Source organism: Polypterus senegalus, chromosome 15 (genome assembly GCF_016835505.1).
Source record: "Polypterus senegalus isolate Bchr_013 chromosome 15, ASM1683550v1, whole genome shotgun sequence".
Classification (NCBI taxonomy): Eukaryota; Metazoa; Chordata; class Cladistia; order Polypteriformes; family Polypteridae; genus Polypterus; species Polypterus senegalus.
This window is the reverse complement of record NC_053168.1, coordinates 124,115,069-124,176,214: the sequence shown is the minus strand read 5'-3', so window position 1 is coordinate 124,176,214 and position 61,146 is coordinate 124,115,069. Positions and strand designations below refer to the sequence as shown.

The window sequence follows — 61,146 nt, the reverse complement described above, 5'->3', positions numbered from 1 at the left end:
AGAGTAACAAAAAACTTTAAAAACAAGACATCATAGAGCAACTAATAGGGAGTTAATTAAAAAAGAATGACTAAGTCGGAAAAAGGAAGCGATTTTGTTAATAATCATTGGCTCACCCATCGGTATTACACGAATTGTGCTTTTACCTTCAGGTTTAGCAGAGGTAAGCAATACCACCCCAGGGAGAGAGGGGGCGCAGTCACTAACACCTTTATCTCTTCTGTCTTCCTCAGCAGCGAGAAGGCGCCCACCAATGGCAGCTGACCCCGCCCCTAAGGTCCGTCAGCTTTTAAAGAGAATGTCGTCTCGGATCAGAGCCACGTTAATGTGGAGCTCCCTTCAACCAATTGTCTGACTTCCATTACAAGAAAACTAAAAAGCTTGATTTCGATTCACATCAATTTCAGAGCATTTTAACACTGTCGAGCGATCTTTTTGGTTAAAGTTATTGTGTTGGGTTAAAAGGGGTGACCCAGCTGGCACCCCAACACTTTTTAGACAAGATAAGTGTTCTTCCAAATAATCCACAGAACGTAAATTAAAAAGTAAAGGCAAGTTGAAAATGACGCGGTAATTGTAACGGACAGAAGATGATGTCATACAACACGTTTGCAATGCCTTATGGGTAGTTTGAGCACACACAGTGCAGCACTCTGTCACTAGTGTAGTTGAAGCCCACGTCAAATGAACATGGATGCTCCGCCGTGGGATTGCACCATCGTTGAATAATTGGGCCGTGGGAGCGAAATCTGCTGAAATTCACCCAAGGATGTTGGCTTGAGGAGATCCGAAAACGTTTGGGGCGCCATCTTGCACAAACTTCACAGTACCCTCAAGTCGTCATGTGCTATGACTTGTGCAGATCCATAGCTGATATCTAAATGTGCAGCAACAGTGGATAACGTCATCTCTGATGAAGACATTCGCCGGGTCCATGTGGGCTTGCATGTGTGACGTTGATGGTCGACAAGATCGAACTTCAAAGGGCGTTGGCTCAATATGGAAATATGGAAAAGGTATGACTCATTAAAAAAACTTATGAATGGGTAGAAAAGTTTAAGGCGGGAAGAACACGGTGACAAGATGTCCGTGGCGAAATACGATTTTAATAAAATAATCGAGTCCCGGCGTATTAAGGGACTCCAAGTGGATGCAGGTACACATGGGAATGTGCAGTCGCTGCTCTATGGTTGATTGGGGTGCTCGGCTGAAGGCACATTCACGTACAAATGTGAGCGGGTCAGTCAGGTGCTTCATTCACACCTCCGAGCACCTGCACTCGACCAGGGCTTTAAAGGGCAGGGCAAGGCAGAGGAGGGAGAGCGCAAGAGAAGAACAAAAATGAGAGAATGAAATGAATGGAGGTTAACCAGAGAGAGAAAGAGGAAGGAACGAGGAGGAGCCCGTGTGATGGAATGGAAGTAGGCGTTTGGAAAGACAATGTCTATAGAAGAGCACGGCCGGCGCTTGAGGGGCGGGGGCCACTCCTGTTAAGCGATTTTGGGAAGCAGGGGTGAGAGGTCCAGCAGGGCTCACATGTAAGTCAGAGGAGTGGCATTGGGACTTGGAGGAGCAAAGAGTTTTTGAAGTGCCACCTGTTGGAATGACACATTCCAACAGATGGAATATGCCATTTATGCCATTTGGTATGGGATTTGTATTAATGTTCATGATGCACCATCTCTTGGAATGACATATGCAATGTAAATGTCTCTGTTGTATGCAATTTGGTATGGGAAACTGTTTGTGATGCACCATCTGTTGGAATGACAAATGCAATGCATATGTCTCTGTTATATGGCTTTTGGTATATGAGTTGTGAAAGCAGTGATAATTATTACAATATGCCATTTGTTGGACTGAAAAATGAAATATATGTTATTACTACAAAGGTCTGTGATGCACCATCTGTTGGAATGGCAGAGACATAGCAACCGGGCAGACACACAGGTACACAGACACAAAGATAACATCCTTTTTGCAAGGTGGATTTACAACAATGTAAAAAGGACTTTTGGTGTTTTCTCAGTTTTCTCCACCAGAGGTCTCCAGATGAATATTTAAAGTCATTGGGAAATGCTTTTCTGTCTGAATTTCTTTTTTATCATTAACAACTTGACATTTGATTGCAGTATTACAGCAAAAAAGTTTAACAGAGATCATTCTATTATTCATACTCTTTTGGACTGGTGTCATACCTCAGTCGACCTCAAATTATTATTATTTTTTTGTAATTATGTCAAGTATTTTTATAGATTTACATTAATTTATTTGGTTTAAACCTAAATCCAACGTCATTTGAGATACAACTGGTTTCAGTTCCTTTGCTTGTTACCAATTGGAGCCCAGGCAGGTGAAGTGGCTTGCTCAGGGTCACACAGTGTCAGTTGTAGGATTTGAACCCACAAAGTCTTAACCGCTTTGCCACACTGACTGCAAGTGGGGGCAACTCAACTGTTTGGAGAATTAAAGTATCATTCAACTTAATTTAGAACTTTCCTATCAATAAATATGGTAGCACTCCCCATGTCCACAGATTTGTTTTCCACTGTTTCACTTATCTGTGATTTGATAGATAGATAGATAGATAGATATTCATTTTAGTATAGTCAGCAGGATAGATAGATAGATAGATAGATAGATAGATAGATAGATAGATAGATGTGAAAGGCACTATATGATAAATAGATAGATAGATGTGAAAGGCACTATATGATAAATAGATAGATAGATAGATACTCTTCTCTCTTCTGAAGAGATACTCTCTTCTGTTTCCTTTTCCGGTGTCCTTTTGGTGGCAAGCCACCACCATCTACTCAAAGCACCGTGATGTTCCAGCAATGATGGATGGATTAAAAGCCAGAGGTCTGTATGACCATCAACATCAAGTGACTCCATGAGAACCCTAACTACAAAGGTACTATTTTCCGTACGTCGCTTAAATCATCCGAGATCAGATGCCTCATCTTGGACGAGTTAGTTCCGGTGAAGCTCATCCAGGATAAGTTGGTGTAGTAGATTAGTTTAGCTGGATCTAATCATCCGCCCGCGCTGATTGAAAAGCTCATATACTGTATGTTGAGTCTAGAAAACATGATCAGCAAGTCTTTGATAGGCTGCAACAAAATGACAAAAGAACAGGCGCATTTTTTCACACAAGTGGAGCAGGACCTGTTACTCGAAGGATTTCAAGATTTAATATGCACAAGGGGTACCACTGCAAAAGCAGCCCAAACCAGAAAAGACAGCTGACAAAAAATCGGCCAACAAATTAAACGGCAATTAGTGTGCATTGTGCTTACTGAATGCAGCGTTTCATTTCCTGTGTGTCAGATTAATTATTATTTAATATGTCATAATTCCAGATCAAATGTGAACACAAGGAGAACATGGGAGCAGGTTAAAGTGAAGTACAAGAATATACTTCAAACTGGTAAATATTGGTATATAACTATTTAAAGAATTGTTGACATAAAGAATCATATGTAATATAAAAAACATTAATTTTAAAGCAAATCAGAAGGCAGACAAGCAAAAAACAGGTGGATGTCCACGCGGTCCAGACCTAACCCCAGCAGAAGAGTTGGCTCTCCAGCAAAATGCCCATCGCCCGGTTTCTGAGGGCATTCCAGGGGGAAGCTCCTCCTCCGAACCAGTGGCAGGATGCAGTGGTCACTTCATTTCAGGTAAAGGATGGTCATTGCATATATTTGTCCTCAATGTGTGCCACACATCCAGCAAGAGTTTCGAAAAACCGACAGATTCAGGATCAGGCCAAATCATCAACAATTACATCCGGCTAAACATCCAGCAGTGGATCATTAAGAGTTGTTTGGAGTTATTGTATTGTTTTCTTTCGATTCTTTCTGGTTTCCAAATTTCTCATGTATGTTTTGGGGTTTCTCAATATGTAATGGCATTCTTTTCCATAGGATTGCCTCTTTTTATTTTGTATTACAGTGAACCCTCATTCCAGACTCTACCGTGATAAATGAATTTTCGCGAAGTAGGATTCTTTATTTATAAATTGAATATTTTCGCAGTTAGAGTATAGAAAACCTGTTTACGACCTTCTAAATAAGTTTTTTAACATTATTAGAGCCCTCTAGACATGAAATAACACCCTTTAGTCACCATTACACTCGTATTACGCCAATATATTAGACAAAATAAGAGAAAATAAGACATATTAGACGTTACAAATATCATATTATTACTAGGCTCACACGCCTTTTAAGGCGACCGACTTTTATCCCCAATTTTTGTGCGCTCCATGTGTACATCAGACATGTAAGTGTAGGGAATGAGAACATCAAAGTGCCCATTCATAACATCTCCCGAAAACCTAAGTTTTTTTTTTTATCCCCTCGAGTGCCTGTCCAAAGTCGTACAATGTCAGCCCGAATCTGTACTGCTAAAGATGGAGTTTCATAGTGATGCATAGTGACGTAAGCGTGTATGAGAAAAAATCGCGATAGAGTGAAGCCGCGAAAGTCGAAGCATGATATAGCGAGGGATCACTGTATTCCTATATCCTCTTAAAATGGACTACAATTCCCAGCAGCCCTGGAGGTATCATATCACTGGACAGCTTTGACAGTTGTCGCGGGTGAAACATGATGGAGTGCTACTTTTAAAAGGGAGCCACAAGAAGCTGGAAAGGATCGAGATCATCTGTCTGGCATCTTTCTGTTTCTACACTTCACTTCACATTTGAGTTACACCCATCAGAATTACAGCTTTCTCCAGACTTGTGTTCTTCTCTGCATGCCTGATTGTTTGTGTGGTTTCGTCTTGTTTGGAAAACGTTTCCCATCTTCTATAAGTTTTCACGTAATAAACGGGTCATGGTAGGACGAGACTTTTCATGACAGTCAGGAGGCCGGACATTTGGGATCTTGGGGTATTTATCAGTAGCATCTGTTTATCATTTAATTCATTCATTCTTTACATTGTGGCAGTAGGGGGCACTAGTGCTCCCTTGAACCCTCAGGTACAACTCCAGACACCAGGTAAAAGTCCAAGACTTTTTATTATGGTTCACAGTGCACCAAGCACCTTCCACACTACTCATAAATATTAAACCAATTTCAACACAATAATCACTCCTCCTCGCCCAGACACTTTGCTCCTCTACCTCCCAGCACAGCTCAGCGTCTGGACTGAGGCATCGTCCTTTAATAGCCCCTGACCCGGAGGTGTTCCTGTCCCAACAGTCCACAGTTCCTTATTCCTTCCGGGTCAGGGCAATCAGTTCTTTACTTCAACCCGGGAGCACGACATTTCTTACCGTCACGTGACCGTGACGTACTCCCGGGTCATACGGCATCACAGAGCCCATAAGCCCTACAGCGACTCCTGGTGGTCCCCAAGGTATCCAGCAGGGCTGTGTATAAACACTACAAAGTCCATAAGGCTCTGCTGGACCTCGGGGCACGATCCTGCTGTCGGGAGAGCTCCTCCTGGTGGCCTGGGGGTGAGGATCGGCATGGGAAGCCGGCAGTCTTCCACAACATTTATATAGTGCATTTCTAACTACTGGGACACAAACCCATGATCTCCTTACTTCGAGGCAGCAATGCCAACACTGCGCCACCTGTGTGGATATTTAGTGTTTTGTCAGGTTTCTGTTGTATGTGTGTGCAGTTGTGTATTCGCATTGTCATTCTGGGGTTCTGAGTGTTGCTTAATGAGAAGAAAAAACAAAATTAAACGATTTAACCGCAAGCCTGCAACATAACAATGGGTGGAGTGGTGGAATGGAGGCTTGGGATCTGCACCAGCAATCTGAAGTTTGCCTATTAGAATCCCATAAATGCCAGAAGTGACTCGGCTCCATTGGACCTTTGAGCAAGAACCTTAACCTGCTGTAGCTCCGTCCTGGGTATGACGTTAATCTACATCCAGCTCTGCAAGCAGGTCCTCTAACTTACAGGGGAAACTTGGGGGTTGGCGGTAGGATTGGTACTCCAGCCACCATATAAAAAACCTCAGACTTTTCCAATGTTGTGTCACCAGCTACATTTGGGTCCCAATCAAGGTGGCTCGTTGTGTGGCTATCAGCGCACACTCCCAACCTCTGTAACATAACAAAATGTAAAAAAAGTGAAGGGGTCTGAAGACTTTCTGACGGCACAGTACACAGAACAAAATCTAGAATGACACGCATTCAGATTCAATAAACAAAGGGTGGAAGTGTACGAATAGGTTCTGTGTGCCCCTGACACGGCTGCCGACATCTCGGCAGGTCCGTTGCATCATCACTATTAAGTGTATATTTTCCTTCAGAGCGTTTCTACTTGGCTCATCTGAGGTTTGTTGATTTTGCTTCCGCACTGAACCAAATCAGGTGAAATCTGCACCATCGACACATTTAGAAACGAGATTCTTATCTTCTCAAATTTGTTGACAGGAAGATGTGTGGAACCAAAAACCCAGACGCACCTTTCCTGTGGCAAACCGTTGTAGGGTTTAAAGTAGACGCTAGCAAATTAATCCCAATTTACAAAGAAATTTTCTAAAGGGAAGTTAAAGATGTTGTCAAACTGCTCTATAACATACTGTCACCACAGTTCGTCCTCAGGTGGGTTACAGTGCTTCAGTATTTACATTTGATGACCCTCTGCCTGGTTTTTGGATGACCCTATGTCTTTTTCTTTGAATGACCCCATATCTGCTTTGATTCTACATGACCCCATGCCTGCTTTGATTCTACATGACCCTCTACCTGGTTTTTAGATGACCCCATGTCTGCTTTCATTCTGGATGACCCTCTACCTGGTTTTTGGATGACCCCATGTCCGCTATCACACTACATGACCCCATGCCTGCTTTTTGGATGACCACAGGTCTTTATTTTTGGATGACCCTCTGCCTGATTTTTAAAACAGGCAGAGTGGTGGCTCTGAGGCTAAGGATCTGTGCCGATATCTGGAAGGTTGTCAATTCAAATCCCATTACTGCCTGAAGGGAGATATATTAACATATTTTTGTACTTATTTATTGTTTCTATCTTCTTCATCAACACACTGATTTCATGCATTACGTATTGAAGAGTTTTGCATTGCACGTTCTGGATTGCTTTTAATGAACTCACTATGTACTTTTGCACCAATCGTCCGAATTATGTGCTCATTGTCCTAGTCCACCTCGGTTATGACTATTGATATCCCGGGGGGAAGCAGGTATGATCTGTTTGGCTCCAGTAACAAAGATGGCTTCATCTGCTGTCAGATGAGAGAGGAGCTCCTGTGCTTTGGTCACTTCAGTAACAAGTGACGCCTCCTTCTGGGCATCTGTAATTTAATGGCCCAGGGACCGGAAGGGGCGGGGTTAGTTGCCCTTATTGGGCGGTTTCTCCACGTCTGTAGAGGAAGAAGACGACAGCGCCCCCTCTCGGTCCAGGGTGGTACTAAATGCCTGGGAGAAGCTCCATGGGTTTGGGTTAGGGACACAGACGAGCCACTCTTTTTTTTATTTTTTGGCTAGGTCCAAAATTCTGGTGTTCCTTTGTCCCCACAGCGGCATTGTACTTGTGAGTGTTGTCAACTCTCACAGGCACACAAGCGACACCTGAAGACAAAATCAAAGTGTTGACGTAACGCAAGTCACATACTGGCTAGGTGGAATTGAGGGGTCTCAGGTGTGTGCCACGACAGCCTCTAATACGTCAAGATTATGTAAATGAAGTCAGCAACTGAAACATAACTTTGAGACGGGATCCTTAAGTGGACGTGAAATGTCATCTTTCTGTTGGACTGTCACAATATGGAGATGCTGCATCACAAAACACAATCCCAGTGATCCCGGCTCACACTCTGTATTCCCATCTCTCTCTTGGCATTTTGCTAGCACACTTCGAAAGTTGGGAAGAAATGAAGAACAGCACAGAAGTCGGAAGGAATTGATATTGTAACTTCAAATCGTGTTAATCCTGTTCTCTTACACTCAGAGTCAATGGAGGCTCTGATCGAGGCTATCAAGAGACTGAGCCGAGGAGTCAGAGTGTCTGGACTTGTGAGTGTCCCGGCTATAAACCAACATCCAGGCCTTTAATGACCTCCTGGGCACGGCCATCAGCAGTGTGTCTGTCTGCAGGGAGAGTGACGACCACGTCAAGAGGTTTACTTACCTCGGCAGTGACATTCATGTCTCTGGTGACTCTTACAATGAAGTCAGTAGATGGATTGGGAGAGCATGGGGGTCATGAGGTCACTGGAAAGGGGTGTGTGGTGCTCCCGATATCTCTGCAAAACGACGAAGGTCCAAGTCTTTAGAGGCCTGGTGCTTCCTGTCCTGCTATATGGTTGTGAGACATGAACGCTATCCAGTGACCTGAGACAAAGACTGGACTCCTTCCTGTCTCTTTGGAGAATCCTTGGGTGCCGCTGGTTTGACTTTTTGTTGCTCACGGAGTCCCAAATGAGGCACATTGTCAAGGAGTGTCAGTTACAGCACTTTGGCCATGTGGCGCGACTCCCCGAGGGTGGTCTGGCTCACAGGACCCTCATTATTGAGGTCCCAAATGGCTGGACCAGGCCAAGGGGACAAGTACGTAACAGATAGAGGGTCATTTGCGGAGGGTGGGTCTGCCTTTACCAATGGGGATCCCGAGCTGCTTCGTGTGGTGGGTGCAGCGATGCTTTGTACCAGTGCATGCACCTCAACCTGCCCTGACCACCTGTGAGCCCATCCACCATGAAGGTCCAATCAAAACACAGACACTTTTCGACTTTGTCCCCCGACGGTTGCAGTTTTCAGCACGGCAGCGCCTACGTGACCTCGAATGTGACAGGAAGTGGTCACCTTTGCTCACTCACCAGGCTTTGCTGTAAAAGTGATGCGCTCAGAGATGAATATTTTTCTTTCAGGTCTAATTCTTCACCTACACACAGTCACGAGATTACGATCTCCTTGAAGATGAGAGTTCTGCAGATGCAGCAAACTTTTTCCTTTTGACAGTCCTGTTCCGTTTTTTTTTTGGTGGCGTTGTCACTTGTTCCCCTTTTTGTCTATACGGGATGACCGTCTGTGGAAGGCCATGACTAATAATCCTTTTACTTTTTTGACTGATGGCTCTTAAAACTCACTGTATTGCGTGTGCCCTTCCAGCAAGCCGCTGCTAAATTTGTGCAGCCGCAGTTCACTTTCCTTATTAAAAAACAATGGATTGGAACTCAAAAGCGAAGCGGACGTGGCTGTCTTACCCAGAATGGAGCTATAAACGACTCAAGGTATTAACCAAGATCTGTTGCACATTTCTTCCGTTTGTAAATGTGGAAGAAGTCAGAAGAAATGACATTTTGAGATTAAAATCAGGCTCTCTGGGTTTTCCCCCGTACGCTGCCAATGGTTTCCTGCCACCTAAATATCACAAGAGAGATAAACGGGCAAAAAGTCGCAGTGTGCATTCTCAGGTGCAGACACCCGACACTTTGGTTTCCAGACAAACAGATGGCAGGTGCGCGTTTAGGAGCGGAGCACATGTCGGCGGGCGCCACACTTGCCTTTCAAATGGTGTCATTTCTTGATTTTTTTACATTTAGTCCAATTATACAGTCAGGTCCATAAGTATTTGGACTGTGACACAATTTTCATACTGTTGGATCTGCGCACCACCACAATGGATTTGAAACAAAGCAATCGAGATGTGATTGAAGTGTAGACTTGCAGTTTTAATTTAACGGGTTTAACAAAAATATTGTATGAGCTGTTTAGGGAATGGCAGCCATTTTTACATATGGTCCCCACATTTAACATAATCATAAATATAATGACCATTATAATATTTGGTTGAAAGTCCTTTCCAGTCGATGACTGCCTGAAGTTTCCACCCTAGTGATGCTGTGCCAGGCGCCGCTTGTTAGTTGGACTTTCCACCTTCAGTTTTGTTTCAGCAAGTAAACTGCATGCCCAGTTGGGTTGAGGTCAGTTGATTGACTTGGCCATTGAAGAATAATCCACGTCTTTGCCTTGAAAAGCACTCGGTTTGCTGTCCCAGTATGTTTTGACTCATTGTTCATCTGTACCGTGAAGTGTCGTCCTGTCAGGTTTGCAGAATTTGTCTGAATCTGAGAAGACAGCACAGCTCTCTGGACACTTCAGAATTCATCCCGCTGCTTCTGCCAGCAGCCATATCTCTCTCTCTCACTCTATATTACACACACACATTTATATAGGGTTCACAAGCAGGTAATATTCCTTTACAACAAACTCCCAGGGACCTAAAAAATATTTAGTTGTAACGAAAATGTCTTTGTAATGAGATTCTGTATTTGTTACTGTATTAACTTGCACCCAGACGTTTGCAAACTTTTCAATAGCTTCTTTCGCGTTAATTTTAATCTCTTCCTGCCTACAAGTTATGCTGAGGAGAATTTTTCTCAGCGTTTCCTTACGATAATACACTTTCAGGGTGTGAATGATGCCCAAATCCAACGGCTGAAGCACTGCTGTGCAATTGGGTGGGAGGAATTCAACACAAACATTATCTAAATGTGGAAGCCTATTGTGTGCAGCACAGTTATCAATCAGGAGCCGGATCATCCTTTTCTTCTTCATATGGTGAGGTTTCTGAACTCTTTTGAGGCCTTCAGTTGTGACGTTGCGGCTCATTAACTTTGGTCAAGGCTCGTGGCTATACTAGCAGATGACAACAACAACAACAACATTTATTTATATAGCACATTTTCATATAAACAGTAGCTCAAAGTGCTTTACATAATGAAGAATAGGAAAATAAAAGACACAGTAAGAAAAATAAAATAAGTCAACATTAATTAACATAGAATAAGAGTAAGGTCCGATGGCCAGGGTGGACAGAAAAAACAGAAAAAAAACTCCAGACCGCTGGAGAAAAAAATAAAATCTGTAGGGATTCCAGGCCATGAGCCCGCCCAGTCCCCTCTGGGCATTCTACCTCACATCAATGAAACAGTCCTCTTTGGATTTAGGGTTTACACGGAAGGACTTGAAGATGATGGTCACGTAAACTTCTGGCTTTTAATCCATCCATCATTGTTGGAGCATCATGAAGCTTTGAGTAGGTGGTGGTGGCGCAGGCCACCACCACAAAGAAACAGGAAAAAGAAACAGAAGAGAGAGTTGGGGTCAGTACGGATTTTAGAGCCACCATGAGTAGTTATTATGATGAATTGAACATACAGAGTATCAGGATTAAATTACAGTGAAGTTACGATAAGGCCATGTTAAAGTAATGTGTTTCAGCAGTTTTTTAAAGTCCTTTACCGTATTAGCCTGGCGAATTCCTATTCCAGGCTATTCCAGATTTTAGGTGCATAGCAGCAGAAGGCCGCCTCACCACTTCTTTTAAGTTTTGTTCTAGGAATTCTAAGCAGACACTCATTTGAGGATCTAAGGTTACGATTTGGAATATAACGTGTCAGACATTCCGATATATAAGATGGGGTGAGATTATTTAAGGCTTTATAAACCATAAGCAGTATTTTAAAGTCAATCCTGAATGACACAGGTAACCAGTGTAGTGACATCAAAACTGGAGAAATGTGTTCAGATTTTCTTTTCCTAGTTAGGATTCTAGCAGCTGCATTCTGCACTCGTTGCAAACGATTTATGTCTTTTTGGGTAGTCCTGAAAGGAGTGCGTTACAGTAATCTAGTCGACTGAAAACAAACGCGTGAACTCATTTCTCAGCATCTTTCAGTGATATAAGAGGTCTAACTTTACTTATGTTTCTTAAGTGAAAAAATGCTATCCTAGTGATCCGATTAATATGCGATTTAAAATTCAGATTACAGTCAAGTTACCCCTAAGTTTTTTACCTCCGTCTTGACTTTTAATCCTAATGTATCCAGTTTATTTCTAATAGCCTCATTGTATCCATTTCTGCCAATCACTAAGATTTCATTTTTCTCTTTATTTAGCTTGAGAAAATTACTATTCATCCATTCAGAAATACCAGTAAGACATTGTGTTAGTGAAACAACAGAGTCAAGGTCATCAGGTGCTATTGTTAAGTACAGCTGTGTGTCATCAGCTTAGCTGTGGTAGCTCACGTTGTGCCCTGAGATAATCTGACCTAACGGAAGCATGTAAATCAAAAAGAGCAGCGGACCCAGGATAGAGCCTTGTGGAACACCATATCGGATAGCATGTGTCTTTGAGATGTGATTACCACAACTAACAAAGAATTTTCTCCCTGCCAGGTAGGATTCAAACCAATTTAAGACACTGCCAGAGAGGCCCACCCATTGACTAAGATGATTTCTAAGAATGTTGTGATCAATGGTGTCAAATGCAGCACTCAGATCTAAGAGGATGAGAACAGATAAATGGCCTCTGTCTGCATTTACCCTCAAGTCATTTACTACTTTAACGAGTGCAGTTTCTGTGCTGTGATTTGTTCTAAAACCCGACTGAAATTTATCAAGAATAGCATGTTTATTGAGGTGGTCATTTAACTGCATAATGGCTGCCTTCTCCAGAACTTTACTTAAGAAGGGCAGGTTAGAGATGGGTCTAAGGTTTTCAAGAGCCGAGGGGTCGAGATTATGTTTCTTAAGTAGGGGTTTAACTACAGCAGTCTTAAGACAGTCTGGGAAGACCCCAGTATCTAATGACGTTTCCGGTTCTGTAATGCCGCGGGAAAACGCGCTTTTGTCAGAAGGCAGAAGTAAGAAAAGTCAATAAGTAACGCCGAAGATGCAGAATGATTCAATCACAAAGGATAGTAATGATTTTGTACAAGTTCAGTGCTAACTAGGATCTGTCACGCGGGCCGTGTGTTTGACATGCCTGCTTTAGAGTCTGTAGTTCAACATGAGAACAAGAGTTGTACCAATGAAAGTCAAAGAAGCCTTTATGTGGCTTATAAACAAGAATACAACCAATGGGTAAAACTTCAGAATGAGTAAAATCAACTGTTTAGAATATCATCAAGATGAAAGAACACACTGGTGAGGAAGTCCTCAACTGCTGCTTACAGAAGAGACCCCACTATGGTGAAGAAAAAGCCCCCCTGACAGATGAGACAGTCTCCAGGAGGTCAAGGTGGACATATCAGAGGTGACTATCAGCAGAAGACTTAAAAGACTTCATGAACAGAAACAGAGGCCACACGGCAAGATGTTAGCCACAAAAACAGGACCACCTCAGCTGTTAAACATGGTGGACAGAGAGGACATGCAGGTGATGGGTGTGACAGAGCAAGATGAAGAGGAAAGGAAGGTATAGAAACAGATGATCCGCTGTGGCGACCCTAATGGGAGCAATCGAAAGACAAAGAAGTTTACTAACTTGTATACAGGGTGGTCCAGATCTAATCATGCAGATCCAGATCGTCTGGATGACTTTGATTTATGCGGGGACGATTCCGGTTTGGCGCGAAGACGATTCTTCATGTTGTCAGTCCGCACACTTCTCGATGGTCCGGGATTTTTCAGGTGATTTTCAATGTAATAAACTTAATAAGTTAAAGTGTAATGAAAATTTCATAATTAGATCTGGACCACCCTATACATTTTATAAAACAAAAACCATTAAAAACAAGGAATTGATGGCAACTCATCAACAGCCTTCTACAAAAAAACGGAATCCATGAATACCAGGACTCTACTGTCGTGTGTGGCGACATGTACGTTCATAGCAAGTGCTTTAAATGAACAAAGTGTACAAAGTGGATGAGCTGCCTTAAGGTTGATGGTGTGCCGTGACTTCTTAGGTAAACTTCTGGGGTCCTACTGACACAGGGAATCATTTACAAAGTGTTGGAGTTCATGTGAGAGCCTGCACTGATGGAAAAATGGCACATCATAATACAATAATAATTTACATAGCACTTTTCTCACTACTTAGTGATCTCCACGCAGGGAGGATCTGGGAAACGTGAAACCATGATCTCCTTACTGCGTGGTATAAGACTATGAAATGGCATCTGCTCCTGGTCAGTATATACTACTGACCAGAACGACAATGAGATAGACATTTTTCTTTTATTTCGTTTGACTAATAATATGAACTGAAAGTTTAAAACCACATCTAATGATGCACAGTGGGTATGAAAAGTATTCAGATCCCCTTTAATGTTTCACTCTTTGTTGTATTGCAGCCATTTGCTAAAATCATTTAATTTTTTTTCCCTCATTAATGTACACACAGCACCCCATATTGACAGACAAAAAAAAGAATTTTTGAAATTGTTGCAGATTTATTAAAAAAGAAAAACTGAAATATCACATGGTCCTAAGTATTCAGACCCTTTGCTGTGACACTCGTATATTTAACTCCGGTGCTTTCCATTTCTTCTGATCATCCTTGAGATCACCTTCATTTGAGTCCAGCTGTGTTTGATTCTACTGATTGGACTTGATTAGGAAAGCCACACACCTGTCTGTCTATATAAGAACCTTACAGCTCACAATGCATGTCAGAGCAAATCAGAATCATGAGGTCAAAGGAACTGCCTGAAGAGCTCAGAGACAGAATTGTGGCAAGGCACAGATCTGGCCAAGGTTACAAAACAATTTCTGCTGCACTTAAGGTTCCCAAGAGCACAGTGGCCTCCATAATCCATAAATGGAAGACGTTTGGGACGACCAGAACCATTCCTAGAGCTGGCCGTCCGGCCAAGCTGAGCTACCGGGGGAGAAGAGCCTTGGTGAGAGAGGTAAAGAAGAACCCAAAGATCACTTTGGCTGAGCTCCAGAGATGCAGTCAGGAGATGGGAGAAAGTTGTAGAAAGTCAACCATCACTGCAGCCCTCCACCAGTCAGGGCTTTATGGCAGAGTGGCCTGTCGGAAGCCTCTCCTCAGTGCAAGACACATGACAGCCCGCATGGAGTTTGCTAAAAGACACCTGAAGGACTCTGAGATGGTGAGAAATAAGATTCTCTGGTCTGATGAGACCAAGATAGAACTTTTTGGCCTTAATTCTAAGCGGTATGTGTGGAGACAACCAGGCACTGCTCATCACTTGTCCAATACAGTCCCCACAGTGGAGCATGGCGGTGGCAGCATCGTCATACTGTGGGGTGTTTTTCAGCTGCAGGGACAGGACGACTGGTTGCAATCGAGGGAAAGATGAATGCGGCCAAGTACAGGGATATCCTGGACAAAAACCTTCTCCAGAGTGCTAAGGACCTCAGACTGGGCCGAAGGTTTACCTTCCAACAAGACAATGACCCTAAGCACACAGCTAAAATAACGAAGGAGTGGCTTCACAACAACTCTGTGACTGTTCTTGAATGGCCCAGCCAGAGCCCTGACTTAAACCCAATTGAGCATCTCTGGAGAGACTTAAAAATGGCTGTCCACCAACGTTTACCATCCAACCTGACAGAACTGGAGAGGATCTGCAAGGAGGAATGGCAGAGGATCCCCAAATCCAGGTGTGAAAAACTTGTTGCATCTTTCCCAAGAAGACTCCTGGCTGTATGAGCTCAAAAGGGGGCTTCTACTAAACACTGAGCAAAGGGTCCGAATACTTAGGACCAGGTGATAGTTCAGTTTTTCTTTTTTAATAAATCTGCAACAATTTCAAAAATTCTTTTTTTTGTCTGTCAATATGGGGGTGCTGTGTGTACATTAATGAGGAAAAAAAATTATTTAAATGATTTTAGCAAATGGCTGCAATATAACAAAGAGTGAAAAATTGAAGGGGGTCTGAATACTTTCCATATCCACTGTATCTTTGTGTGTTTCATAGCAGCAACTTAACAAAACACAACCAACATGAAAATATTGTTGAAACATAATATTGTTGTTAGCTATATCTGATCTAAGAGATTACAGCTAATTTAACTTATTTATTCTAAATCGTAATATGCTTTTGAAACAGAATGATGTTTAAAAAAAAAAAAGATTATCTGAAACTCATCACACTAGCATAAGACAGTAAAGGAATAATTTACACACACACACAAATCGAGAGTGGTCACCCCACGAGTTTCTCGTATACTCAGATATAGGGATGGATATTTGAGGAGTAAACCACACGACAATGATTATAATTTTTTATATTATGTACAGTAAGCTGGCGCCCTGCCCGGGGTTTGTTCCTGCCTTGCTCCCTGTGCTGGATGGGATTGGCTCCAGCAGACACCCCGTGACCCTGTGTTAGGATATAGCGGGATGGAAGATGACTGACAGACATTAAAGAACCATCAACAATAAAATCAAATTTAATTAATACCATATTGAACAATTATTATAAAAGTAATGTTGAATAAATCGGACTCTGCAGCTGCTTAAATAAAAAAAAAGGTAAAGTAGCACTTCTGGTTAACGTAAATAGCCCAAATGTTGACAGAAATCTACGTTTTGTACCTAATAATTGTATGGAAAACTTGGTTGACCCACGCGAATGCGCACTCAAGTTACTGTGTTTACACACACAGACAGACAGACAGAGACAGACACACACACAGACAGACAGACAGACAGACAGACAGACAGACACACACACAGACAGACACAGACAGACACACGCACACGCAGACAGACACAGACACACACACACACACACACAGACAGACACACACAGACAGACAGACACACACACACACACACAGACACACAGACAGACACACACAGACAGACACACACAGAGAGACAGACAGACACACACAGACAGACAATTTCAAAAATGGTATTTTCGGACTTGGGAGGTCTAAAACGTTGAGATTCATCACAATCTCAAATATACATCATAAACGAGAAAGTCAAAATGTACGGCCTTTGCTAACTTTTGAATCTTTCGTTGTTCTTTCAACAATACTTTTATCATCGCAAAATTTGATTCATGGAAGTGAAAGGAGAGATGTGAAATAAAAGTAATCCACCGCTGGCCAAGTAACAGAAGTACTGTAGGTTTATCAGTCCATACATCACTTCTGAATTTTATGGAAAGGTCCAATTAAAGGAACACATTTTTCTTTAATATATATTACTTGCCCTATGTGGTTTGTAGTGATGGCAAAACTGAAAATAATTCAATCTTATAAATTTTTTATTCTGCTGGAATGGAAGTAAACAGTAACTAATGCTGGACAAGAGAAGACAATATCAAAAACGCCCAAGAGAAAAAGTCTCAAGTTAACTGGTGTCACATAATCCACACGTCAAGTCTTCACATCATAGGTGAATGTGTAAAACCATTGCATTTTTGGCTAAAACATCGTTACATTAATACCTCCTGAAAAAGCGCTCCACAGCTTGGAAATCCTTTTGCCACTTCCTCGATTCACTGTTCAAGAGCACAGGGGGGTATTTTCCGTACGTTGCTTAAATCATCCGAGATCATATGCCTCATCTTAGATGAGTTAATGCTGGTGAAGCTCATCCGGGATAAGTCAGTGATTCAAACGTAGGTTAGGTGCCTTGCGCCCTGTGTTGGCTCAGATTGGCTCCAGCAGACCCCCGTGACCCTGTGCTCGGATTCAACAGGTTGGAAAATGGATGGTTGCGCGCGCCCGCACTAATTGAAAAGCCCATATACAGGGTGGGCCATTTATATGGATACACCTTAATAAAATGGGAATGGTTGGTGATATTAACTTCCTGTTTGTGGCACATTAGTATATGTGAGGGGAAAAACTTTTCAAGATGGGTGGTGACCATGGTGGCCATTTTGCAGTCGGCCATTTTGGATCCAACTTTTGTTTTTTCAATATTACTTTTTACTTTTTCACACAGGGCCATGTAGGTTTGGATTTTTTTACTCCCTAAATAATAAAAACCATCATTTAAAAACTGCACTTTGTGTTTACTTGTGTTATATTTGACTAATGGTTAAATGTGTTTGATGATCAGAAACATTTTGTGTGACAAACATGCAAAAGAATAAGAAATCAGGAAGGGGGCAAATAGTTTTTCACACCACTGTATAAATATAAAATTCTTTTCGCGTTTGAAACGGAAATTACGTACGACCACAGAACATAATACAGGAACTAATCACTTCGTTTGTGGACGCCATTTTTATGTCATCTTTACGAATTGTTATTATTTGTGTGAGTTATTTTACTGATATTGAAAAGAAATAGATACAAACACGTCCATCTATCCAATATAGGGGGGCGCCCCGTGTCGCCCTCTCCCAGCCCTCCTGTCTGGACTGCAGCACTGAGCCGTCCGCCGCCAGGCGCGTTCCGACAGACAAGTTTTATTTATTCGTCCATGTGACTGTCGCGGAAACTGCCACACTAACTTTTTTTTAATTGGCAGTACTTGATAGTAGAAGAGATGAGGAAACCCGCTTTGCATCTTTTTATTTTTTAACTGCGCTGAGTTGTAAACAATGTGAAGACAAGACCACCTTCAGCAGCGACGGGTCGTGAGAACAAAGTGGATACTGGGAGGTGCAGAATGTCGGGCTGCTCACGTCGGGTCGAGAGCTTCGCAGTTTCGGGCAGCGTCCTCTCTTCTCGCACTGTTTGTGACACTTCGAATGCTCCGTCTGCTCCTGGGAGAGTGGAAATCTTTGCAAATGAGTGTAATCGGCGCCACTGAGGCAAAAGTCTCTTTGTAAATTGTGCTGCACGACTACTTAGTGCCCTTAAGGCGAGTTCAGGTCACTAAAACCCCGCAACATTCAAGGTTGCATTTGTGATGAATTCTTTTTAAACATGTAGGGTTTACATCTAAGAAGATGTACCGACCTCTTCATGTGAAGTACAGTAATCCCTCCTCGATCGCTGGGGTTGCGTTCCAGAACCCCCCACGATAGATGAAAATCCGCGAAGTAGAAACCATATGTTTGTATGGTTATTTTTATATATTTTAAGCCCTTATAAACTCTCCCACACTGTTTATAAATATTCCCTGCAGAGTTATACAGCATAATCCCTTTGTATTCTCTTAGATATTAGGTAAGATTCATTGAAATTATGTATATAAACACACTGTTTATATACAGTAAAACCTAAATATTATTTTAAAGATATCAAGTGTCTCGGATATCACATATGTTACAGCCATTACGATAAGACAGGCCACCAGCAATAAATACGTACAATGCAACAAAAATAGTATACAGTAAATGTGTGTATAGTGACACTAAACGTACGTATATGTACTAAGTACTGTAAGTAGAAAATTAATTATGGTTACTCACCAACAATGACACGATGACTTGTCCGATAACAATGAGTTTAATTTTACTGCACAACAAAGGAGAGCGTTACAGCTCTTCTAAAGTAGCCACTTCATGTGATTGTGTAGCACTGCCGTTGTTCTTCTTCTGGCAGTCTTCAATCCAAATCCCTAAAGCAGATTCCATCCAGACTACTGCCTTATTACATCCACTTACAACTCGTTTTGCACCCTGGTTAAAAGGACACTGCGGCCGTAGATCTTATATTCCTTTCCTACTTTTTAAATAAAAAGAATCGTAGCCTTCAACAAATCCAAAACGTTTACCTTTTCGGCAATCGTTAACACCTTCCGTTGGCGCTTGGGCACGGCCCCTGAAGCAGTAGCAGATCGTTTTGGAGCCATAATGAAGGGTTTGACTACGCACAAAGATAAACACAAAAGAGCACAACTCTTTACACAGCGAAACACGTTGATGCTGAATGAGCGACACGAGACTTCCTGGTTAACACTGCATTCAGCACGCAGGAACTTAACTGCGTGCTCTGATTGGTTAGCTTCTCAGTCATCCGCCAATAGCGTCCCTTGTATGAAATCAACTGGGCAAACCAACTGAGGAAGCATGTACAGGAAGTAAAAAGATACACTGTCAGCAGAACCCGCGAAGCAGCGAAAAATCCGCGTTATATATTTAGTTATGCTTTCATATAAAATCCGCGATAGAGCGAAACCGCGAAAGTCAAAGCTCGATATAGCGAGGGATTACTGTATTGGACTTGGGAATTGTTTGGACCTTCTGCCTATTACGCACAGAACAGCAGCGTCCACATTTCTCAGAATAATTTTTCTCTTAAATCACAGGCACGTAGTGCAACGTTGTCAGGCAGAAATTTGGAGGATCGCATAGAAAATGTCATTTCTATACCACAGCGGTCGTGGGGAACCTTTCACAAGGGATCTCCTACCAAGAGATGAGCCAACTACATTTAAGCTGCTGTTAGGGCTGCTTACCTGTTGAGTTATAGCGCCTTTAAAATGTACTTTACCCGAAAGCACTCCAGTACTGCTCAATGTATCTTTACTTCTTAAATGTTAATGTTTTACTGTTTAATAATTTATATACTACATTTTATTTTTTCCTCTTGCACTCAGTCAGAGAAGTCACTGGGTAATCAACCCTGTATAATATAAAAAAACATTAATTTTAAAGCTAAGAAGGCGGCAGACAAGCATAAAACAGGTGGAGGTCCACGCGGTCCAGACCTAACCCCTGCGGAAGAGTTGGTAATCCAGCAAAATGCCCATCGCCCGGTTTCTGAGGGCATCTTTATTTTGTTGGGTCAGTTGCAGTGAATGTCATATCCCTAGAACTTGTCTGACCAACGAGATATTGACGGAGGTCAAATACTTGATGAAGACACTGTGTCTGATTATTCATCAGGAGGAGAGGTACATTTCCAAATAATGTTTGATCAAACTCCACTCAGATCAGTCCCATGTGCCCCAATCACATTTGGAAATCCTGGGTAATGAGAATGTTAGGCAGATTGCGAGATTCTTTACGGAACTGTGGGTGTTTTTGCCTGTGTACCTGCAATGGCATAAAACGCCTCTTTTATTGTCTGCACACGCTGGTTGTCCAGGAAACACTATGAAAAACCGAAGGAAATATTTCAGAGCCAGACAGACTTTACGAATTGCCTGGCAAACTGCACTCTTAGATAGATTTGCCGCATCGCCTACAGTGTATAAAAAAGTGCCGCTTGCAAAAAAAACCTCAAAGCAATGCATACTGTCTGTGTAGTTGTGAGAGTCCAACTTTGCCGAGTTTGACTTCCAATATAAGGTGCTAATAAACTTTTGAGGTACAATATTCCCACCTGGCTAAAGCGGTATCTTTCGAAAAGAATTTCCTCCGTGAGCAATAAAGGGTCTTGCCGATGGTGCAAAACCCTCTCTATATGAAATTCTCTTCTTATAATTTGCGCACCGATATCAATTAGTAGCTCATTCATGAACGGCAAAGCCATGACTGAATGAATGCCACACACGGACACCGATTAAGTGTGTGAGCTAATCCTTGTTTACATAAAACAGAGCTGCTCTGAGCAGGTCTGAGGATTTGGATGTCTTGCTATGACAACACATCCAGCAAGAGTTTAGAAAAACCGACAGATCCAGGATCAGGCCAAATCATCAACAATTACATCCGGCTAAACGAGTAATCCACCTACGAAAAATACCCCCCAGATCCCTAATTCTAAAGTGCAACCCCATGTGAACATAAAATGAAAGCATGAAGGGCCTCTTCCCCTCATTTGCTGATCAACAGTCCTTTCTAAAATTTAAAAAGTCAATCACAAAATCTTCAGTTTCTCATTTCTGATTTGTGCCGTTTATTTCAGAACTAACAATATTTCAGCAAAACGCATGCATTGTGAGCATACGACTGGGTAACCGACATATGGATTATGCAACACGATATGTTAATTTTCTTTGGACACTTCTCTTATCGTTTGCCCGTTCTATCAGAAGCTTTACTCACTATCTTTTCTTCACGCCACCACTACAAACTGCATAGGACAAGTAATATGGGGTGAGGCTGGGGAAACAAAATTGGCCGGAGTGTTCCTATAAATCATAGCAGGTTTTTTTTCATAACATGTAATGTCAGGCTGAAATGAAAACAATCAAATTGTACACCACTTACTGCATAGCTAGGAAAGCTGGAGATTGCAAATACTAGCATGTTCTGTACACTTGAATGCTGAAAGAATCCAAAGCTCAGCAAAGACCTTTTTGAAAAATTATACAACAGACAGGAAGTATTTTTTTTTTTTTTTTATAAGCACTGCATTATATTTTTTTCAGAATTAGTAAAATTACAACAATATGCAGGATTACAATCAGATCTCAGCCCTTTTGAAGTGTTTTAAACATAAAAGCACAAAAATGATGACATCTACAAGCAACAACTTAAAACAATGCTATTTTAAACAGTGGAAAACAAGAAAATTCTAGTTTTTAATGAAGTGGGATGTAAGTTACATTCCCCACGATACTCGTCCACCTTTTGCACAAATGTGCAGCAATCCGATTGCTTCTATTGAACGCGGCCCTGTTGTAAGCAAGAAAACGATGGGTGGACCTTGAAAACAGAAAAATCTGTAACAAAGGCAAATGCATGCAATCCAAACAGGTATGTCAGGACACAAGGACACACATAATAAAGAAATTCTCTTCATAACAGTTCAACAATAAAATCAACCATAACTTATACATATCGTGCTTCAAAATAAATTAAGACCTTAAAGTAAAACCCAATGTCTAGAAAGTCTGCATATGTTAGAACTGTTACGCAGTAAGAGCAATGAAACGTAAAAAGCTGCTGATATTATGTGATATTGATCTGACATTACTGCTCCATTTACTTTAACATCTTCAAAAATGTTACCATGGAGAACAGCTCGGGTGTTTAAATCACCTTAAATAAGAACTCTGTAGTCATTGTAAAGTGCAGAGTAAATCCAAGTCAAAATGACAGAAGATGCACACAAAACTGAAAGCCAAATCTGAATACATTTACAGAACATTTTACAATCATGAGCAAACACTTCCTGAATTTACAACTCATGATAGAATTGTTCAAGAAAAAAAAAAAACACGAAGGACAAAACACACACAGAACTGTCAGTTGACAAAAGGATACCATCTTTAATAAAATCTATTCTGTAATCGATGGTATCTGAAAATGACCTTTTTGTCAATTGCCACCCCGATTTGATTTTTAAGAGCATAGCCAGCTGGAAGCAGGTCACCCTACGTCTGCAAACTGAGTAAAATGATCAGATTTAGAATCTTGAGTAATGTGCCCGATACATCTCTCAAAACAATGTATTCCAAGAAAAGGGTCTACAGCGGCCTCTGCTGTGAAAAGAGAGCCTGCATTTATGACACATTGTACAGGACCCCAGTAAATAATGATCTCGAAAAAGGCTCTAGATTTATAGAAAATAAGTAGCAAAGTTTTATCAAATGAGCAATTCTGTTGTAATAAAGAGACCAACAAGACAACAGGATATCATGAAATAGAAAAGTGTGTGTTTATTTTCCATGCAAGAAGAAAAATTTTCATTAACATTACTCTGACATCTCAAATCTGATTACAAAAATTTGAATCTGTAATGATCAATTCTATTACTCTTTCTCGATACCAAAAAATAAATTATTTTGCTGCATCTACTATTCTCTCTCTCTCACTCATTGATGAGCGGGCAGAAATGAATGTGTTCTCATCTCATGAAGTGCGAATGTGCTCTCCAAATTAGGGGCAAGAAAGGCTGCAGGGTCTAGTGTTTTTAACGTTTATTAATCCTATTCTATATCCATGAAAATGAGATAAATTCTGAATAATGTAAATAGTCCTTAGCAGGCACTGGGGACTTAACTTCTAAATGTAATAAAAGATCTAACAAACTAAAAACTTTTAGAGGTGGTACTCTATTGTGGAGCAAATGTATACCACCCACTGTGTCATACAAATAACAAAGAATTCATGACAGAATCAAATATGGTGAATATTGCAATTTATTTTTTGAACAAAGCATCTACTAGCATGAGTTCATGCGGTTAAAAATGATAATCTATAGTGTCTGATATTTTGAATTAAATTTTGATGCCTGTCACATGATTTATTATTTTTTTTAAACAATTTATGATTGACTGTAAGAAATAAAAATCCTTTTGGGGTTATAAAACAGTATCCTGCTGAATACTGCACACGTGAACTCAGCCATTTCCTAATGTAGTGTTAGAAGCTTTGTAAAGATTAAGGGTGACTTAAAAGTGCTATTCTGATTAACGCCTTGCTAGAAGAGTAGGAGAATAAACTTATCAGTTCACATACGGCCAATGTATTAAAGTTAAAAGTGACACTGTTACCATTTTAACTGATATTTATAACTGAAAATGTTTACATGATGGAACACTAAGCTGAGGAACAAAACCACGTCCATTTCGGACACCACAAATATGGTAAAATGGTTATTTTAGGTTGAAGTCAGAGATGGGCAAGAAAATAAAATAAAAGACAAAGCAGAAAGTTCCTAAATATTTGAAAACCCTTAATATGAACATTACTGTCTGCTAAAACATAATTTATGAAACTTAAACATTAGCAACCTATTTATATAAATATTATTTAATTTACACTAGTGGATGGGGCATACAATAGATAGCATAAAAAAAAGCAAGAAAGAAATAAAAAGCTCTCTCTGTCAAACTGGATTTTCTGGTTGTTTAAAAATTTTAAGCATGGCCAAACCATGATGGTTTTATGTATTTTCTGACTTCAGAATTCATCTTCCTCATTTCTGCATGCAATGATCTTTACAGAAATATGACATAAGCTGAGCTCTTTGGTTGCTTTACTTCAGTTGTGAACAATCTGAAAGCTGTGGCACAGGCCTGCACTGTTCATTGTTCTCTTGTCAGTTCCTTTGGTATAATATGTCTATCTAGTTTGCTTTATTTTTTCCTAGTTTAAAAAAAAAAAAAGTCTCTGGTAAATAAAAAAAAAAAGACTGTCATTCACAACCATTCATGCAATCAGAATAAGCAGAAGAGGGTTTGGAAGGAGGATAAAAAGAAGAAAATCGCAACAGAAGACAATGCAAAGCTGTCATTCCCTACTTGCAAGGTGATGATTAGAGGGAAATAAAGTTCAGATTTACTGCGTGTATATGTCTTTATTTAATACCAAACTTTTTCATGCAATACCACCTTTTGTGTGTGTCATGTAGACGCATGTGCAATTCCTGCTTTAGAGTTGTCTCATTAAGGCACTTTCTAGTTGATAAGGCCTTATATAAAAAGGAAGAAACTTTCCAAAGTTATAGTAAAAAGTAGATTTTCTTACTGTATATAAAATAGTTTTTAAGTTTACAAATAGAAAATATTTGACCTGATTTGTCATCAGCAACACTAGAAAACATAAGATTTCACTTTCAAAAGCAAAAGACCTCATATTCAGCAATGGTAACATGGAAATAGACTAGAAATGGCCTTTATTTTGCATAATCTGTGAAGAGAGCTTCAAATACTGCTCTGGAAACAACCGGCGGAACTGTACCCAAAACCGCCAATTTTAATTCACCTGATACATCGCAATGTGCCTCTGGAAGAAGAGTTCACATATCCCTGCAGAAAAGTCAAGTTTTAAAAAGGTCAGCTTTGAGGCACATGCCTTTCTTTGAGAATCATGGATTGACATACATAGATATAAAATATTCTCAGAAAATACCTTTAATCTTTCTATTGTCAATAAGCAGCTTGATATAAACCAGAGGACGAAATCAGCATGTAGCTCTGAAAAAGTTACTTATAGGCTTGTATACACCTTGCATGTAGTGACAACCTTCATGGAACTCGGAGATAAAGCAGCAAGATTCCTATTCCCTCCAAAATTAAAAAAAAGGAGAATATGGAGAATTAACTTTTAGCATCTTATGTGGGATAAAATACAAACATTGCAAAAATCTGTAAAATATGGGCTGAAGTCATTCATTTTTGGAACAACTATCATTAAATTACAGAATTAAGCAAAACACGATTTTTCAAAGCACCATCCTCCTTATTCTGACACTTCAACCTCTTAACACCCAGACGTTAATATTCTAAATATTAGAATAAGGCAACTTTCTTCAGTCACTGCTGTCATCATCGTCGTCATCATCAGACATATTATTTGTTGAAAATTTTGAAGCTCTGCTGTAAGAGTCTGATCTTGTCGGTAGGCTTGCACTCAACTGCCCACTGGAGAGCTGATGATAGCAAAAGTCGCAAACACGTACTGGCTTGGACGACTGGCTAGGAAGGAGGAATTTCTTCTCAGAGCAAGGCCCACATACAACAAAGCCACATTTACGGCAATGATGGCGCCGGTTCACTGGAGTAAACTTTATTTTCTGACAGCGCATGCACACCGAAGCTTCTGAGTCAGGTACCCACACGGCAGCATGTTCATTATTGGGTGCTTTTCCACTTTTTTCAAGTAGATCAGTCACACACTTGCTAATATGATTCATCCATTCAGATTTCTCTGTGGCAGTAGCAGCGTATACAGCAAAAGATTTTGTTGGTGTTTTTATAAGCCATCCATTACGCAGATCTCCTTCGTCCTTAATTGAATCAATTGTTACATTTTCAAGTGGTATTATGTGCTGCTTGTTGTACTTCTTTTTCTGAATGACTATATTGCCATAGACAAGGATATCATTAAAGAGAAAAAACTGCCTGGCTTTTGGTTTCTTTCGACAGAGTTTTGTAAGAACGCCTTCTCCAATGAGAACTCGACCAGGAATAGCCAGTGGCTGACCTGCTGCTCCAAAGCAGCCCTCCACAACCGCAATACGTTTTGAATTTGCTTCACTGTTAGCAAGTCGATCAACCATCTTCTGTTCCCTGAAAAAGATGGTAAACTATTAAAAACCAAAGCCATGCCAAAATATGCAACAGAATCAACATTTCCATTCAGAAGTGACTTTATGTAATTGTTATATTGGAATTTAGCTCAATCATAAAACAAAAAATAAATGATTAACAGTAAAGAGCTATAAGATAACAGAGCTGAGGTCAACATCACTACTTTTTAAGGTGATTTATTTTAAAAGATTTATCTTCTGCACGGTTAATATTGTGTTCAAGCTAGAGAGATATGTAAAATAAAGAAATATATTACAACATTATATTGTATAAAATGGATTGCCTGTGTAAACTACATACACATCCTAACTTTTGGTAAAAGACCACCACTGTAATGGGATTTTATGCATAAGGTGAAGCAAACAACTTCATTTATAGCAGATCCTTGAAAATATGTTATTTCCATGCACTGAAACTGTTCTTCTTACCTACTTTATAATAAGTGGAAGCAGCATAGGACCCTGGGAAATTTGTGCAGGTTGTCATTATTGCCTACTGCAACTTAAGCCAAAGCTGATAAACTGTATTAAAACTGGCGCTAGAAACAACAATTCAAAACTTGACAGATCTATATAAAACAAGGCTGACTTAGTTGGGAACTTAAAAAGAAATATTTTTAGTAAATGGAACTCAATAAGCAACCAAGACCACTTACATCTTGATTCAAGTGTTAAAGTAAACATTTTCTCAACAAGCATTCTGCCCTACAATAAAAAAAAAGGCTTCTTGTTTTTGCAGTACTTTGGCACAAAAACACACCATTGTATTTTAAGTGACAATGAGCAGACCACTGCTGCCGACTGGACTCTATGTACAACTAAACATTTCACCTACTAGTCAGCATTGCCAACTAAAAGCATTTTTCCTTGCAAAACACAGGCCAATCTATCATTTACTTGCATAAGTGAATAAATAATAAAAAACGCTTTGGATAAAAATATGAAGTTAACATTAGTTCACAGCACAAAATAATGTAATACTTTTAAGTTGAAGCAGACATTTTGCCTTACCTATAGAGACAGACTTCAAACTCTGCTTTGCTGATCAGGAAAATGAACTGTTGTAAAGGCGGCCTACAAGAAGACAAAGTGGGGTAAATAGTCAAACAAAACACAGGAAACAATACTGTTTATAATATTTATTCTAATTACTGCCGAGAGAACCTCACAACGTAAGCACCAAGTGAATTTTAAAGATGTGCTTTATTTACCGTAGGAAAAGCTATCAAGCATGAAATATGCAATGGATTTTTTATTCTTTACACAATACTAGGTAATCTAGTACCTTAATAGTTAAGTTTTTGGTAGGACTTTTTATACAATACCTTTCAATATTTATATAATGTGCGTTAACGACTTGGCAGATTATTATTTTAGGTTTATAACCATGTGATTACCATGTACATTACCTAAAACGTTTCATACTGGAAACACTTTATAATTTTCTTTAATAAGTCACCAATAAATATTACATAATGCTTCTACAAATTATTTGTTCATCAGTTATAGATCTTTCTGTATTACTTAATAAAACAAACTATACATCTGGTGAAAATGTTTATTAATAAAAGGTACCGTTACAAAATATTTCAAGGGATTGTTTACTATTTAGGGTGGCATGGTGGCACAGTGGGTAGCGCTGCCACCTTGCAGTTGGAAGACCCAGGTTCGCTTCCCGGGTCCTTCCTGCGTGGAGTTTGCATGTTCTCCCCGTGTCTGCGTGGGTTTCCTCCCACAGTCCAAAGACATGCAGGTTAGGTGCACAGGTGATCCTAAAATGTCCCTAGTGTGTGTGCCCTGAAGTGGGCTGGCACCCTGACCAGGGTTTGTTTCCTGCCTTGCGCCCTGTGTTGGCTGGGATTGGCTCCAGCAGACTCCCTGTGACCCTGTAGTTGTAGGATGTAGCGGGTTGGGTAATGAATGGCTGTTCACTATTTAGGCTTAACAAGCAATACATTCTTTAACATACAGTCATGGCCGAAATTATCGGCACCCCTGGAATTTTCCCAGAAAATGCACCATTTCTCCCAGAAAATTGTTGTAATTACAAATGTTTTGGTATACACATTTATTTCCTTTATGTGCATTGGAACACCACAAAAAAACAGAGAAAAAAAGCCAAATCTGACATCATTTCACACAAAACTCAAAAACCGGGCTGGACAAAATTGGAACCCTCAACTTAATATCTGGTTGCACAGTCTTTGGAAAAAAATAACTGAAATCAAGCACTTCCTTTAACCATCAACAAGCTTGTTACACCTCTCAACTGGAATTTCTGACCACTCTTCTTTTGCAGACTGCTCAAGGTCTCTCAGATTTGAAGGGCGCCTTCTCCCAACAGCAATTTTGAGATCTCTCCGTAAGTGTTCAATTGGATTTAGATTTAGACTCATTATTGGCCACTTCAGAACTCTCCAGCGCTTTGTCTTCAACCATTTCTGGGTGCTTTTAGAGGTATGCTTGGGGTCATTGTCCTGCTGGAACACCCATGACCCCGACCCCTGACGCAGACCCAGCTTTCTGACACTGGGCCCTACATTGTGCCCCAATATCTTTTGGTAGTCTTCAGATTTCATGATGCCTTGCACACAGTCAAGGCATCCAGTGCCAGAGGCAGCAAAACATCCCCAAAACATCTTAGAACCTCCACCATGTTTGACTGTAGGTACTGTGTTGTTCTTTTCTTCGTAGGCCTAATTCCATTTTCTATAAACAGTAGAATGATGAGCGTTGCCAAAAAGCTCTACCTTGGTCTCATCTGTCCACAAGACATTCACCCAGAAGGATTTTGGCTTCCTCAAGTACATTTTGGCAAACTCCAGTCTGGCTTTTTTATTTTTCTGTGTCAGCAATTGGGTCCTCCTGGCTCTCCTACCATAGCGTTTCATTTCGTTCAGATGTCGACGGATAGTTCAAGCTGACACTGTTGCACCCTGAATCTGCAGAACAGCTCGAATATGTTTTGAAGTTGATTGGGGCTGTTTCCTTCTTTGCAGTCTTTTATCAATTTTTCTCTTCCATCCACGTCCAGGGGGATTAGCTACAGTGCCATGTGTTGTGAACTTCTTGATTATGTTGCGCACAGTGGACAAAGGAACATGAAGATCTCTGGAGATGGACTTGTAGCCTTAAGATTGTTGATATTTTTCCACAATTTTTGTTCTCAAGTCTTCAGACAATTCTCAGCTCTTCTTTCTGTTCTCCATGCTTAGCGTGGCACACTCAGACACACAACAGAAAGGTTGAGTCAACTTTTCTCCATTTTAACTGGCTTTAGGTGTGATTGCTATATTGCCAGCACCTGTTTCTTGCCACAGGTGAGTTCAAACGAGCATCATATGCTTGAAATAAAACGATTTACCCACAATTTTGAAAAGGTGCCAATAATTTTGTCCAGCCCATTTTTGGAGTTCTGTGTGACATGATGTCAGATTTGGCTTTTTTTCTCTGTTTTTTTTTTGTGTTGTTCCAATGCACAAAGGAAATAAACGTGTATACCAAAACATTTGTAATTACAACAATTTTCTGGGAGAAATTGTGCATTTTCTGGGAAAATTCCAGGGGTGCTGATAATTTCGGCCATGACTGTATACGTAAAACAAAACACAAGTCAATGAAATAATCTTAAGCTACTTTACAGAAGAGACGAGTCATCTATTTGACAAGTATAAATATGCAAATCTGTCAGTCATACTGGCAAGGAAGAATTTCACATGTGTACTCAGCTCCAAACATAAAAAATAATAAAGTCTCATCATGATTTACAGTATGCAGCATAAATTATTATTATTAATTTTTTATGAAGTTCTTATTTCTTGTTATACAGTATGAGAATTTTCTTTAAAAAAAAAACAAAAAACAAGAATCCTTAGTACTAATTAATCCACAAAAAATAGCGTACAGTTAAAACAATGCATTAATAAAAATTTTGCAATTGTTTTTTACCTCTGTGTTTTTTGTTGCATTATAATCATATAAGTAATTGAAAGTCCATTGTAAGGAAGTTCTACTTTATATGTGAGAGTAAGACAAACAGATTGTGCAGAAAACCAAAAACCATTTCTCTGACCCTTCATGGAATGTTTAAACCAGCTAGGGACAGAATAGTTATTATTTTTGAGAAAATAATTCCATGAAACTGTCTATAGGAAGCAAGTTGAAAGCTGATAAATCATGTCATTATCTCGCTTAAACTTGTACATGGTCAATAGACCCAAATTGTCAGAAAATGTAGACAATAGCTAACTGTGCTATTGATCATAAAAATCACTGAGGCAGCATTTTGAGGAAAGGAGAAGTGCGGTGAATGGTGATTGCAAGGCCTCTGAAATAACACTGAGCATGCCTGCTGTGACAGTAAATGTAAAACATTTCAAGAGAAACTATGTGCAGTCCATTTACAAATCTTAAGAATTCATACTGGATGCCACCAATCTACACTTTTATCAATGATTTGAATCCATCCCCACAACTTCCCTCCTAAATTATACAAATGAATAACTAGACAGAAACAAATTGCCTTCAGCTGCAGAAAATGTGCAAGATCAACTGCTGAGACGATTTCCACTTACAAAGAAGGACCTCTGCAACTCTATACACTGCCTCTGAATGAAGATCTTTAGCACTAGAGGTCTTGTTATAAAGCTGCACTGAAACCAAAGTCAGTTGATAAACTTGTATTTCTGGTGTACAGCCTGCAATTGAGAACTATCAAATTAAGTTGTTCAGCCTAATTTGAAGAGGTGTTGTGCAAGTTTTCCTGTATTGTTTTCTTAATTGCATGCTGTACACACTTCAGACAATTTTATTTATTATTTGACAGATGTCCTGTCCGCTGCTTGTGCCTTCTGTTAACTCAAAACTTTTTTTTTCTTTTTAACAACATTAGTAAAAACTTACAGCAAAAAAAAAAAAACAAAAAAAAAAAACACACACACTGCAAATGCTGAACAGCACCTTTAAGGCTCTTTAGAAAGGTGAAGTGATACTAGAAAATTCAGAAATATAGCTGTTACTTTCTTTCGTGTTCCATGAGAAAAAGAAGTCAGCTTTTGCTTGCTGGAATATAGGCTTAAACATTCTAGCATAAAAGAGTAGCAAGCTTGAGATGTTACTGTCAACAGTGACAGAGAACTGTTCTAAATAATATTAGTTATTGCTAGAACTGGTGATCTAAGAGTCGTGCAGTAGAGTAGGGAAAAAAAAAAGTCTCAAAATTAATTGTCAAGTTTTGTATTTGAAAAGTCAAAGGCTGCCCATTTTACTAACAACGTTAAAAGCAAACTTTATTAATAGGCTGGTCCAGGAAGTGGTGTATAAAAGCAGGTGCAAGTTTCCCAAAAACAATGAACCTAGGAGATTAACAAGAAACTTTACGAAGTATGTACATGCAACTTTTGTGTGTGTTGGACAAAATCCTTCTTTATTGGGGCGAGTATATATATATTTTTTTTAAACCCTGTCCCCGAGGTCACATAGCAAAAGGCAGCACAAGCTGACGGAAAAACAAATATTTTTATTACACTAGCTGTGTAAATCCATGCTGTAAAAAGCCCAGGCTCCTAGAAACTATTGAAATTGGCAGAAAAAAAAAAAAAAACTGAAATGCAGAGTCGGTGGTTTCATTTTGCAGACGTGCTCGCCCCCTTTGTCTATCAGCGACTAAGCGATTTTGTCTCGGACTCATTATGATGGGGCCGCCTTACCGGCTCTTTGAGCTTTAATTGCTGTAGCCTCGCACTTTTGGGTTGGACAGACAGACACACACACTTTCACGCATATACATTTATATACAAGATGGTGTACTCTGGAGGATGAAATTTGTGAATAGTAAAATGAACTAAACATTATTTAATAACTATCAAGCAAGGCCCTTAATCTGTAATTGCTCTGTCCTGGGTATAACGTTAATCTGCATCCAGCTCTGCAAGCAGGTCCTCCATCTTATAGGGAAAAACATGGGGGTTAGTGGCAGGATTGGCACTCCAGCCACTGTAAAAAAAAAAAAACCTCACACTTTTCAGGTGTGGTGTTGGTGTCACTCACTGCACTTGGGTTCCAATCCAGGTGGCTCAGCAACATGCTATTAGCAAATGATACCAGATCCCTGCTTCTAACATGAATGCAAAAGAAACAAAGGACACAGAAGAAGAAAATGCTTTCCTAAAGAAGAAGTTGTTCTTGATGACAACAGAGTGTTGTTGTTAACTTTGGCAGGCAGAGTTCAACAAGAAATGAAAGTGGGATGAGATAAGGAGGACAGCAAGAACCTGCACATCTAAAACCTACATTCACTTTTTTCAGATACCCAGACACCACACTAACAGCATAGACACAAGGTGCTTATTTAGGAAAACACTCACTCACGATGAAATTGGTTCAAAATATTTTATTTACACACCAATGAACAAAGCAATAATGTAGAAACACTAGTAATGATGGCCCCACTCCTGCCTGATACCTTATATACCCTTTGCTCGAAGATCAGGAATTTTGACATTTCCAACCTCAACCTCTTCTTCCTCGTCCTCACTGGCTAGGGATACACTTCTCATCATAACGGTGTACAGCATTGCATAAACATCTACGATGCAGCACGGCTGAGGTGAAAAAAATTGGATGCCACCTGATGATTTATGAAGGTAAGTTTTTCAAATACTTAAAATTGTGTTCCACCTTTAGACACTCAACAAAACTGGCCCAGATGAAGACATCACCCATATTCCCAGGACACTTTTGGCACAATATATAAATAGGTTTTTGACAATTGGAATATTCAACAGAGAACTTTTATGGCAAGTGTGACTAGGCTTCAAGGGGCTGCAAGTGTGAATGGACCTCAACTACAACCCAATAACCTCACTGGACTAATGTGCACTGGATTTGTGAGGTGCTGCTCGAATACACAGTCACAGATTCTCATGGATATTCTTCCAGGTAGGTTTTCTTTATTGCAGCTGTACTCTCCCCCAAATTTGCTTCCTCCACTTTTCCATCCCTAACCAGTAGCAATACAGAAAAATCTCTCGGTTACTAGCTAGCATTAACCTTAGGACACAGATTTTTAAACACTTTTAAAAGAACATGGAGATATTATCAAATTACAAACTTGTTAAAAAAAATAGCAATTTATCTATAAAATCCTACAAACACATTACTGTATTTCATCATGAAAAGTATATCAACTATTCAAATATAAATATTAGAATTCCGATTTTTCAGATGGTTTCTTGTGCTAATTCACAAATGTATGTTTCGTGTACTCATTTGATATTAGCGTCTAATTTCAGTTTGTATTCAGTGTCATTTACATCTTTGTGTGCTTCAGTTTCTCGTTATTGTTTTAAATTTTGTGAAGGGTGTTTGCACATGGGAAAAGTTAGATATTAATAAAACAATGCAGTATTTTTAATTGGCTGTCAGATGCAGTCTATCAATATGGTTGGGGCATGATATATCCAGAGTAAGTAGCACTTGGCAATTTAACAACCTGGTCAGAGACCACTTATCTTATAATAGATTTAAAGTGCTACTTTACTTACAGAGGGTTTTAGAAACACTCGTAGGGTAGCTTTACAATGTCTTTGGCGAAACTCACTCCAGATTGGTAAAATACTACTACACTGGTGGTACCTCAGCCAAGATGGTACAACACATGGTGCACAAATATTACTTTAGATAAGTTGAACAGCTTTCAGAGATATTTAATGAACTACTGTCACATATTTAACTTTCCAAGGGAGCTCTCCACTGTTTTTCTGGTTTCTGTTTACATTCTTCTGCAAACCAACAGCAACAATGCTTTGCAATCTTTATGATGTTATTGTGGAAAACCCTGAGGGATTATTTTTTTGCTGGGCACAAAATATAAGTAACATTTGTCATAAATATCATTAGCATGCCACCACTGAGCCCCACTTTAATACTCCTAGTTCATCTAGGACTGTATGGCCAGACACTGCTTCAACTTATCCATTAAATCTAACTGGGTGATATCTTCATCAAAACGCTGATCACCAACAATGACAAGACAGCTTACAGAAAAGATGCTTACTTGCCGACACAATGGTGCTAGGACAACATCCAGTCACACCCTTACTAACAGAAAACCAAGGGGCTGTTCACAGGCTTCACAAAGCAAAAGCAGGCCATACACCCATCTGAACTGATTGGGATGCGGTCAACAACAACATTTATTTATATAGCATATTTTCATACAAATGATGTGGCTCAAAGTGCTTTACAAGAGGAAGAAAGAAAGAAGAAAAAAAATATAAAAATTATGCAATACTAATTAACAAAGAATAAAATATGGTTCAATGGCAGGTAGGAGGTCAAGGTGGTACGCTACCTTAAACTTTCTTGGAATGTACGCAGAACATATCCCAGGTGTTAAAGGCAACTCGCTAATGCCTCTAGTTCCTTAAAACTTCTAAGCAAAGTTTGGAACCCTCTACCTGTCCCAATTAACCTGCACAGGTGTGCACTGGAGTACATCATCATTACCGGCTGGCCAACATCCTGGTATGACACCTGCTTAGCTCAAGAAGATAAGGCACTGCAGAAGGTAGTGAAGGCAGCAGAGAATATTATTGGCAACCGGCTGTCTTCTTTTCAAGACGTACATAACTACATGCTGTCAATGTATTACTAAACATGTATTAGTAATTTGTGCTAGTAGACTGAGATGTATGAGCTATTCTCTGGTTGCAATGTCACTGAAGAGCCAATCAAATAATGGTGTGTGTCCTTGCAACACATGCATACAAGAGCATTGCAACGCTGTCAAATGGAAGGACAGACGATCTGTGATATACACACATACAAGTCCAACCAGACACACATTTAACCGGGAAACGGTGCAAGTAAAATTCAGGGCTAATAACAAAAGTGCCAGAGAGCTGGCTAAATCATGCCTATCAAATGAAAACGCTATTAACGGACATTTGGACATGAAACCCAGCATATGCAGGCTTAAAAAGAAGAACACCTAAATAATAATAAAAGACTATGACCAACACCGCCTAAACCCCACCTTATTGATTCACCTTCACCACCTCATTTGATATATTTTCTTCTTTCAGCTGCTCCCGTTCGGGGTCGCCACAGCGGATCATCTTCTTCCATATCTTTCTGTCCTCTGCATCTTGTTCTGTTACACCCATCACCTGCATGTCCTCTCTCACTACGTCCATAAACCTTTGCTTAGGCCTTCCTCTTTACCTCTTCCCTGGCAGCTCTATCCTTAGCATCCTTCACCCAATATACCCAGCATCTCTCCTCTGCACATGTCCAAACCAACACAATCTCACCTCTCTGATTTTGCCTCCCAGCCATCCAATTAATCCTTTCTAATCCTATCCATCTTCATCACACCCAATGCAAATCTTAGCATCTTTAACTCTTGTCTCCTGCTTTTTGGTCAGTGCCACTATCTCCAACCCATATAACATAGCTGGTCTCACTACCATCCTGTAGGCCTGCACTCTCTTCATTACCGCTCTTCCACAATCCCGATTACTCTGTACTGTTGATCCCAAGTATTTAAACTCATCCACCTTCGCCAGCTCTACTCCCTCATCCTCACCATTCCACTGACCTCCCTCTCATTCACACACATGTATTCTGTCTTAATCCTACTGACCTTCATTCCTCTCCTCTCTAGAGCATATCTCAACCTCTCCAGGGTCTCCTCAACCTGCTCCCTACTATCGCTACAGATCAGAATGTCATCATCAAACATCATAGTCCACGGTGACTCCTGTCTAATCTCGTCTGTCAACTTGTCCATCACCTTTGTAAATAAGAAAGGGCTCAGAGCCGATCCCTGATGTAATCCCACCTCCACCTTGAATGTATCCGTCACTCCTACCACAGACCTCACCACAGTCACTCTTCCCTCGTACATATCCTGTACAACTCTTCCGTACTTCTCTGCCACTCCCGACTTCCTCATGCAATACCACAGCTCCTCTCGAGGCACCCTGTCATATGCTTTCTCCAGGTCCACAAAGACGCAAATCAACTCCTTCTGGCCTTCTCTAAACTTCCCCATCAACATCCTCAGAGCAAACATCGCATCTGTTGTGCTGTTTCTTGGCATGAAACCATACTGCTGCTCACTAATCATCACGTCACTTCTTAACGTAGCTTCCACTACTCTTTCCCATTACTTCATGCTGTGTCTCATCAATTTTATTCCCCTGTAGTTACTGCAGTCCTGCACGTGCCCCTTATTTTTAAATATCAGCACCAGTACACTTCTTCCTTTAATTCCTGTGTGTCTAATCATTTTCCTCTGATGATGACACCTGGTAGGTTGTCGAAAGTCAAGAATAAAAAAAATACTTTAAGATATGGGATTCATTTTCTCCCTTTGTGGATTACTAGTTACCGATTATATACACACACACACATACATAAACACACACACGTATGTTCGTGGAATTTTCCATATACAGTACTGATGAACGTAGTTTTGTTTGTGTGTCTACTCTTTGCTGGTATTGTACTAATGTAACTAATCTGTGGAGACACAAAAGGAAGATTTGTGTTATACTATGCATAAATGACTAACTTGAATAAGCTTGGAACTCTCCATGTGTACACACACTTAAACTATTTTCTTGTCAAGAACTCCTAAATCATTATGTGCCAATTACTCTAGTACGTAAAGATGCACTTTCACCGAGATTCTGGATTGCTAATGCACACTAAATTCAAAGCAAAACTGGAAAGGGCACACTGTTAAATTATTCAGTGCATCTGAGAAATCTAGGCAAAAAGTTTTTAAATGAAAGCAATAAATATTTGTTTTTCCCAGTGATATTTCTCCATGCAGCCAGAGGCCAGACAATAACGTCATTGTTAGTCTCTCTTTTACTTAAACTCAGGCACTGTGACATTTTACTTGCTTCACAAATTAAACAATGGAAATGTACTGTGTATGTACTGTAGTGATCGGCAATTGCTGGCTTTATATTCAAAACAACCGACCAAAAAATAAGTTTGAGCAATTATTAAGAAGTGCAAACATATGCTACAAAACAAAATGTTAAAGTGGAGCACATGAAGATTAGCTACAATGTGAGCGGTGGTTTGACAAAAGCAGCAGATGGACACTTGATAAATTTAGACTTAATTCTTTACAGACCAAGGTACTTAGTGGAAGTTGGTCAAGAAACAATTTAGGACTAAACTAATCCAGGTGTTTAACAACCACCAACCACCCCTTTCAAGTTGTTGCCTAAAACATGATAGAACTCATCTAAACCATTACTTTTAATTACAAATTTACTGTTGAAGACAATGTGCCAACACAGCTGCAGGTTAGGATGAGGCAGCCGGGAATGCTTCCAACACAGAAAAAACTCTACTAAGATCTGTGTAAAACTGCCTTCTAGCTTAAGTATCTATGAGTAAGCATCATTAAGTTTGAAAACCTGGATTTTAAACCATTATAAAGATGTAAGTTAATCATATATCATTTTTGATGGGATTTAAACCAGCTTCTGTTTTGCTTGCTGTGTTGGATGCTTCTAAAATGTCCCAATATATATCAGAACCATACTTTCAGGATGCGGAAGCAAAATATTTGACTGTCGATTCGGTTTGGTGACAGGAAACATTCCAAGAATTCTTTGGGAAGGAAGGAGTTTTCACTAATGACAAACAAGCTCACAAATCAAAAACAAAAGGGTGACACTATATAGCATGTCTGAAGGAATACAATGTCCAAATTAGCACAAGATGAAGCAAAACACCATTCTTAGGCATGTGATTATTGGCTGTTGCTTTTTCTTTAATAAATTAAATTACAATCAGACAACACTGAACTGTAATAATATTTGCAGAGTTCTAAAACCTGAACTTAATTTTTACTTCACAAATATTCAACTCGCAATATAACACAAAACAAACCAACATTGAGTTAGGGTCTGTATTTAAACTGTAAATAAATCAAAATCCCAGAAGAATCACAGCTCCAGGAATCTGTGTTCAACTACAAACCCTGGCCTCCAAAAGTTCTGAGTGCACACATTATATTTGCACACTCCAAGTTTTGTCCAAGCAATTAGTTTGTATCCACTGCCCAAATATGGGCACTTTAGGAAAGCTGACAACTCTAAATAGTCCAAAAATAAACAAGTGTGCAGAACTAACTGTGCCCCGTTTCCTACGTTATGTCTGACACAGCTATGATAGGCACTGTGATCCAGTGACCAACAATAGAATAAACAGTTCAGAAAATTCATGGACTGATGGAAAATATCTAACCTTAATGCATTAAGGAAAGAGAACATGTTGCGTGGCATGTAATTCTACAATAAATGGGTCTAAATAGTCTTCAAAGATGCATGTTACTATGGGTTGTCAGGGATGCCAGGGGCCATGACCCGGCCGGGACGCCAGGAGGGACCGGAAGAGGGTCAGAGCCCTGCCTGGATCACGTGGGGTTTGCCTTCCGGGTTGCTTTGGGGGCCACGGGTCAAGGGCATGGAAGCCCTTCTCTGTAGGGGCCCGTGGTCACCGCCAGGAGGCGCCCAATGCCTTGGGGACTTGTTTCCCCAGCACTCCCGCCACACCAGGAAGTGCTGGGGGGAAGACTTTGGAGGATACCCGGAGAGCTGCCGGGAGAACAGCCGGCACTTCCGCCACGCTGGGGCGTGGCTAGAGGAGGAATGCCGGGAACACCTGGGGCTCATCCGGGTCCTGTATAAAAGGGGCCGTCTCCCTTCATTCGAGGCTGGAGTCGGGTGGAAGTAGGACGAAGCAAGAGGAGTGTGGAGGCGCCCGAAGAAAGGCATTGTGGCCAGGAGTTTGAGGACTATTTGGGGTTTGTGCACGTGACTGGGTCTTTGTGACCATTATTATTGTGTAAATATTGTAAATAAACGTGTGGTGGTGTTTTAAACAAGATGTCCGCCTGTCTGTGCCCGGGTGGCGTTCACAGGGTATGCAAATTAACATAGTTACATTAGCTTCAGTTTGTTAGGTGTAAAGGGTACAGAGTGCAGTGAAGTGTTTACTTGCAGGTCTGATCACCAGGAAGATGCCACACTGATGAAGCAGCTGATGTTCACCTTGCTTGTGATGCCTCAGCTTATAGAAGGGTCTCACCTTTATTTAAATTTAGCCAACAAAGCACAATACAAAATGAATTGTTATTTTTAGTCTAAACTATACCAGGCTCTTCTAGTAACCCACACTTACAAAAGAAATGCCTCATGTACACTGGCCATAAAAATGCAATGCCTGTCATATCGTAACTATTTTGTAAGGACCAAAAAAGCACATTAACAAATTATTACAATTTACTAAGCCGCTGCAATGATGCACTTCTCCATTAAGTTCATAATGCTGAATTATGTCTTTAACAACATTGCGATGGATTTTGGAAATTTGTGACTGCTATTTCAAAAGAGGATCAATCATGTTTTTCCTTTAATAGTGAAAAAAAGTACACTTTCATCTGGGGGGCCTTGGGATTTTAACTTCTTTTGCTAGATTAATACATCGGCAATTCAGTTTCTGGTGAAAACAACTGCACCTTTTCACATTGCAATGTTTTACAAAGTGCTAACATGATGGGGAAAAAAAACAGAAAAATGTGACTGTTCCCATTTAATAGCCTGGGAAGCCATTAGAAAAAAAAAATAAACACATTTTAGCGACGATACCTTTTCTTTCAGTGTCAAGAGTCCTTTTCAAACCATAATATTGTCTCTCTTAAGCTGAAGGTCTTAATTTAATAACTGAATAAAAATAACTTTCTGTATAGAAAGGATCAGGTACACTGTTGTGCTGCTTCACAACCTGCCAGGAGACCCTGCTCACATAATCTCCGTTAGGCATTCTCATCTCTTGCCTTCACCCAGGAGGGGCAGTGCCCATGAGGGCTATCCATTTAAAATGTAAAATGTAGCCCCCTGCTTCAAAGTAGATACAGTCATCTAAACACTAGAGTTCCTGTCCTCAGCTTTGGACAGAATATGTGAACATAATACAAACCAGTCATTAACATACAAATTCATATGCCTATTTACACAAGAGAAAAGCAAAGTACAACACTTTCCTAATCATGTTCAATTTTGCTATAAAATGTTTTGAAAGAATGCACTCTAGCCATTATGCCTCATTATAAAACTTGCCTTTTGTTTAAATCTTTTTTTAAAGTGTGTTTTGCTTTTGGTAGTTCACTCAATAAGCATCAAGTTAAGTATAATTTCCGACACTTATTTTTAGTAGTCAAAGGGAGCTATAGTGGATCTATGTTTTAAGAGAAACATCCAATTAACACAAAAGCCAACTTCCTGCTGCTTACTCAACATGTGCGCAGACTGACACCATATCCTGCACTGAGTGTTTTATTCTATGAACTGCAGTAAATATTGCATTTAAAACTCAACAAAAAAGGAATGAGCATTCAATCTGTTAGTAAAGGCAATGTGTCAAACACAGCAGTAAATAATTCATCCTGCAGAAGTGCTGATAATTTATTAATAACTTGTATTGGAAAAAGGCAAAAACAGGCTGATTAAAAGTTGACATTAGGGTTTGATTAGGGGTTTTTCTTTGGTAGAGTACGAGAAATGACTAAATTGGCAAAAAAAAAAAAATCAAATTTTTGGGACCGAGTTATTTTCCAACATAATGCTTAATTATTGAATTATTTGTGTGTGCACATGTATAAAATGGAAACTAATCAACATTAATGGACTCCTGTAACTACAAACCAATTAAAATGTATTAGTGATGTTAAACCATTAAGCAGTTTATTATGTTAAGGAATTTAAACTGACTAACCTCATCAATTACATGATAATTTTAAATGTGTACTGGAAAATTCTCCTTGTAAAGATTACTTTAAGATGTATTGTTCATTTAATAAACAAAACAGTTGGCGCCTAATAGTGATGGATGAAATAATTGGCAATCGCCAACTGATTAACAATGCCGAGAGACATACTTTGCTGATGATTTGAACCACATGTGACTATAACTTCTTCTGATTTGGGAGTTAATGTGGTGGGTGCACCAGAATTTTGAGACCTTTATGTGTTTCTATGGATAATGAGAATCCACAGAAGATCCCAAATGCTGCACATCACTGAGACAAGACAAAGAGATGCAGAGGATGTTCTGTACTGGTTTGTCTGTTACAGCTTTTGTCAAAGCCACTAGCTTACTGCTGTCATTCTGGGTGCATGAAAGGAGACAAGAAGGGTAGAATAAAATCGTGCTTTGATTGTTCAATGACTGTTACTGCCTGCCCAATGTCTATATGTATCCTCTCACACTTTTACCCATTTTCTGCTAAGAAGGAAAGACCATGTGATTCTCACTCTACACCTGTCCTAAACCCATGTTGCAGTCTTGCTATGCTATCTTGCCCTTAGTGCTCGCTTTAACAACTTTGACATGTTCTCAGTTTGAGCAACTGTTCCTTTTAACATCGCTGATTGACAATGTTATTACCAGCAGTACAGCTTCACCATTTTAACAGAGTAACCCAACATTGCTGCTATGTTACTCCTTTTACCTTGCAATTTAGCAATGACAATACCCCATCGTTAATTGCCATTCACTATAACAACGTACAATACTACCTCACCTAATACAGAAAAGCACAGATGGCCGAATTGGTCGCCATGAAGAACATTACAGTGGAATTCAATAGATTCAAACTTATTATAACATACCAGATACACGCATTTACTTTTAATCAATTATAATATGAGCAAAGCAAAAAATAAGAACACAAGGAAAAAACAGCAACAGGAAAAAAGACAAAAACAAAAAAAGATTCAACCTCCACCCATTAAAGAGACACTCTGGCAAAATGAAACAAGAAAAAAACAAAATTCTTCTTTATTTTCTTAAGAAATAATAAAACAGTTAAATGACAGACAGTCAATCACAAGCCCAGCATGATTATTCTCAAAATATTAATGAATTCTTGCTATATTTTACAAAAGTGAGAATTTCATTTTTGCTTACTAAATTGAGATAATATAGAACATTGCTTACTCACTGAGTTATAGAAGTTGGGTTGGGATTCTTCCAGTTGAGTCTGCTCTAGCATCACTAGTTGACATGCACTATATTAACATAATTTCTGACCAAAATCTTTACATGCTCCTTAAACTGATTTAGTGTTACAATCAATTCAAATCCATTAACAGCGATATTTAGTGTTCTCCCAAATGGTTTTAAAGTACATAAATCAACTGTAATAGTCTACACACCACACTATTAGCATGCAGTTCCAGAGATTCTAAAAAGTCTCTGGTTCCTGAGAAAAGTTCCTATAGTGGGAAAGAGCCTAATCAGATTAGATTAGATAAACTTTCTTAATCTCAAGGGGAACGTGTGTTACAAACTATAAACTACTAGCGCTTTGCATCTGGAAAGAGCACAAAATATAAGCAAGACAGGCACAATGCACCACATCTGTTAAACCTTATTTATGTTAATAAATGACGCTTGCTTTAGACACTCTCACCAAAGCTCCGTTTTACAGCATTTAAAATATTTTTCTTCCTAAGCTGCATATGTCCGCCTTGAACTCCTACCAAATAGCAAATTTATCAATACAGAAAATGATGAGCTGTCGCTTGGAATACAATTAAGCAATATCCCTTTTGGTTATAATGATCCATGTCAAACCCTTTTAGGGCAGTGATGGGGAAATGTAACCCACCAATTCCACCTCTACACTGATAAAATCCTTATTTCCTTTCACTGCCATCCACAATTTCAAAAATTCACTTCCTCGTGCAAGAGTGATGATACAGTGGCATGCAAAGGTCTGGGCACCCTGGTGAAAATTTCCGTTATTGTGAATAGTTAAGTAAGTAGAAGATGTACTGATTTCCAAAAGACCCATTGTTGAAGATGATACAATCTTTTCAGCATTTCAAGCAAAAAGTGTATTTTTGTTTTAAACAATTGCATAGTAAAAAAAATAAAAGGGAAGGAGCACCATGCAAATGAGCTGGCACTGCAACAAATGTGAGGTCTCAAGATAGCTTTTTGTCAATGTCAATGTGCCAGACCTTAAATTAGCTAGTTAGGTCCTCAAACTTTGTACCAACAATCAGCAACTATTGTCTTTATAAAAAAGAAAAGAATAACTGATTCCCACAAGCAGGAGAAGGCTACAAAAAGAAAGCAAAGCATTTTTGGGTAGCCGTTTACTCAAGTTAGTAATGTAATTAAGAAATGGCAGTCAACAGGAATGATGGAGATGAAGTTGAGGTCTGGAGGACCAAGAAAACTTTCCTGAGAGAGGTGCTCGTAGGATTGCTGGAAAGTTTTAGCTAAGTCTGGATTGGTGGTGCAACACTGGCACAAATATGACCTTTGTCCTTCATAGAAGAGTCATCAGAAGAAAACATTTATTGCATCCTCACCACAAAATTCAGTATCAGAAGTCTGCAAATATGCATTTAAGTCTAATGCATTTTGGAACAAGTCCTGTGGACTAATGGAAGTCAAAATATAACTTTTTTTTGCAGAAATGTGCAAGGGTATGTTTGGAGAAAGACAGACCAGAATTCACCTCTCCAACTGTTAAGCATGACCATACTTTGAGCTTGTTTTGCAGCCGGTGGCACAGGGAACATTTCACTGGTATAGGAAAGAACATATTTAATTATATACCAGAAAACTCTGGAAGGAAGCATCACACCGTCTGTAAAAAAGCTGAAGGTAAAGATGTCTTCTACAACAAGATAATGATCCGAAATACACCTCAAAAATCCACAATGGACCACCTCAAGAGGTGCAATCTGACGGTTATAGAATGGCCCTCACAGCACCCTGACATAAACATCATCGAATATCTGTGGATTGAGCTCAAAAGAGCAGTGCATGCGAAACAGCCCAAGAATCTCACAAAACTAGAAGCCAAAAAAGACTGAAAGTCTCCTAGCTGGAAACAAAAAGCATTTACAAGCTGTAATACTTGGCAAGGGGGGTGTTACCAAATATTAACAATGCAGGTGCCCAAACCTTTGCTTCAGGGCTTTTTCTTTATTATTATTTTAAAAGCGGCTAATGACGGAAATAATATATTTGTGCTTAACAAATAAAAGAAATGTGTCATTTTTAACATTCTGCTGTTTGGAAATCAGGTGATCTTTACTTGCTTAGCAATCCACAAACAGAAACAGGAATTTTGACCTTCGTGCAATATTATAATTGATAATGATTGCTTTTGATATTCTTTCAATTAATAGCACTACAGTGAAATGTGCATTTTGTCTTACCAATTGCATGTACTGTACTCTATAAACATACTGTACAGTAGAACATTTTGCAGGCAACCACTTCAAATGTACTAATGTCAAACTGTTAAATTTAGTATTTAATACACTTTATTTTTTACAATAAAGATAAAGCATGTTTTAAAAATCTGTCACTGTTTTGCAAATCAAATATACTTTTTTTATTTCATAATTATTTCTAACATCAACATTCCTTTTTCTCCCCCCAAAACAAATGCTACTTTAAAAAAAAAAAAAGAAAAAAAAAAAGTCATCACCATCACATACCACTTAAAATGTAAAAATGCGGAAAAACATTAAACATAAGAATGTTAAATTTTTATTATATTATATCTGTCTATTAAGAAAATAAAAGATGCAGGCGCATGTAAAAATGTATGTACATCTTAAAATAGCAGTAATGGAAGATTAACAAATGAATATAAACACAAACTGATAGTTCTATTATACAGGTATGTAAACACATTAAATGTATTAATATGCAACAAGCAGAAGAAATACTTAGGTGGTAGCACCTTGGTCAATGCTGCTGCTAAAGCACTGGTGACCGGCCCAGACTCAGTCCTTGAGCAGTTAGTGGTGTCCCAGTTCTCCTCATTTTAAAACAGCAGCATAGTAAGCTTCTGCTTTTCAGTATAAATTCCTTGTCAATACAAAGAAATGTTACAGTCACGCATGTTTAACCACAAAGTTTTGTTGTATAAAGCAGAACTTGTTTCAGAGACATTTCTATCTGAAATTTAGTAAAGGCAACAACTTTGAAAAATTAGTCGCGGGAGGGGAAGATGTTTTCTGTTGCCTCGAGTGTTTATCTCTTTTTTATTTTTTAAACCTTTTGCATGCAGTTATAATCAGAGCCTTGTCTTTTGATAAATTACACACAATGGCTTATTTTATTTGAATTTACTTTTGCTGGACGTGTAAATATTATCAGTTTTGCTGTCCTAACGTTACTGGGACTTGGTACTGGTGGCTTATTTTTCATGCACTCACCATTATGAATTAAGAGGTTAAATTTTAGAGAGTTACATAAATGTTTGTTTGCTGTGCATGTATTTTAGATGAGCATCATTTGTTATGAAAACAAACACATCATTTTCTTCACTTGGGCACTAAACTTAAGGTGTCAGGTGAACATTACTTTTTTTTCCTGGAGATAGCTGCTGTAAAATTTAGAAAAAAAAACATTTTTAAAAGTATTGTTAAGGGATCAGACTCCAAAAAATGCATTCAGAACAGTAGATAGTAATTATTCAAATGATATCAATGCTTCCAATCCGCAAACACACTTTTGCTTATTGAATGTTTGTAGAGATGTTTGTAACTGCCCGACAGAACTAAATGGAATGCAGTAATTGACACTTATCGTGATTAGTGTACTGCGAAAGCTGTAATCATCATCATAATTAATATATACAATTAATTGTGCAGCCCTACTAGGGGGCTGATCAGGGGGCACAACACACTTCATAAAACACATTGGCTTACTGATGGGCTTTCTTACTCCAAAAATACTGATTAAGTAATCAAAGCCAACACCAGTGGGAAGAAATCACACCAATACTGCAACAGGCTTTTCAATGGATGCACTTGTTTGAAATCTAATTTCATCTTCTCAGAAGAGACTCCAATCTTTCACAAATACTTAAAAATGTGAGGCCACATACAAGGGGGTACCCACAAAATAACAGGAATCTGTACCTGGCGCTCACTCTAGACTTGGAAGCGAATTTTGCTGCTAGGTGTAGCATGCTTACAGTATTCCGTAGCAGTCTGCCAAGGGACATTCCATGTCGGTTTCTCTTGGTTAAATTTAATTTAATTAATTAAACGTGTTCTGCGATTTTTGTAATGGGTGATCATAAAGAACACGTTTGCGTTAAAATTGTTTTTTCTTAGGGAAACTGTAGTGATGCTTGAAACTGCTTTTAAAGATGAAGCTTTAAGTAAAATGCAGGTCTACGAGTGGTTTTCGCATTTCAAGCGAGGTGAAATGTCACTTGAAGGCCAACCGAGATCTGGCCGTCCTTCCACAATTAGGAATGATGAAAATCTCGAAGAAGTTCACAATGCAATTTACGAAGTTCACTGTCAGACTATTGAAGAGATTTCTGAATCTGAATCTTTAAAACAGATTCCAACACATTTATAGTGCGAGTCTACAGACCATCAGGGCCATATTCATTGTTCATGACTGAATTTAGCAAACGTTTATCTGATTTGGCTATAAATTATGATCACATAGCAATGATAGGAGATTTTAATGTACACATTGATGTGGAAACTGACACTTTTAGCAAATGTTTTACTTATTTGGTAAATTCAGTAGGATTTTGTCAGAATGTCAAAGGTCCAACTTATAATCATAACCACACATTAGATTTAATTATAACTTTAAATTTAAATTTCATATTACTCCATTAAATTAGTTATTTCCGATCACTACTTAATTACATTTGATTTAGTCCTGCCCTTGCCAACGCACTCACAGATTAAAACAAAGACAGTGTGACATCTAGATTGTAATTCTGCTTCAAAATTTATAGATACTTTGAGTAAGTCGAGTGTAATTGTGGAAAACCATTTAGATCAGTTAACATCAAATGTAAACATGGAAAACAATTTAGATCAGCTAACATCACATTATAATGTGACCTTGAGAGATGCTCTGGACACAGTGGCTCCACTTAAAACAAAAGTCATCAAAACACATAGAAACTCTCCCTGGTTTAATGAAAACACTCGTGCTCTTAAATTAGAGTGTTGAAAACTGGAGCACAGAAGGAGAACAACAAAGCTACATGTCTTTCAAATTGCATGGACAGAGAGTGTTAATAAATATAAAAAAGCTCTCTTTAAAGCTCGCTCAGAATACTATTCTACAATAATAGATAGCAATAATAAAAATCCTCGGTACTGTTTAGAACAGTGGCTAAATTAACAAATGGGAATTCAGATCAACAGTGCAAAATACCAACAGATATTAGCAGTACAGACTTTATGAACTTCTTCAATGAGAAAATTAAAAATATAAGATCCCAGATTTCAGCATCACAATACAAACCACATACTAGCTTAGCAGACCCTGCCTCACATTGCATTCAGCACTTTAGTAATTTTAATCCTGTAACTGAGCAGGAAGTCTTAACTTTAATTTCTAAAATGAAGCCCACTACTTGTTCCCTAGATCCAGTGCCAACAAAACTAGTAAAAAGTTCAATGGATGTTCTTGCAGCGCCTTTTCTAACCATTATCAATAGTTCATTATTGAAGCACTAAAAGTGCCGGGCATTAAACCATTACTTAAAAAGTCAGACCTAGACCCACACATACTAAATAATTATAGGCCTATTTCAAATTTACCTTTCTCTAAAATACTAGAAAAGTAGTCGCCATCAGCTTCAGTCACACCTTACGCATTACAATTTATTTGAGAAATTCCAGTCTGGTTTCGACTGGTCATAGTACAGAAACGCACTAACACGGGTTGTAAATGACATTCTGATATCCTCTGATGAAGGAAACTCCACTGTAATTATGTTGTTAGACTTAAGTGCAGCATTTGACACCATTGACCATTCTATACTACTGCACAGTCTAAAAAAATATATTGGGCTTACAGGCACTGTGCTCGCTTGGTTTAGTTCTTATTTATCAAATCGATTCCAGTATGTACAGAAATGTGCTGACAGTACTCCATCATTATACACAGAAGTTCAATATGGTGTACCGCAGGGCTCAGTATTTGGACCTTTACTATTCTCACTTTATATGCTTCCACTGGGATCTCTCATTAGGAAACATAATGTTAATTTTCACTGTATGCAGATGACACCCAGTTATACCTTTCATTTAAATCAAATGAAGTTTCTCCGATGTTGTCTTTAATTAGTTGTGTTAGTGAATTAAAGGAGTGGATGAATGAGAACTACTTGTCTTTAAATACAGATAAAACAGAGATGTTAATTGTTGGAGGGAATGACGCTGATCACAATATTTTGTCATCATTTAACTCAGTTGGAATCCCAATTAATTTTACTGAATCAGCCCGCAATCTAGGAGTTATCTTTGACTCTAGCATGTCATTTAAAGCATATTACAAAGTGTCCAAATCATGTTTCTTCCATCTTAAAAATGTTAGGAAATTAAGGCACTTTCTAAATAAACAGGATTCTGAGAAATTAATTCATGCATTTATTTCTAGTAGGATTGACTACTGCAATGTGGTGTTCACTGGCTGTTCAAACTGTTCTTTATACAGCCTCCAGTTAATCCAAAATGCTGCTGCAAGAATTATTACAAGAACAAGAAAATATGAACACATAACTCCAGTTCTTAAATCCTTACACTGGCTCCCGGTTAAGTTTAGGGCAGATTTCAAAATCCTCCTTTTAACATATAAAGCCTTAAATGGCCAAGGTCCGCTTACTTGTCTGAACTTATCATGACTTACAAACCAGAGCACATTAAGATCTCAAGATGCCGGTCTGCTTATGATTCCAAGGATTAATAAAATAACAGTGGGAGGTTGAGCTTTTAGTTACAGGGCCCCTAAACTGTGGGATGGTCTGCCTGCTAAAATAAGAGATGCCCCTTCAGTCTCAGCTTTTAAATCCCGGCTGAAGACTCACTACTTCAGTTTAGCATATCCTGACTAGAGCTGCTGATTAACTGTACAGACTGCATCTCTGTTGTCAGTCAATAGCACTAAAACATAAGTAACATGATAGTTAGAATTTGTATACTAACCCTCACCTATTCTGTTTCTCTTCTCGGTACTCAAATGTGGCACTTGATGCCACGCCCACCTGCCAAGTTGTTTGCCTGCCTAAGGTAAAGTCATCCCTGATGGAGGATCGCAGGAATCGTGGGAAAGAGGGGTCCTTTCATCGGATTAGTGCTATTTCAGCTGTGGAATGGCCAAATGGGGGAGTCAGCTTGATGGATGAGGTCTCCAGGACTCTAAACAAATCTAAATCATATTATGTGATATCATCTACTGTTAAATTCGTCTCTGTATTTCTAAATTTTTTATTTTATACTGTACTGAAGATTTGTTCTGTTCTGTGTATTGTATTGACCCCCTTCTTTTTGACACCCACTGCACGCCCAACCTACCTGGAAAGGGGTCTCTTTGAACTGCTTTTCCCAAGGTTTCTTCCATTTTTTTCCCTACAAGGGTTTTTTTTTGGAGTTTTCTTGTCTTTTTAGAGAGTCAAGGCTGGGGGGGCTGTCAAGAGGCAGGGCCTGTTAAAGCCCATTGAGGTACTTCTTGTGTGATTTTGGGCTATACAAAAATAAATTGTATTGTAATGTATTGTATTGAATTGACTTGTGTGTCTTGGAGTTCTTGCCACCTCGCCTGATCTTTGCTCCGTGTGACTTTTTCTTGTTCCCGCCTACGAAAAAAGAACTCAAAAGTAAAGCATTTTTGTACCATGGAGAAGTCAAAGAAAAATCGCTGCAGGCCTTGGACAACGGCCCTCTTCAGCAATTCCAAAAATGTTTTCACCAGTTTGGAAAACCGTTGGGACAAGTGCATTCATTAACATGGAGAGTGCTTTGAAGGAGACTTAAGTTTCAGCAAATAAAAATTATTAAAATATTTTTTTTAAATCTGTTCATTTTTGGGTACCGTCTCGTATATGAAAACTGGACAGGCAAGCAGGATAAGACAGACACACAGAAAACATATTAACCAAAGAAAAGAAGTGAAAAGTATGGTCCCCAGGTGCAAAGTCACTTTTAAAATAACTTACACTTGCTTGTCATTCAGCGATCAATGTCTTAGTTTATTTTCAGTCACTAGAATGACATTGGGGTGACATGTACATATTGAGGATAACCTTTTAATCGAAATTTTAAGAGACAAATTATACTATAAACTGATATGCAGTTAGCTTATTAAAGGAAAACACATTTGTGTGTGATCTGTACACATCTGGCTTATAGCAATCTTATACTGCAATATGACTATATACAGTATGTACTTTTACTTGATAATCGTCATAAAAACTAAACTTTTTGCTCTGTACATTAGAAAGCATGATGGAGTAGTAATGATATAAGAATATCAGGTCAAACCTAGTCTTTCATTGCATAAAAATAACCAAAAAACTGTTTATGATTAACAAACAGCAATACAAAAAAAAAAAAAATACAGTATGGCATTTTGACAGTGTTAGCACTGCTGCTTTACAGACCTAGGACTGAAGCTCAGGCCAAACAATATCTGGGTGGACTTCAGGGTATTTAATTTCACATCCCACAGACGTGTTAATTTTCAACCCTACAGTGCTGGAGGCATGAGCATGTCCTGCCAAGAGGAACAGTCTTTGGCTCCTGTGGCCCTTCCCTAGATTGAGTCTGATAATGAATGAATGGATTTTACTAAATGTTTTTGATCAACTGTTACAGCATCGTGCAAAAATATTCAGACCTATGTTACTGAGCAAATCCTAAACTGAAATTTTACTCCGTAAAACGTTTTTAATTTACAGAACTAAACATCAATTTAGTTTTGTTCAATGTGACTTTGTTGGGAAAAAAAAAATCTAAAAAACAGGAAATGGGATTTTTCATAAGTATTCAATCCACACACTTAACACTCTGTAGAGCAAATTTTGCTGCAACCTCAAGTCTTTTGGGGGCAAGTATGTACCAGTTTTGCTCATTGTTTCACAGGCAGATTTTCCCCAAATTAATTTCTTTTTGTTTATGCATTGCAGTTTTCAAATAGTGCTACAGGTTCTTATTTGGTTTGAGGTAAGGGTCTTGATTGGGTAATTGTAAAATATCCACCCCTTTTTTCCTCTGAACGACTCCAAGGTAACTTCTGCTTAGGAGGACTGTTCTGCTGAAAGATGAACCTTTATACTCACTTATCTCTTTGAACTCTGGCCAAAAAGTTCCATCTTGGTCTCCTCTGGCCATGAACCCTTTGCCCTCATTGCAATAGGGTAATTCAAATTCCTTTTTTTAGCAAACTCTAAACACGCTTTCACATGATTTTATTGAGTAATGGCTTCTTTTGTCACACCCTCCCATACAGGTCAGTGTTATGCAGGGCCTTTGATATGGCTGACTGGTGCACATTTACTTCAGGCCCAGCTAATGAGCTATAAAGCTCTTTCAAAGAAATTGTTGGCTTTTTTATGGCTTTACTCACAAGTTGTCTTCTTTTTTGTCATGGCTTGTGCAGAACAACCTTTTCTAGGCAGCAAACTGGTGGCTTGACGCAGCTTCAACCCTCCTGATAATTAGAGCAACTTAGCCCACTGAAACAACCAAACAGAAATTGTGCGTGCCTCTTTCCAAATTAGTGCATTTGTATTATTTTCTCTCTTAACTTTTATGGAATGTTGTATAGTCTTAACTTCTTTCAGATCCTCTACATGAATAATTATCTCTTTCAATACTTACAAAAACAGCATACTTCCTTGTTGTTTTTAGAACATGAGATTAAAAAAAAAGGCCTGGCTTGTGATGACAACATTTACGCTGTTTTGATGCCAGCAGTTAGTATTTTCCTGAACAATAATATGGGTGAACCAGTATCTGTCACTATGTCACAATTGAAAGAGGGATAGCAGAAGTAATTTCACTTTGATATGATTTAAGAAAGGAATATGACAACTCAACTGATTTCCACTCTTACCAGCAAAAAAGTGACGCAGAATAGGGGAACACAAGCTGGTGGAAGATTTCAGAAAAATACTAGGTGAGCAAAATGGAATGAGATACACAGGGTACAAATTCATCATCAGAAACTGCATCAATAGGAAAGTACACCGGAATCCATATACATCAACATCTAAACTGCAACAAATATAGAATATTTTGGAATCCACATATGCCAGCATCTTCGTGCAAAAAAATCAACACCTTTTCAAGTCCATGGAAAAGGGGGCCATTGGACTCAACAATTCTTTTTTAATTCGTAGACTGAAAAACAAAATGTATTGTCAATTTCCTATGCATAAAATATTCAAGTTTCTTTAACCAACTAGTTAGTATAACCACAGAAAACAAAAACTAGCAGTTTTTGTTTCCAATTTGAACTATAGTAGTCCAGTTTCAGACAGCTCTGAATTTAATTGTATAGTCCAGGGGAGGCCAACTCCAATCTTGGAGAAACGCAGTTTTTATCCCAACCCAGTCACTTAGTTAGAAACCATTTTATTTAATCAAAAAAAAAGGGCGGAGTGGTAGCTCGGAGGCTAATGATCTGTACTGGTATCCCGAAGGTTGCCGGTTCGAATCCCTGTCACTGCCAAAAGAGATCCTACTCTGCTGGGCCCTTGAGCAAGGCCCTTAACGTTCAATTGTTCCAGGGGTGCTGTACAATGGCTGACCCTGCTCTCTGACCCTAAGGGATATGCGAAAACTAACAAATTCCTAATACGAGAAATTGTATAAGGCGAAAAAGAACAAAAAAATCCTCACCAATAACAGATTTCATTTAATTTCATGGCTTGTTAGTGTTTTAACTCTACCATGTCGGTTCATTCTTATATCAATTTTTTTCTCTCCTTTTTAATGATACATGTATCATCTAAGTGATTGAAGCCTAAAATGGATGAGTCATTTTCAGTTTTTCACTTTCTCTTCAGTTTTTTTCTGAGTACATAATTAAACCAAATAGTAAATGATGAATACACACGGGTGGAAATGGAGACAAGCTATATGTACTACTGCTGGTTCCTTTGTCATTGGCATCTTATTGTTAATAAGGAACAGTTACAAAATTGAACATAGCTGTTTATTGAGACTATTAAGGGCTCAAAATCTTAAACGAGACAACTAAAATGAAGCAGAAAAATGTCACTTCAGCAATAAATGTGTCATCAGCAATGAATGAGTTCTCCTGCAGCAACTGGGCTGTAACAAAAACCTGAAGCCATTGCAGTTGTCCAGGACAGCCCCGATTTAAAGGGTCCGAGTCTTAAATAGCAAATAAATAAAATGAAGCTAATTAGAAGCAAAAACGAGTCACTAATTAAGAAAATAGAATGAAAACCTGTAGCCACTGTGAATCTCCAGGAATCTCCGGTATACGAGGCGAGACAAAAATAATCAGACTGGGCTTGGGGCTTTCTTGGAAAACTGTCTGGAGGTCAGCCGGATGTGAATCATACTACTATATCTCCTCCTACGCGCCCTCTCAAACTGCCGACCGGCTATGTATACCCTGTGGATAGCCCAGTCAGTATTTGTACAACAATCACTACACGAGTTACAGCTATAATGTCAGGAGGAAAAAAAAAAAAAAAACGAACAGCGATTCACCATCAAATTTCTCACGAAACTGAACAAAATGGCCATAGAAACTTATGAAATGATAAAAACATTGTCCGGTGATAATTTGTCTTGCACACAAGTTTTTGAGTGGCACAAACATTTCAAGGAAGGACAAGAAAATGTGGAAGACTCCCAACGCCCAGGTCAGTTTGGGCGCTTCAACCATACAATGCTCCCGCGCACAATGCTTTTTCCATAAAGCAGTCTTTGACTGACAAAAACATTCCTGTCCTTGATCATCCTACATTATCACCTGATTTAGCTCTCTGTGATTTTTACTTGTGTTCCCTTCAGGTCACTTTTGATTTTCGGGAACATTTTTTCTTCAATGGATGAAGTGAAAAAAACGGCAAGCCTGTTGAAGAGCCTCAAGCAAGTAGTCTTCCAGCACTGTTTCAATCAATGGAAGATACGTCTGGAGCGGTGTAGAGATCGGGAGAGGGGGGGGTATACAGAAGGTGACAAATGTTCAGAATGCTGTAATTCATCAATATATATTATTTTTTTGCGCTTGGGGCTTGACTAGTGACTAAATATATCACACAACTTGTTTATGCATGGAAAATTATCTTAAATTCATGAACAATCATGTTGTCTCTGCCAAAAGAATGCTACCAAATACACTTGTATGGTAAAATATAATTGGCATATAAACAGGTACAAATCATCCATCGTGAACTCTACCAAAAATGGCATTTGAACATCAAGATTAAAGCAAGAAGAAAAATCTTTCTTAAAATGAGATGGAGGTTCTGAATATGGAGGAAGAGACCAGAAGAATATTTAACTTGGCCCTGAGCAATTGTGTTACTGAAAAAACAAAATGTACATAATTTTGGAAGTCAGTAAGATTCTTCTTAATGTAGACCAAGATATTCCCAAACTTTACGCATGTTGTCTGAAAGGTTTAAGCTGCAAAAAGCTGAATACAGACAAAACTTGCACCGCCACTGAAAAAATGTGATTATGTGTAGTAGAGTACTTGAGGGTAGGATGCAACTGCAAGTAGAGATCCATAAGGATGACCTTTTTCAGCCAATAACTCATCAGCAAAAAAGTCTTAACCTGTTTGTGAAAGCAGGTTCTCTTCATAATGTGACGCCACTGATGGCCTCTTCTAAGGCAACTACAGCTCTGGTGCCTACTCTTCAAATAACACCCTAATTATTAACAATACCACAATGGTGAAACTAATGTCACAACTTAACTAACAAAATAATGAGACATAAACCACATCAAAATCACCATTAAAAAAAGTATACATTTTACTTAAGTTGTATTAAACAGTTCTACTTCCTGCTCTAAAAAGCCTTTCTGAATTGAATTTCTACTGGCCTATATAAATATATGTTAATGTTATTCTCATTATAAAGTTCCCACATTTGGCATTTAAAACATTAATGCAATATTTTTAGTTTGTTACTGTTTTTTCTATATGTTGTACTATCTCATGTAAAATCTGGGTGTGGCACCATTTGCACGTACGCTCTGCAGTGTATTCATGTATAGAGATGCTCTCATTTCCCAGTTCATACATCAACTTTCATACAAGATGAAATCAGTTCATACAACAGTTTTATAAATGAAACCTACGTATTTTACTATTTTGTCATACCTTCCTTTACAGGAAACTTAAAAAAGTTCAGCCAATAGTGAATGAAGATCTCTTGTACATAGTGCAAGTGATCAGATTGAGGTACAAGCTCTTAATGGGTCATTTGCAGACATCAATCATCCGAGTAATAGTATGACTGTCATTTGTACAAAATACAGTGAAATTCTTACTTACACATTTCACTGTACTTTGTACAAATGACAATTAGACTACTACATACAACTGGTGGTGCTACTAATGGCTCATATTTCTGGAGGACACACACAATGGTTATGTTATGCAGGGGCTGGTCAGCTACTGTGTTACATTTCTATACCTACATTGAGGCTGCTGCAAAATTCAATACTTTCATCGCTTCACTGTGATATCCCTCATTGTGTTTTGGGATGTATGTAATCCTCACAAAATTCTTGTATATCCTTCTACAGATCTCTGCCAATATTACGATCCTAATCCTTGGGGACCATATGTATGTATATATATTTTGTACTACAGAGCCAAGAAAACAGCTGGAAATCTTATAAGAAAGTCTAATTTTATTTGGAGACAGACAATCACCTCAGGTTTAAATCAGGTGAAAGCAACTTATCTTTGTATATGAGATGAAGCAGGAATGGTAAAATACGAACAAAGTGCTATAGAGAATGTGATAACTTAAGTAACAAAGACATCTAAAAGCTTTTCCCTCAAAAAGTCCCACTCCTTTTGTTTAAATATCATTACAAAATTTTAAAAGTAGGGCATGAGTTGTCTTGATTTAGGTCTTTAAAAAAAAGGTTCAAACTCTAATATGGGTATGGAGACCTCTGTTATTTGCCGTATGGCTTATTTTTAAATTTGTCATTTTTAACTAAAAATATTGATATGGAGCTGACCATACAGTACATTTCACTTTAGTGATACACACGGGGAATCACTCAACGGAAGATTTTACAATACAATCAACTGTACTGTGCAATTGACAATATTCAATCAGGAACATTACATTAATTAGGTACACAAATAAATGTGAAGTAAAATAAACAAGATATGGAATGAAGTGAAATTAAACTATATTTAATTTGAAACTAAACATTTGGATCAAATGAGCTAAAAAAGCTGCAAAGATAGATTGGTACATGGGCACTTAACGCCTCCATCAATGTCGTCTTTTACAGGTCAATGTGTGTGTTCATTTCTTTCTCTTCATAATACCGCATGTGTTATACTTGGGCAAACAAGCTGTCAGCAATCTCCAGTTATAAATTACTTTCATTATAAGAGTATGTGCATGCACGTCCGTTTTTAAACAAAGTTATGAATCTCAAACTACTTGAGCAGAAATTTGGCAAATCAATAGGCCCAGTCCTATAACTAAACTGAGTAGACATACTGTAGGTCAAATCATTGTTGAAGGATATTGACATAAGTACAGAACCAAACTGAAGTACAAGCAATAGGTCTGCAGCCTGTAACAAAACAAATAGGTTGTAACTTGATTGAAAAAGGCAGGTCAGTTTATCTGTAGTTATCACAGTTGTACTGTACATAGGTTTCCAAAAACATGCATTCAGACACCATACTAAAAATATACCTTTAAGACATTTTCGACATAATTGAAGTCTAAACTAAACTTGATAGTGAATTTGACCCCATCATCAAACTTCCGTTTACATAAAATTAAAACATTCGAGTAGTTTGCAGTTTCTGTATGCTAGTTTTCCTACATGGAAGAGTACTTGCCACTCTATTTGTAATGCAGTCAACACTAGAGTCTACAAAACTGATTCACAGACAGTAATAAACTGAACATTGATTCTTCAGTAAAATTAAAGCAACAGTGCATCTCAAACACTTCTGAATTAATCAAATATAATGTGGAAAAGGCATGTAAGAAGGAAGTTCTAATAAAATGTACAGCTGAAACCAGGACTGTGGAGTTAGCACACAAAATCTGATTCATTAATTTAAGGTACCACTGACTTATTTTGTGATTTGAATCATACTCACTATGTTGGTTTAAAGCACGCAACACACAAGGAATTTCATCACTGCCAATGCGAATCAAAGGCTATTTTTTTAGCACCCTATTATGTTAAAGTTTGGCAGTGTCCAAGACAGACCAGAGCACACTATACTTCCCGAGTACGGTATACCAATGCATGTTGATGTAAAGAACAAGCTGCCTGAAATGTTCTACTAGACCATAAGAAGCCAGTGTATTGTTTTATGCTGCCGTCTCCTAGGGACGCAACTTGAATTCAAAAGACACATAATGCCTTAAACATCAGAAAAGCCTGCTCTTTATCAGGGCTAACCATTGACATACTGGAAGCTGTTGTGGAAAATGGGATGCCACCAACAGTGGAAGCCATCTTGAAAAACCCCATCCATAAGGTGCCCTAGTGGAAAATTTTAGCCACTTTCTCATTTCACTATGGTGTGCTAAGTAGCATATCTGGGCATCATTTCTGCCTGCTGCTATCAGGCAATTCAATGCTTCCTCTCAATGTTCCAAACTAAATGCTTATATTCTATGCTTACTTTTCAGTTTCTGCACAATATTCATTTGACTATCGATTGTATTATTTGTACTGTGTGCCTGTATCTTTATGTTTCCAATGCTGTATGCATCTAAACTGTATTAATCCCAAGGGGAAATTTATCTAAAGTAATCTAATCTTAAGGCTTTAGGGATGCCATTGTGGCTTATTTATATTAGTTATTAAAGAAGTCACAAATATTGAGTAGCATTAAATTCAGGACAAATTTACAAACTGTAAATAGAGGCTACATTATATCAAAGGGCTAGAAGAAAAAAAAAAGTACTTTAATTGAATTAGTACATGTAAAATTGGATGTTTTAACATATATTACAATTTACACATGGTCAGAATCAATATATCTTCACAATAATTGTTTCCACAGACATGGCTGAAACATCTGTTTGGCCAGACAATATACACCTATACCACTCTCTTGTTTTATTTCCTGTTTTTCATTACTTTATATATGTATATCTATTTTTATTCTCTATTGAAATTACCCATGTTATTTTGAAACCAAACGTACAGACAACCATCTTTGAAATAAATAAAATTAAATCAACATAAGAAACACTTGCCAGTACCTGAATACTGTCAATGGAAACCACGGTACTTGTGCGATCAAAATTAAAATTGGTCATTTTCATAGAATCACTTCTGCTTGTGCGGAAACTGTTGAAACAAGTTTGCTGGAGTCAAATGAATCAAACACTTACCACAGACACTACTTACTAAATGCGTAAGATACAAAACCGACCAAAACCCGCAAACGTTGGTTCAAAATACTTAAAAATAAAACAATCACCTGCCACGCATTTCCTCTTTGAAGCTTTCTGCAAAGTTAACGTTAAATACTTGAATGTTCACCATGACAGGTGCAATATAAAAACGTGTCTACATCCCATTACTGAGATCACTGTGTGGTTGTCACCACGTTGTGCAGCAGAAGTGGGCGAGTGACAGGTATGCCGTTAAATTCGATCAGCACAACCACGTTAAGCCGGACAAATCTCACACACACACACATATATATATATATATATATATATATATATATATATATATATATATATATATATATATATATATATATTGTGAGTTACATAACAGCTAAATCCAGCCTGAATGGTAAACCCATTTCTGGGAAATGACATATCTTCTGTAGTTTAAAATGATCACCAAAGGTTAATAATACTTTTCTGCCCTGCTTCTTAAGTAAGTTTCAAATGTCATTCGATTACAGATCCCACACAAATAAACTAGCAAGGCGTCTGCACCAAAAGTGTGCCTGTCAGCAGTTTAATGTGCATGCCTCAGGGGATCAGGTGTAGTTAAGACAGCGCTTTGATATAATTAACATGCGTGTGCAACAATATAAGCGGTCGGCCAAAAGCGACTTACGAACTCACACCCAGGTTGCGCGTTTCGACAAACTTTTCAATAACACACACACACACTCTCACTCACTCACTCCGGACCTACAAACAAACCAAGAGGCGACAGCGCCTAGTGTGTTCAATTGCTTATCGTAAAAGAAAAACTCCGCGTCGATTAAAAGCAGCATTTTCTATACTTTAATACAACATTAGCAGCAAGTCTACATTTTTATTTTTAAAAAAACCTGAAGTCAAACATTCAGAAATGCAAGAACAGACCTGCCCGTGCACAGCAATACGAAGGCTGAGCTCGTGAACACTTCCCCTTTCACCAGATTCCAAAATAACGTGGCGAATTTCTGCTTTTGAGACGGGTGGCGCGCCGAGGCCACACTGCCTACCCATAGCGTCGATAAAAAAAAACACTTACAAGTGCATTAAAAGTTAAAATGAAGAGAATCGAAACGGAACTGGGGACAACCCACGCTCCGTTCCGATGTCACATCCAACTTACTCACTCTCACTTGAACTTTCAAGCAACCCACTGCATCAGAAAACGTAAATACTGCACTTTTACAAAACCACCTACCTCTTTCTTTACCCTTCTGTTAAACAGCGGAACTTGTTCTTTACCATCTGTATTTCAGGGTACTGAAAACTGCCTTCAGTTAAGAAAAGAAAAAAAACACAAACTCGGAAACATGAACACTCTTCTAACTCCACGTCAAACGCCCGCTTCTCATCCCTACTATACTTTGCCGAAATAACAACATGGCTCCTCTAAGCGAGGACGCCGACGTAAAGACGCTGGAAGTGGGTGGGACACGAGGCAAAGCAAAAAGCGGAGTCGAGCAAGAGGGCGGAGCGGAGCGAAACAAGTTTGGAGGAGGGGCGGTGCCAAAAAGAAAAACAGATCGGTGGTGGCCTCCTACGGAATTGGATAGGTGGAAGAGAGAGAGGTTGAGATCAGGCAATTTTGGAGAGAATTTTACAGAGGAGGGTGTGGTCATGCAAATAATTCGCGGTCTTTTACTAAAATGGGCGTGGATATGTAAATTAAATGTATTAAATAATGTTAAACGAATGCGGCTACAACTATGTGCCCTTCCTGCCAAACAACAGCGGCGCTTGGCAGATCCCTGGGTGTGGAAACTTGAAGTTCTCGCTCAGGCTTGCCGCGTGACTGGATGTTGAAATAAATTTCCTTAATGTTATGAAGAAAAACAAGAAGAAAAATAAAACATAAGTAAAATACTTCATGCAATGAACGACTTGAGGCGATAAGAACAACTCCCTTCACAACGCACGGTCTAAACAAAAACGTTTAATTTTATACGTAATATAAGTAATGTATAACTGCATAGCAATCTTATAGTTTTATTCAAATCAAAAATTTTGACGTTATTGGGCTATTTTAAAACTTTAATGCTTAATTTTGCCACAAATATTTTGTCCATCAAATTGCAGGTGTGTTTGTGTGTGTCCTGC

The 61,146-nt window shown here is 38.8% G+C and overlaps 1 protein-coding gene across 1 annotated transcript; it reads right to left on the bottom strand.

Moving 5' to 3' along the window:
* Window positions 1-23,147: 23,147 nt before the first annotated feature.
* On the bottom strand, window positions 23,148-60,464 carry plekhf2 (pleckstrin homology domain containing, family F (with FYVE domain) member 2). Its single transcript, XM_039736619.1, has 3 exons — window positions 60,248-60,464; window positions 27,561-27,623; window positions 23,148-26,529 (listed from the first exon to the last, which is right to left on the bottom strand). Exon 3 carries the CDS (start codon window positions 26,517-26,519, stop codon window positions 25,770-25,772), a length of 750 nt encoding a protein of 249 aa, XP_039592553.1. The 5' UTR covers window positions 26,520-26,529; window positions 27,561-27,623; window positions 60,248-60,464; the 3' UTR covers window positions 23,148-25,769.
* Window positions 60,465-61,146: the final 682 nt, after the last annotated feature.

Excerpts from the sequence above, each read along its gene's own strand:
- plekhf2 (XM_039736619.1), bottom strand. The coding sequence starts at position 26,519 with ATGGTTGATCGACTTGCTAACAGTGAAGCAAATTCAAAACGTATTGCG.